Source organism: Mobula birostris, chromosome 1 (genome assembly GCF_030028105.1).
Source record: "Mobula birostris isolate sMobBir1 chromosome 1, sMobBir1.hap1, whole genome shotgun sequence".
Lineage (NCBI taxonomy): Eukaryota > Metazoa > Chordata > Chondrichthyes > Myliobatiformes > Myliobatidae > Mobula > Mobula birostris.
In genome coordinates, this window is record NC_092370.1 from 33450984 (window position 1) to 33508889 (window position 57906).

A 57906-nucleotide genomic window follows, 5' to 3' on the forward strand; every position below is an offset into this window, starting at 1 on the left:
CCTTGGACAACATCGGTGGCGTGCAGAGGGGAGACTTGCAGCGTGGGCAACTGCCGGTCTTCCATACAACCTTGCCCAGGCCTGCACCCTGGAAACCTTCCAAGGTGCAAATCCATGGTCTCACGAGACTAACGGATGCCTATATACCATTATTCCATAGATGCTGCCTAACCTGCTGAGTCCCTCCAGTGCTTTGTGTGTGTTTCATGATATTACGTTTACTTCTTTGTGTGAATTTGGAACCCAGGATTTGACAGCTATTTTTTGGTAGACTCTTTCAGTAAGAACGTGAAGTCCAATACCTGCTGATCCAGTTGAACAGAAAACTGTCAAGATGCCGGACATCTTTCTTTCTTTGAATGAATAACTGGCTTTTAAATTTTCAAATTTTTTCCTCCACGGTTGTTACAATGTGTCTTTTTATTTGCACTTGGTACATTGGAATGTAAATTACTTTTGGTTATACTGATACAATTTTATGCTCGTTTTCAACAAGATTTTCAGGACATTCCAAAACACTGCGCAACTAATAAGAAACCTTTCATATTATTACAGTGCAGGACACACACAATGAATCTATATACAACAAGCTCCTACAAACAGCAATAACTAAACCCTTTATTCAGAATAAACTTTTAACTGAGTGATCACAATAAGTATATGACAGCAGGATGAAAAGGATGACTCAACATCCATGACTCAGCATTGGATCTTTTTCATTCACTTTAGAGTGCAAAGTTGAATACCTGAAGATCTCTAATCTACATTTTCAGTTTGAATACTATTGCACTCAAATTTTAGTGATATGATTAACACGGTATGTTAATGACAGGATTATCTTTTTCCCAATGAGATTGATTGGGATGAAAATATTGACCAGAATATGAGGACCACTCTTTCATGGAATGCATGGAATCTTTAATTCCATTTAGGGGCACGAGCTTTGACATCAGTGTCAATACATTATTCCCTCAGTCCTGCATTAGAGTGTCAGTCTCGATATTTTTAAGCTTCACAACCCACAGCCTACCAACTTGTACTCACAAGTCATGTTTTTTTTATATAGCAGGCATTTGCTGTTGTAACATCTCAAGTGTTAAACTTGTGACTAAAGGACATTCAAGACCCCCAACAATGAGCCATTGAGCCAGTAGTTAAAAGGTAGTTCAGAGGAACCACAAATTTTCCCTCTTTTGGAGCAAAAGTCTATGTTTCATCAGTACTATGATGGATTGAATTGCTTTATTATTGAGCTACAGTGAAACGTTTTTGTTCAGCATGTCATACATCATGCTATAAATAATGACATCAAAGTAGTAAAAAGAAAAACAGAATGTACAATATAGTTTTGGAGTTATAGAGAGTGCAACGCAGATAGAAAAATAAAGTACAAGGGCCACAATGATGTAGATTGGGATTTTACGAGTTCTAACGTTCATCTTATAGTATATGAAAGGTCTGTTCATGAGTCTGATAACAACATGTAAAAGTTGTCCTCGATTCTGGTAGTGTATGCTCTTATACTTTCATATCTTCTGCCTGACAGGACATGGGGAAAATAGAGTGACAGGATGAGACGGGCCTTTGATTATGTTGGCTTCTTTCCTGAGGCAATGGGAAGTATTGCAGATGGAGTCGATGGTGGGTGGAGGGAGACTGGTTTTCAGGAGCTGTGCTACATTCAAAATTCTCTGCAAATTTGTTTTGGTCTTGAGCAGAGCAGTTGCCGTATCAAGCTGCAATGCATCTGGATAGCATACCCTGCGTCTCTAAAAACTGGTGAGGGTCATCAGGCCCATGCTGAATTTCATTAGTTTATGAAGCCGAGGCATTGGTGTGCATTCTTGGCTGTAGCAACCAGGAGGTTAGACCAGGACAAATTGGTGGTGATATTTACACCTTGGAACTTGAAACTCTTAACCATCTCCAATACTGATACAAATGAAGGCATATCTCCATCCCACTTCTTGAAGTCAATGACCAATGTTATGTTTTGTAACTCCAAACATTAGAACTAATTGAAAGAAAAACAAGGGAGGATATTGGCGAGCTTCTGACCAGTGTCAGTGTAGCATGTTCTGCTGACATTGCTCAGAGTACATTATTTAGAATCTGCACAAGCCTTTCCAACTCCGGCCAAGCCATTCGTAGCCGGGTGGTACTGCTTTATTCCATCATTTTCACGAGTGACTGAAAGTGTTCCGCAATGAACTGTGGTCCATTGTCACTAGGTGTTCTAGGACACCAGACCTCGAGAAGGGGCGTTCCAACACATCAAAGGTGTACAAGGCTGTCGTGGAGGCTATTGGGAACATCTCTGGCACTTTGTAACATTATGGACATCAAAAAACAAGTATGTAACATATTGCTCTCTAGTCATCATATACAGTATATACACACATACAGTACTGTGCAAAGGTTTTAGGCATATACATATATATATATATACATATATATATATACATATATACACATATATATATATACACATATATATATATACACACATATATATATATATACACATACACATACATATATATATATATATATATATACACATACATATATATATATATATATATATACACATACATATATATATATATATATAGCTTGTGTGTCTAAGACCTTTGCACAGTATTGTATTTGTCGATGTGGAGCAGAGAGTGAGATTGTAGATCTCCGAAGAGTGAAGGATGTTGGGAATAGTGAGGGTAGAGTGCCATGGGAAGCGTGTGAGACAGGTGGCAGCAAAGGAGTGCCGGGTGCAGGGGTTGGCATGGGTGCAGATACACCCAGCCCTGAGTCATCAGGCAAGGTCACTTGCCTCCAATATTTTTTTAATGACAGTCCCGTACAGTGCAATGCATAATATTAGTACAGTACTGCACAGAAGTCTTAGGCACCCCAGCCCAGAACATGTGCCTAAGACTTTTGCACAGTACTGTATATACACAGTATATGATAAAATACAACTTCTATATAGACATCCCCAGCATATTAAATTTTTAATTGTCCCATTCAGGCCTAAAGATTTAATCACTGAGGAGGATTCTTATTCTTGTGAGATAATGTCTTTCCTGATGGGGGAGAGGGGGGTCACTCTGCCAGGGCAATGCAGACCATTCCCATGGATATAGCGGTGCTGTTCTTTGGCATCTTCTGGATGTGTTGGCTTCCTGAACAGTGCATGGCAAGCTTCTTGATCTGCTGATCTATCTCAGGCCATCAGACAGTTTCTTTTCATTTTGACCATGCCTAGATGATTGGCATGTAGCTCCTCCAACAATTTAGCTCTCAGCTTGAATGGTAGAACAGCTCTCAATCTCCACATAAGACAACTTCAGTCAAGGGCAAGTTCATCCCGACACTGGTAAATATGGGGGAACTGGGATTTCTGCTGCACAGTTCAGCCATTTTGGGTTGCCTTTCAGACCTGGGACTGTGGCATCTTTTCTGATTTCCCTTTGGATGATCTCTGCAGTAATATGAAGACTTTTGATTTACATTAGGGAGAGAACATCAAGAGGAGTGTTCTCTTCTGTAAATTTTTCAGCAATTTCCTTTTCCAAGGGTAAACGGGATAAGCCATTAGCATTTCCATGATCAGTTGTCCTCTTGAATTGACCATGTAATTGTGTTATCCAAGAGGCAGAGCCCATCTCTGCATTTGTGCTGATGCTGTTAGTGGAACACCACTCTGTGAATTGAAAATGGACACCAGTGGTTGATGATCAGTAATAAGGGTCAATTCTCCCCCATACAAGTACGGTTGAAACGTTTTACACCCTAAACAAGACAAAGGCTTGTCTGTGAATCTGGGCATTAGTTTTTCTTTGTAGCAGTAAGGGAACATGATGTAAAGGCATTCACTTTCATCACTTGTAACATGTGACATAACTTGACCTATAGTATAAGGCGATGCATCACAGGCAAGCTTCAGTGGACGACGTAGATCATAATGTGTAAGTACAGTGTTGGACGTCACCATTTCCTTTACTTTTCTGAAAGCCACCTCTCACTGCTTTACATCATGCTTTGAGCCCATAATCTTCTAATCTTTTAATCGCCGTCTTGAGATTTTGGAGATGTTCCTTGTCATCCATGCCAGTCATGATGATGTCATCCAGATAACACTGAGAGCTTGGACAACTTTGCAGCACCTGGTCCATAGCTTTCTGCCAGAGTGCAGGTGCTACTCCAAAAATAAGCCTATCATAGTGATAAAGACCTTTGAGTTTTTATGGTGAGAAACACTTTGAACTCTTCTTCCATCACCATCTGTGGTAGGGCTCAACTAAGTCCACTTTGCTGAAGTGTTTCTCTCCAGAAATATTTTTAAAGAATATCCTCTGTGCTAGACAGACAGTATTGATCTGCTTTCTGTATTGGGTTGACGGTGACCATAAAAGTACCACAGATCCTGACAGACTCATTCTTCTTGGCTACTGGGACCACTGGTGTTGCTTCATTTAACCTTGGTAAGTATTCCTTCAGCCTCTGTGCAATCTAGCTCACTGGCTGCTTTATCATGGATGGTTTAAGGAACCGGATGAGCTTTGCAAAACTGAGGTGTGGCATTTTCATTTGACACTATTTAATGCTTGATATGTTTAAGTTTTCACATGCCATCTGTGAACACTACAGTGGCACCATCCAGAATCTTTCTTAATTTGCTTTCATTTGACTCTATTGTAAGGGATGGAGCATGCAAATGGTGGTTGGATCTCCAACTAAGTTGTGGTTGTTTCAGTCAATCACATACCCACAATGCTGGCCCTCCTGTTTTTACCACGTACAAGCCCAATGTGGCTTGTTGATAGTTGTATTTCACTGTTACAAATGTCATTCCCATAGGAATGATCTTTTCTAATGTACAAGTTGGATAGTTGAAGGCTTCAGTTCAGTATCTTTGAAATGCCATTCAAACTCATTGTGGAATGAGCCAATGCCAATTCCATTTTAATTAATTTACCATTCACCTCTGGTGTAAGCCATATTGCTTGTCTGTTGTTAGTTTTCCCACTGTAAATCTCAAGGCTACCTAGTCCATGGCCATTATCAGATTTTTCATCAACAACACATAGATTAGAGCTTTTTTGAAACTGCAACTTGACTTTTTATCTATTTCTCTTACCTGTGCAGTTAATTTATTTTTGTCTGCTCAACATGTTTTTTTGTATGTTAGGGCTTTACTCTTTGGAGAGGAGGAGGATGAGAGGAGACATGATAGAGGTGTACAAGATAATAAGAGGAATAGATAGTGGATAGCCAGCGCTTCTTCCCCAGGGCACCACTGCTCAATACAAGAGGACATGGCTTTAAGGTAAGGGTGGGAAGTTCAAGGGGGATATTAGAGGAAAGTTTTTTACTCAGAGAGTGGTTGATGCGTAGAATGCACTGCCTGAGTCAGTGGTGGAGGCAGATACACTAGTGAAGTTTAAGAGACTACTAGACAGGTATATGGAGGAATCTAAGGTGGGGGCTTATATGGGAGGCAGAGTTTGAGGGTCGGCACAACATTGTGGGCTGAAGGGTCTGTACTGTGCTGTACTATTCTATGTTCTATGTGTCCTACTATGTTGCATTTTCTGCAAGTTTCACCTTTAAATCTGCATTGGTCTGGTCTATGTGAGTCCCTACCACAACAGTAAAACAATTTGTTCAACCAAGCCAGTTTCTGTTTAAATGTATGCTGAAATGGACTCCCCTTCTGTTTGATTCTGCTTATGAAACCTAAAGAGTTCGACAATGGTTTCAGATATAAATGTTCCTCCATTACTTTCTCAATGTGAACAAATCTCATTTCAGCTGGTTAGGTTGGAGCGTTTAGACTTCTAAGCAAACTAAAAGCATTTAAATCCAATGCACTCAGCAAAATTGATACTCACTTCTCGTTGGCTATTTCATTTGCTACAAAATACTGCTCAATTCATTTTGTATACAGCAACCAGTTATCATTTGTGCAATTGAACATGTCTGTCTTCCTGATGTAGCCAGCCAGTTCTGCTCTTTATTTAAATTCTTGGATCATAATATCAGGTACTCACTGTTTATGGACCTGCGTATTTTTCTGTTTTCTGTCTTTTTTTAACTCTTAACATTTCTGTGTTTTCTTTTTAACCTGAACATTTTGCTATGCTTTTTTAAATTCTGAATGTCTCACCGTACTTCAACAAGTAGGTAGTCATCTCGGGTTCATTTAAAAATTCCTGATTGCCTCTGTATGCTTTGTAACTCCTAAAAATAAAACCTAATTGAAAGGATAACAAGAGAGCCGGGAACGTGGGTTTAACTTTGTTTATACTTTAACCAAGGCATGCACGCATGATATGGTGGTGTAATGGCGTATGCCATTTACGTACTTTTACATATAACCCGCAATGCATTATGTAACCAACAAAGAATGCTTAATCAAACAATACATTTACAATATTACTCAAATATTGCTAAAATATTAAGTATTTATTTTTCTGACATTAAGGAAAGATTGTTCTCTTGACACCATGCTAGTCGATTCTCTATTTCCATCTTCCAGCAAGAGCATAAGAATGGCTTCTTATATTACTGTTTTGCTTCCTAGAGTGCTAACTGAATGGTAGGAATGAAAATTTTGCCTCATCCCAGCACACCACACCATGGGCTAAATTATAGTTCATTACAACTCTGCTATATACAGTGTAGGGGAGAGTCATCAGTAAACCAGCTTGAGCACTGTGACATTGACCTGTAATTCACATTTCCTTATCCTTTTATACCTTGTATAATTTCTGACTAAGTAGGGAGTTGCATTTGGGGAGACAAGAACAGACAAGATTTATCTAGCCAATTAAGGATATTCAGAAGGATATTACATATCATGTTGATATGTAACCTTTTGTGGCTAATTTATAATTGCACTCTCAAAGCACTGGCATTTTAAAGTACATGTTCTGAAACTGGAATGGTAGAAAGTACCAGTTGTTAAAAACAGACATTTTTGGAGTAAGGGACTTACAGTTTGATATCACATTGCAAAATGACTGAGGCAGAATTATCTATCAGTTGTATTAAAAATCTAAGCAAGTTAAAGTAACAAATACACACTTTGAATCTCTAAAATAATGCAGTGCAACATTTAAAGGGAGTCAGAGGTTTTTTGTATAGAAGAAATTTGCCAATTTATATAGTGTTTCTGCAATTGCTTATATAAGCAATTCATTTTGCTCTCTATATATTTTTTCAACATACTAAGGGGTGTGTTGTATCTGTGTGAGAGGGAGAGAGATTGATTAAGCAATTTTATCTGAGTGGCCTTTATCTGTTTGCATTTTGAGTTTGTATATCTAAGAGAGAAGATACAGCCTTCTGCAGCTTACATGGGAATTATTTCTAAATGTTGATAAGCTCCAGTACATGTTACAAAATCTGTATATCAGTCATAGTTTTGCTGGAGAGCAATTCTTTCAGCCTGTTTAAATCAATGATGTAGACCCCGTTTCATTTTGAAGTACAAACTGAAGACTGCCCTGAAACTGCAATGGAAGTTACACAACCAGTTTGAGAAAGAGCCTGAATCCATTCTCTGGTAACCAAGCACTGAATTATATGTCAAATAAACAATAAATTCACAGAGTAGTATATATTATATTTCAGTGCATTTGGCAATTGAAGAGAAAATGTTTGAAAGGAGAGTTTGGAAATTAATATGGGGCTTTCATCTGTTTCAAACAAAGAGGTGAGAATTGATGAAAACATTAAGCCACGTTCAAGCAACTGCCTGTTTAAGGATTAACAAACCTGACTGCAAATCAGATATTTTGCTAACTGTGCTAGCATAAGACTTTTCTGAACTGATTTTCAGTGCTTAAATGTTCAATAAGTTGATAAGTGAAGCACTCTTGTATTTATAAAAGCAATGATAAACTGTAGCATAAAAGACATTCATTTCCAAAATCATGTTACTATTAACAAAAATCTTCCAGACTATTCATCTGGACATTTATATTTCTATTCTTTGTAACTTATATTAAGCATTTTTTGGGGAGCACATGCTTTGGAGAAGAGTGAACTTCACGAAGTCCATGTTTGGCCTTTTGTTTCACCATTTCATTTTTATATAAAAGATGATAAATAATTTCCAATATACTAATGACTCCAAATAGCTGATCAGATGAAAGTTGGGGAGTGAAGGGAAGCTCTGTAACTGGTAATGTTTAGCCAGCTTCATGATCATTATGATGCAATATTTAGCTGATCTAACACTTCATGTACTGAGCTTGAGACAGCATTGATTATTCGAAACTATTTTAAAGTGCCCTTCAAATACATTTGCAAGCACATGCTTTTATGAGTGATTTAATATAGCTAGTTCATGATGTTATCATCACAACTCCTCAGTTAATGAACCAGTTAATGCCCACTTGTAACTTAACCTGGATAATAATCAGGCTGAATGACAACTTTCATATATTGTATGAGAAAGGGAAAACTAAATCTTGAAGGGATCTGAAGACTGAAGTCCAACACAAAACTGAAGTTCACATGGTGGGTGGGAAGAGCTCAGGAGATTCACTGATATCTAGAACATACATAGATTGTTTACATCCGTTAAGATTAGGAGCAGCCCAACCACCCAAGTTCTCACACTGCTAGGAGCCATGAATGGAAGTAAACACATTGAGTTTAGTGAGGCAGTTGTCAGCTGCTAGGAGAAGCACTTTGTAAAAATCCCTTCAACCAGGGTTTCAGCTGTGACTGAAGATTCACAGCCCCATAAAATAAATGGGTGTCATTGAGTTTGATGAGAGGTTGAAAAGGCCATCCAACAGCTGAAGAGCAACAAGACTGTTATAACAGATAAAATGCCTGCTGTATTATCAAACCATGGCAAAGAATTATTTCTGGCAGGAATTATCTCCCCCATTTGGGAAGGGATGAGAGGAGAGAAAATCTCAGATACCCAGTCATCATAAATAACCTGGAGATATTCAGTATGTCAGGCTACATCCGTGGAAGGATAAAGAAAGATGATGGGTATTTCCAGCATTTTCTCTTTATTTCAGATTTCCAAAATCTGCTGTCTTTTTGTTTCTCATGTAATCGGGTAATTGCAAATGTTTTCAAAAAAAGGAGATAAGCTTGAAGACCTGAGGAAAGATTAGGACTTTATTCCTTGGAATGTAGAAGGTTGAGAGGATATGTAACAGAGATATACAACATTATGAGGGGTATTCAAGCAGGCTCTTTCCACTGAGGTTGGGTGGGGCTGCAACTAGTGGTCATGGGTTAATGGTGAAAGGTAAAAAGTTCATGGGGAACATAGGGGGGAAACTTCTCAGAGGGTCATGAGAGTGTGGAAAGAGCTGCCAGCACAAGTGGTGCATATGAACTCAATTTCAATGTTTAAGGGAAGTTTGGATAGGTTCATGATGGTAGGGGTATGGAGGGCTATGGTCCCTGTGCAGGTCGTGGGAGTAGGCAGCTTAAGTGGTTCAGCACAGACTAGAATAGTTTGTCACTGTACGGTACTTTTCTGACTCCATGGCTCAATAAATATGGAAGCATTCCCCTGGTATCTACCACTGGGAAAGATATTAGAGTCATGCACTACAAAACAAAATGCAATTCACCCACACCAGCTAAGTTGCCTAATTGAGCTCGTCCCATTTTTCAGTGTTTGCCCATCTCTCTAAACTTTCCAATCCATGCAACTTCCCAAATGCCTTTTAAAGTTCATAATTGAACCTGCCTCTACCACTTCGTCTGGTAGCTCACTCTATGTACTTTCCACTCTGTGAAAAATTACCCCTCAAGTCCCTTTTAAGGTTTTCCTCCTTCACTTGAAACCTGTGGCCTCTAGTTTTGGACTTCCTTACCCCAGGGAAAAGACTTATGCTCCTCATGATTTTATAACCTCTATAAGGTTACCTTTCAGCTTCCTACGCTGTAGGGAGACAAGGTCCTAGCCTAACCAACCTCTTTTTTTGCAGCTTACTGACATCTTCTCTCAAGCAGGAATCCTTCCTATAGCAGGTAATACAAGAATCTTAAGACCATAAGACATAGGAGCAGAATTAGACCAACTCGCCCATTGAGTCTGCTCCGCCATTCAATCATGGCTGATCCTTTTTTCCATCTCCTCCTCAACCCCAGTTCACGGCCTTAGAACATAGAATAGTACAGCACATTACAGGCCCTTCGGCCCACAATATTGTGCCGACCCTCAAACCCTGCCTCCCTTATAACCCCCCACCTTAAATTCCTCCATATACCTTTCTAGTAGTCTCTTAAACTTCATGAGTGTACCTGCCTCCACCAATGACTCAGGCAGTGTATTCCACCCACCAACCACTGAGTAAAAAACCTTCCTGTAATATCCCCCTTGAACTTCCCACCCCTTGCCTTAAAGCGATGTCCTCTTGAATTGAGCAGTGGTGCCCTGGGGAAGAGGCACTGGCTATCCACTCTATCTATTCCTCTTATTATCTTGTACATCTTTATCGTGTCTCCTCTCATCCTCCTTCTCTCCAAAGAGTAAAGCCCTAGCTCCCTTAATCTCTGATCCTAATGCATACTTACTAAACCAGGCAGCATCCTGGTAAATCTCCTCTGTACCCTTTCCAATACCTCCACATCCTTCCTATAGTGAGGCAACCAGAACTGGACAGTACTCCAATTGTGGCCTAACCAGAGTTTTACGGAGCTGCATCATTACATCGCGACTCTTAAACTATCCCTTGACTTATGAAAGCTAACACACCATAAGCTTTCTTAACTACCCTATCTACCTGTGAGGCAACTCTCAGGGATTTGTGGACATGTACCCCCAGATCCCTCTGCTCCTCCACACTACCAAGTATCCTGCCATTTACTTTGAACTCTGCCTTGGAGTTTGTCCTTCCAAAATGTACCACCTCACACTTCTCCAGGTTGAACTCCATCTGCCACTTCTCAGCCCACTTCTGCATCCTATCAATGTCTCTCTGCAATCTTTGACAATCCTCTACACTATCTACAACACCACCAACCTTTGTGTCGTCTGCAAACTTGCCAACCCACCCTTCTACCCCCAAATCCAAGTTGTTAATAAAAATCACGAAAAGTAGAGGTCCCAGAACAGATCCTTATGGGACACCACTAGTCACAATCCTCCAGTCTGAATGTACTCCCTCCACCACCACCCTCTGCCTTTTGCAGGCAAGCCAATTCTGAATCCACCTGGCCAAACTTCCCTGGATCCCATGACTTCTGACTTCTTGAATAAGCCTACTGTGTGGAGCCTTGTCAAATGCCTTACTAAAATCCATATAGATCACATCCACTGCACTACCCTCATCTATATGCTTGGTCACCTCCTCAAAGGACTATCAGGCTTGTTAGACACGATCTGCCCTTCACAAAGCCATGCTGACTGTCCCTGAGCAGACCATCATCCTCTAAATGCCCATAGATCCTATCTCTAAGAATCTTTTCCAACAGCTTTCCCACCACAGACGTAAGGCTCACTGGTCTATAATTACCCGGACTATCCCTACCACCTTTTTTGAACAATGGGACAACATTTGCCTCCCTCCAATCTTCCGGTACCATGCCCGTGGACAATGAGGACATAAAGATCCTAGCCAGAGGCTCAGCAATTTCTTCCCTCGCCTCATGGAGCAGCCTGGGCAATATTCCATCAGGCCCCGGGGTCTTATCCATCCTAATGTATTTTAACAACTCCAACACCTCCTCTCCCTTAATATCAACATGCTCCAGAACATCAACCTCACTCATTGTCCTCACCATCAAGTTCCCTCTCATTGGTGAATACCGAAGATAAGTATTCATTGAGGACCTCGTTCACTTCCACAGCCTTCAGGCACATCTTCCCACCTTTATCTCTAATCAGTCCTACCTTCACTCCTGTCATCCTTTTGTTCTTCACATAATTGAAGAATGCCTTGGGGTTTTCCTTTACCCTACTCGCCAAGGCCTTCTCATGCCCCCTTCTTGCTCTTCTCAGCCCCTTAAGCTCCTTTCTTGCTTCCCTATATTCCTCAATAGACCCATCTGATCCTTGCTCCCTAAACCTCATGTATGCTGCCTTCTTCCACCTGACTAGATTTTCCACCTCACTTGTCACCCATGGTTCCTTCACCCTACCATTCTTTATCTTCTTCACCGGGACAAATTTATCCCTAACATCCTGCAAGAGATCTCTAAACATTGACCACATGTCCATAGTACATTTTCCTGCAAAAACATCATCCCAATTCACACCCGCAAGGTCTAACCTTATAGCCTCATAATTTGCCCTTCTCCCTGTAACCTTTGATGCCATGTCCAATCAAGAACTTATCAATCTCTTCCTTAAATTCTCCAAACGACCTGACCTCCACAGTTGCAGGTGGCAACAAATTCCACAGATTCACTACCCTTTGGCAAAAGAAATCTTTCTGCATCTGTTTTGAAAGGGCACCCCTCTATCCTGAGGCTGTGCCCTCTTGTCCTAGACACTCCCACCATGGGAAATATCCTTTCCACATCTACTCTGTCTAGGCCTTTCAACATTTGAAATGTTTCAATAAGATCCCCCCTTATCCTTCTGAATTCCAGTGAGTACAGACCCAGAGCCATCAAACGTCCCTTGTATGATAACCCTTTTATTCATGGAATCATCCTTGTGAACCTCCCCTCGACCCTCTCCAATGCCAGCACATCTTTTCTAAGACTAGGGGCCCAAACCTGTTCAGAATACTCAAGGTGAGGCTTTAGCATCACATCCTTCCTGTTGTATTCCAGACCTTTTGAAACAAATGCTAACATGGCATTCGCCTTCCTTACCACTGAATCAACCTGAAAGTTAACCTTCAGGATGATCTGCACAAGGACCCCCAAGTCCTTCTGCATCTCAGATTCCTGGATTTTCTCCCTGTTTAGAAAATAGTCCGCACATTTATTTCTACTACCAAAGTGAATGACCATGCATTTTCCAACATTGTATTTCATTTGCCACTTTCTTGCTCATTCTCCTAATCTGTCCAAGTCCTTCTGCATCCTACCTGTTTCCTCAACACTATCTACCCTCAACCAATCTTCATACCATCTGCAAACTTGGCAGCAAAGCCATCTATTCCATCATCTATATCATTTGTATACAGCATAAAAAGAAGTGGTCCCTACACCAACCCCTGCAGAACACCAATAGTCACTGGCAGCCAATGAGAAAAGGATCATTTTATTCCCACTCACTGCCTCCAACCAATTAGCCAATGCTTAACCATGTTAGTAGCTATCCTGTAATACCATGGGCTCTTAACTTGGTAAGTAGCCTCATGTGTGGCACCTTGTCAAAGGCACAGTAAATCTCTTAAATTTGTAGAAAACAACATCAACCACTGTAGCTGAACTTTGACCTCAGAAAAGCCTTCAATTTTTGCAAACAAGAGGAACTACTGTATAAAGGATCCTTCCAAATTTGGCGGTCCTCCAAAAAATTGCAACCACCTTCGCATCTGCTCACCAATCCACCATAATCCCAATTCTATCGGAGGCAAAGCTAAGTTATTGCACTAAACCTTTTCTTAAACTTCCCAAGTGCACTGCTTTAGCTCACCTTCAGGAAGAATCCACTTGGAATGGAGTTGTTAACAGGATGACAGGTAAATGTTCAATCTTCTTCTCCAGATCCAAAATCACCCCTCCTTCCCTCACTGAGTTAGTTGATGCATGTGTGCGTACACAGAGGCCAACCTCCAAATCATTCTAGATCCCTTTATTGAAGTATCTTGTATATTTTTGTAATTTATTTCCCATATTTTCGTGCAACACAGAAGGATACCTTTCAGTTCTTGGACTCTATGTTGGTTCTCAGCAAATCACTCAATCCATTCACCCACTTATTTCTTTGTGATATCTTCTCTGTGTATGGCAGAGGATGGTCCTGAACACCAGGAAGGTAAAAAAGTATTCACTAATTTGTTCTTGCTGCACTACCCCTTGACAGTCAAGATGCATGACAATATCACCTCACATGTCTTGAGAGTCATCTCTGAGTGACAGTAGAGATTGGTGATAAAATTCACCACTGTATCCATAAAGCTAGCTGTACTTGCCACATGTACATCGAAACATGCAGTGAAATGTGCTGTTTTACATCAAATAAAATTAACGAGGATTGTGCTGGCAGCGTGCAAATGTCACCATGCTTCCTGTGCCAACATAGCATGCCCACGGCTTATTAATTCTCACTATAAAACTGGAGCACTCAGAGGAAACCCATGTGGTCATGGGGAGAACATACAAACTCTTCTAGACAGCGGTAAGAATCGTACCTGATCTTACAGCCCACGCTCAACTTTTGGATGCATGAGTAAAAATGTGCTCAATGACCTAACGCCGAGCACATGCTTTACAAAGAAGCAGTAATTGTCACAATGGGGTGCTGGGAATGAACCCTAATGCAAGACACAGATGCTGAAGTACAAGGAACAGGACTTGACTAGAGTAGGGACGTGACAGGATTAAGACCAGGAGCAGGGACAAGAATGCAGACTTGGGCTAGGGAAAGCAGGACCAGGATTAGAAACCATGGACTCGGAGACAAGGCTTCAACTCCGACCCCAAGACTGGACAAGGACCCAGAAACTGGGTCTTGCCTCGGGCTCAGACCCCAGAACCAGGCAAGGACATGATATGGCTTCAGGACAGGACTTGGCTGGGGTCTAGAAGCCTGAGCTTGGAGACAGGCTGGAGTCTTTGCTCTTGAGACTTGAGGCTGGGGCCTTGGGTTCTCCGAGCTTGGCTTGGGATCCTCGAGCCTTGGGTTCTCCGAGCTTGGCTTGGGATCCTCGAGCCTTGGGTTCTCCGAGCTTGGCTTGGGATCCTCGAGCCTTGGGTTCTCCGAGCTTGGCTTGGGATCCTCGAGCCTTGGGTTCTCCGAGCTTGGCTTGGGATCCTCGAGCCTTGGGTTCTCCGAGCTTGGCTTGGGATCCTCGAGCCTTGGGTTCTCCGAGCTTGGCTTGGGATCCTCGAGCCTTGGGTTCTCCGAGCTTGGCTTGGGATCCTCGAGCCTTGGGTTCTCCGAGCTTGGCTTGGGATCCTCGAGCCTTGGGTTCTCCGAGTTTGGCTTGGGATCCTCGAGCCTTGGGTTCTCAGAGCTTCTCCTGGGCAGGATGCAGAACTCCTGGGCAGGACACAGAACTTCACCCCACAGAGGAAAGGACAGGGAGGGATGGACTCAACCACAGGGTAACAACAAATGGCCTGCTTACCCGACAGAGGCAAGGGACTCATAATCAGCCTGGTTTACCCAATGGAGGGAAGGGACAGGAGGGGGCAGAACCGACCATAGGGTAACAGCAATCAGCCTGGCTTACCTGACAGAGGCAAGGGACAGGAAAGGAGCTCAATCCAGGGTGGCTCTGAGTCTCAGGGCAGCCAGCAACCTTGGCTGGCTACAGAAACAGCCAAATCCATACCACAATGACTACTCCAACAAGTGGCAACAAGGCTCCATGAAGCAGTGGTCCTCCAACCAGGCCTAGAGATCACAAATGGTTTCACTAGCCTTCCATCAGCAGGTTACTCCAAGGGGGACTGACAAGACAAACCAGCAGCCCACACTCAACCTCAAGCTACTTATATTCCAAGCCCCAAGATGGGAATCAGGTGTCTATGCTTAATTCAATCAAAACAAAGGACAGCTAGAAGATTTGGAGTCCTGAGTCCACGGACCGGACTGTGAACTGGAATGCGGTCTTCACGGACCGGACCATGACAGTAATTTCTTGTGTGCTTCACTCACATGGACAACTTACAAAGGTAGCTTAAAGTACTGGGGAGGTCCTAGCAATGTTGCCTCTGTAAAATCTTCCAAATGTCACATTGGTGGGGTGGGGCATTGGGAGCAAGGGTGGACCCAAATGCAAGACACATCTTGTGAGGTTAATTAAATTTAGTTTATTGTTCGATACCAGGAGAGCGAGGCAGGAGCAGGAATAACGAACTAGACAAGGACTCAGGACTACGACTAGGCTGGGACTAAGGGACTGGGCTAGGACTCGGAATTGGATCCCAAAACTAGAGGTGACATGAAGAGGCTACAGTATGGACTCTGAGCCAGAGACTGGGCAAGGACCAGTACCTGGGTCTTGCCTCGGGCTCGGACTCCAGAACCAGGCATGGACATGACATGGGCTAGGGAGAGGAGAAACAGGGAAAAACAGAGCCTCGGTCTCGGGAGAGCAGGTACATGGAACCATGGACACATACACAGAACACAGAGTCGGGACCCTTCCTTGGGTACAGGACATAGGGCCGGGACTCACACACAGAACAGAGAGCCGGGACCCATTCTTGGGTACAGGACATTGGGCCAGGACTCACACACAGAACAGAGAGCTGGGACCCCTCCTTGGGTACAGGACATAGGGCCAGGACTCATGACTCATGACCCTCCGCGGGGCAACAGCAAGATGGCCTGACTTACCCCATGAAGACAAGACACGACAAGACATGACCCCCTGCGGGGCCACGGCAAGATGGCCTGACTTACCCCACAGAAGCGAGGACAAGATGCGACAAGACATGACACCCTCCCCGCGGGGCAACGGCAAGACAGCCTGACTTACCCCACGGAGGCGAGGACAAGACACAACAAGACATGACCCCCCGTGGGGCCACGGCAAGACGGCCTGACTTACCCCACAGAAGTGAGGACAAGATGCGACAAAACATGACACCCCCCTCCCCCGTGGGGCAACGACAAGACGGCCTGACTTACCCCACGGAGGCGAAGACAAGACAAGACCAACACGAAAGAACACCAGACAGTACCTATCTAGCTCTGGCGATAGAACTAGACCGAGGTGCAGGCGAGGGCTGCAGACGAGGGATAGAGGCGAGAGGGACAGAGAAGGGATTCAGACAAGTGGGTAGGACAGGAATCACAGACCGCCAGGGCTGGGACTTGACTTGGAACTTGGATGCCCCCAGAGCCAGGACTTGACTTGGAGCCTCCAGGTAGTGGCGAGCTCTGGACTCAGCCTGGGAACAGTAGACAGCGGTTCTTGATTTCCTCTGGCAGGTTAACTGATGGACCCACCTCGGTGAGGAAACTTTGCAGGCTCGCTTTGGCGAGGTAACTTGACAGGGTTGCTCCGGTGAGGAAAGGCGAATTACCGGCACTCGCTTCGGGCGGAGACTAGGCTTGCTCTGGCCAGATAACATTGGCACGCCGTACCTTTGGTGACTTTGCAGACGCTCCCGCGCCGACGGTTGAAAGCCGGAGACTATAAACTACCGGTTTAGCCGGGAGTAAATTGCCTTCAATCACCAAGGCCGAGGGACACGGGAAAACAGGGAACCAAAGGGAAACAGGGAGTCAACGGTCTGGATCGCAACATAAACAAAATAAATTTAAAGGGACCCCGATCCAGACCATGACACCAAATCCACTGAGACAATGGGTGAACCAATGTCACACCCCCTCAAAAAAAAAACAATTTTCTCCAAATCGATGCTCTTATTACCTTCACTAGGTTCTAATGTCCTTTCCACATTGTCTGTCTGACAACAGACTCTAAACTCCTTCCACTGTATTCAGCCTCCATATGATCTCTAAGGGAGTTCACGTGAATGCTAACAGAGTATTCTGCAATCCAAAAATGGTGCCCTTTCTTTCAGTCCATGTCTCACCTGAGGGAGTATCTGTGGATTCCGTACAGGACACATTGGCGTCTCATAACATAAAGGACCAGAGGGAGCGAATTGTCAAAGACGAGAGTATTTATGTAACATTAGTGCCAGGTAAATGACCATCTCTAACGAGAGTGTTAACACATTTCCTAGTACAGATTGAGTGCCCCTTGTCCAAAACGTTAGGCGCTGGAAGTGTTTTGGTTTTTGGATGATGTAATGAGATAGCTTGGATCACCATCATTTCCAACTCTATGTGCTACCAGTAAGCAGTCTTATATTTGGTCACTGGTTTTATAAATGGTTATAGAGGCACAAGAGTGTGTGCAGAGAAGATTTATAAAGATCATACCAGAAAAGTGAAGAGACTGGTCTTTTTTTGACAGAAGAAGGTTGAGGAGTAATCTTACAGAGGTGCTGGCTTCGTCATGATAGCTTGCACTAGAACATAACAAGGATAATGTAGTTGAAAGTGGGGACTAGAGTAGTTACGGAGGAGAATGAAGAACATGACTGAAGAGAAATAATATGCCATGAACATAAGTAAAATTACTAGCTGTCATGTTGCACATAAATTGGAACTCCATATCCGATGAGACTAAACAACTAGTCATCAGTGCATATATATTTGATTAGAGCATTTATACAAAATCCCTGCTTTGTAATTTACTGCTAACCAATGTCTGGCTTTGCAGGATGAAGATTATAAAATCTCTTGTATAACTTTTTGCAGCTGATTCTCAGTGCACCTGATTTTGCATTGGGGGTTTTGATGCAGCTTTCTGGCACGAATAAGTTTCACTAAATAAGGAAATTCATCTCATTTTGCACTTGGTCAAGTTCAGGCTAAGTTCTGCCTACAAGTTTCCACCAATTACAAAGAACTCCTTAATGCATTATTTTAAAGCTGATTGCTATAGTTAAAACTGCATTTATTTCAGAAGAATTTCAAGATGTATTGCTTGGATTTCTGCTTTTTATCTCTTCACATAATTCTTCTATTTGTAGCACTGCTTATTGATTTCAAAATAATAAACATCTTAAGCAGTACAAGTATACCTAAAAAGAAGAGGGCATTCTTCTTATCAACTCTTGTACTGCTTGGAATAAAATGGAAAATCCATTTCTTTGTATATTATTTGCAGCATTAAAGGCTTTGCTAACACTCTCTACTTCCTTTGCAGGTCTTGTGCATGCATTAAATGTATGGTTCAGATGGTAGTGCTTCTGTGTGTGTAAAGTTGGAAGCTCATCTTTTTTCCAGAGATTTGATCATAAAAACTTGTCTGACTTGGATTATGCGGTCACATTGCTATTTACAAATAGCATGTTTCTTGCATTATAACTACTACTACTACTACGTCGACTCAGGCCTAGGGGGCTGGCGCTGGGCAATGCCATACAAGGCGCAAAACGAAAGACTGTGTGGCTTGCCACTCCTCTTTATAAGGTATGGCATTAAAAAAAGTACTTTGGTGTAAAGTGCTTCTGGATGTTCTGTGATTGTGATAGGGGTGTATGTCTTCTTACTTTCTTCTTATACACCTTTTCCTCAATGTGTTATCAGTGATGGCTGCCCAACATAACCTGACTTCCTGTTGTCAAGTATTGCAGCAATTATTTTTCATATAGCCACATCCTTCCAGGCATCTGCTAGTCATGAACGCCAGTCTGCTGTTTATTTCCAATAAAGCAAAAGATTCAGCACACTTCATAATGCGACAAAGATATCAATGGGATACAGCACAAAATAATTGTTTGGTGGTGAGCTGTTCAAGAGCTCACAGAATGAGTTATGAGATACCGATGGCTTTGCAGCAATATAGTAGGGTAATTGAATGAGAAAGAATCTCATTTCTTTAATATAAATGTATTTTCTATCACAAGATTGTCATCCATGATGTTTAAATCCATTTTACAAAAAATTCTAATTATCTTCATTCAGTTGTATTGCCTTTGATTCAATAGCAGATTGATGGTGTTATGCTGCCCATTGCCTATATGCCCTACACCTGGTGTATTATTTAAGGGTCTCATGAAAGGGGAATGTATTCTCCTTCTATCCACCTGCTCATCTCTGTTCACCTGCAGGACTGTTTTGCCCCTAGCCTGCTCCTTATTTCCTTATTTACTTATTACCAACCTCGTTCACATTGCAACATCATCATTTTTGGCGTCTGGTCTCTTTTGGAACTTTTAAAATACCAACTCTGTCTCTTCCTAAGTGCAGCTTAATGTTCTGAGTATTTGCAGCATTTCCGTTTGTATTTCGGATTTCCACCATGTGTAGTCGGAGGACCTAAATAATTTTCTTAAAAGCACATTTAATGTTTTTCCGACTCTCATACACAGTTGAATACAACGGATATGGTTGGCAGCTTTTTGCTAACTATGCAAAATAGTGCATGAATAATAATGTCAGTTTAATATTAATGTTCATTTATAGATGTAATTGATAATTAGTTCTGCCAACAAATAGTTACCAGTTTTTGTATGAGATAGGCAAGTAATAGTATATTCCTGTGTTGTCTTTAAAGATCCCACTGGTAAAAAGAAATTAGTTAACTAGAGATAGCGGAGCCAGCCCCCGTTCTCAGTTGGCGCTTTTAACATGGATTGGAGCCAACTGTAAAATTCCTTCGGCTGTTTCAAATGGCACTCAAAACGCAGTCGGGTTGGCCGCTCCGCGTCAGTCGACTGAACATTGTGAGTGATCGTTCTTGCTGGCATCTTTGAAAACAAGTCACAACAAATCACCATACAATATTCTTCCAATTTCAGCCTCCGACCAAGGGTTATCGTTCTCGGTGGGGCTATATTTTGTTTTGTAAAATTAGAAAAGTTCAGCTTTTCTCATATTTAGAATTTAATTACTTAACGCAGTTTTCCCGAAGTCATATTTCCAAACAGAAAGGAACAAGTTTGGTAGCATTAATCTGAAAGCACCTTTAAAAAAATAAGGGCTCTCTTCTGGATTAAAAAAAAGAATATTATCTTTGATGGAACTATTTTCTTTTTGACTGAAACCCACGTCAGTACTACAAGAGTTGACACGCTGTGCAGTTTATCACTGTGGACGCCAATTGCCCCACTTACTGCGGGAGCAGCACTGTATTACAATGTGGAGTAAACAACTCATTTTTCTACTTCTGGAACTGGTGTGGCTTTTGGATGTTACTGAAGCAGGGTGCTCCGAATCGCAAAAATGCTGCAAAGGCAGGGACCCCGGGTGCAGCAGCTCAGGTTGGAGAATGGATCGAGTTTACGGGACTTGCTACTGCGACGAAGCGTGTAAAAGCATTGGCGATTGCTGTTACGATTACATCCTGACCTGTCCAGGTAAAAGGGAATTCAGCAGGGCTGGGCGTTCCACAAACCGTGAATCGCGTTTCGTGATCCTTTATCTGAAAGGGATCATTGTTTCCTGATTTAGATTTAGGCATGTGAATAATGTTGATTCGTCCGCTTATTGGAAAACAGCAAAGATATCGAAAAAAATAGAAAGAAATGCAGGGTTTTTGTAATTACTTAAACTTAATATATCGAGATAGAGATACTTTTCTGCTTCTGATGTTTGCACGTAACTTATTTTGGAAGTGTGACAATGTCTGTTTATTGCCATTTAATTTAAAGCAGATACTTAATTTGAGTGAATTCAAAAAGATTTGTCCAGTTTTATTTTAGGCGAGGCGGAAAGCACACTCAGTTTTAATGTAACGTTAGAAATGCATTTTCATATTGCACTTCATTTCGTGCAAAAGGAGTTTAACTAAACTTCTTGCGGAGAATATAGTTTTGCCGCTTGCCCGCTACATTCGTCACTAGATTGTGAGTCCAGCTCCACTAGCCCATTTATTTGTACACATAACCACTTTTCTAGTCTCATACTGACAATAAGACGATTACAAATCCGTACCTATAAATGGAAATAATTTATAATCCACGAATTTACTTGAAGAGTAGTTATCTTGATTTTTAAAAATCGTTTATCAAACTTTCATATGAAACTCTTTATTATGTACCTTCTGTACCTAATAAAGTGGTTACTGAGGTGTTTGTTTCTTCATTTGCTGTAGCTCGTCTGCCTCAAGGTGTGCCTTTAGCACACCACTATTGGTTGGGGTCAGTTATTATCCAAGATTGATTAAGTAGTTTTCAGGATTCACTTTAAAAGTGATATCCAAAGTTATAGTTTTGCAACAGTCTGGACAGCCGTTCATCTATAATGACCTCTTTAGTTCAATTTTGAGTTTAATGTTCAAATTTAAGCCCACAAGCCTGGAAATGCCCAGGATTGAACCTGGGACCTCAGCAGATTCAGGTTTATGGGTGTCAACATATCAACATCTTGGGCTAAACATCAGAGAATCAGGTTCATTATCACTGACACATGTCAGAAACCTGTTAATTTGTCACAGCGGTACTGTGCCAAGACATTAAAAATTACTATAAGTTACAATAAAAATAAATAAATAGGGCACAAGAGGAATAGTGAGGTAGTGTTTATGAACCTTTCAAAAATCTGATGTCAGAGGGGAAGAAGCTGTTCCTAAAATGCTGAGTGTGTGCCTGTAAGGTCCTGTACCTTCTCAGTGAGAAGGGGGCATATTCCAGATGGTAGGGATCCTTAATGATAGATGCCTTTTCCTTGAGACACTGCCTTTTGAAGATGTTCTCGATGGAGGGGAGGTTTGTGTGTGTGATGGAGCTGGCTGGGTCTACAGCCTCTTCCGTTCCTGTGTCTTGGAGCCTCCATACCAGGTGGTTTTGCAGTCAGAGTGCTCTGCACTGTACATCTGTAAAAGTTTGCCAGTCTTTGGTGACATACCAAATCTCTTCAAGTGCCTAATGAAGCTTAGCTGCCAGTGTTCCTTCTTCATGATTGCATCAATATGTTGCACCCAGGATGGATCTTCGAGATGCTGGCACCCAGGAACTCGAAGCTGTGCACCCATATTGGGTGCAAGATGCAAGTAGCTTTGGAACATCACCAAAGATTCTTGCAACTTTCTCCAAATGTGTGGTGAAGAGCTCTCATCAGCAATGTCAGGACCCATGTGCAGAGGGAAGACATCCTCCAAAATAAAGACAGCAACCAAAGTTTATAGTGAGCAGCCTGCCCATTCCTTCTTGCATCTGTGGATGGGAATCCATTCACTGGAAGTTCAACTGAAGGAGACCATAAATATTGTAGATGCAAGAGGAGGTCCGTGGCTGGGTACACTGTGGGAGTGACTCATCATTGACATTTTGAAGCCTTATCACCATCTATGAAGCTTATGAGAAGCATAATGGAATACTTGAAGAAGTATTGTGGCAGCCTGACCTCTATCTTGCGGCCACTCTCGGACAATTCCTCTTACTTGCCCCTTGATAGGGATCCCACTCCAGAACATCAGGCCATTGTCTCCTACACCATCACTAGCCTCATCAGTCTGTAGATCTCCCATCCACTGCCACCAAACCCACAGTTCCCTTACCCCGGCCTGCTTGTTTCTACCTCCCTTCTTCCCTTCAGTTCCCTTCTTCCCTGCCCAAGAACTACAAACCAGACTGTTTGGGCAGGCCCATTATTTTTGCCTACTCCTGTCCCACTGAACTCATGTCTACATACCTCGACTCTATTCTTGCTTCAGTCTCTTCCCACCTACATCCACGGCACTTCACATACTCTCAATTTCCTCAACAACTTTCAATTCCCTGGCCCTTACCACCTCATTTTCATCATGGATGTCTAGTCCCTATAAACATCTATCCCCCATCAAGAAGGCCTTAAAGCTCTCTGCTTCCTTCTCAACAAAGGACCCACCTCGTTCCCCTCCACCACCACCCCCCTCCATCTGGCAGAACTGATCCTCACACTCAACAATTTCTCCTTTGGCTCTTACCATGCGTTCCTAACCCAAGTGGTAGCCACGGGCACCTGCATGCCTGCCTTTTTGTTGGCTACATTGAAGAGTCCATGTTCCAAGCCTTGATAACTGCATCTGTGCTGCTTCATGTGGCCTCCTCTTCATTGGTGAGACCTGACATAAATTAGGGGACTGCTTCGTTAAATACCTCCATTTCCATCTGCCAAAAGTAGAACTTCTCAGTGGCCAACTGTTTCAATTCCTGTCCCCATTCTCTTTCTGACATGTCAGTCCGTGGCCCCTTCTTCTACCATATTGTTACCTGTCTCATAAGTATCTCGTGAACATGATGAAATTGTCTTGTGATATTGGCATGATGAAATGTCTCATGATATTAGTATGATGTAATGGCTGTGATAGTGGGATGATGTGATGTCACGTGATGGCATGTTCCAATCGGTATAAAAGGGGGACCGCAGTTTGTTGCATAGTTGTTTTGCTGGGTAGTCACAGTCGGTGGTTACATAATCGAGGAAAGAGAGAGAGAGCGAGAGTGAAGAATTTGCCAGCTTCGTACGAACCCGAGAAATCAACGGTGTTCTGTGTGCCTTGAATGTGACTGACATTTGGTATGGTCCATATGGGTATTGTGGCACACACTTTTGGTTAACCCCTGCATGGTCTCGGGTGTTGTGTGTTGACCACCTCCTGCGAAAGGTCAGTTACTGTGAGAAATCTTATTCTTCGTGATCTCTTCGGACAAGGCATTTCTCGGCTGGGATCTGCGTCAGCAGTTTCGTCTTTTCTTCATCGCTGGTTCGGGAAGTCTGTCCTCTCATTTATTTCACAAATCACTTGGACTCTTTGAACTACCACCTTAAGACTATGCTTGAATAAGATCTGTTAAGAATTGTTTCTAAGTTCGACTGTTTGATAACTATAGACACATAACGCAGTTAACTTCCATTTAAGTTAGTGGTTTGTTTACTTTTCTATGTTTTTGAGTAGAGGTTAATAAATTCCGTTGTTTATTTGTAAAAATCCGACTCAATTTCATATCTATTGCTGCTGATGCGTAACAATATGCTGTGGTCTACAAATTATAACGTGAAATTGAAAATGCATGCCAAAAGAGAAATGTTACAATAGTCATGGGGGATTTCAATATGCAGGTAGATTTGGAAGATCAGATTGGTGCTGGATCCCTAGAGGGGGAATCTCTAGAATATCTACGAGGAGGCTTTTTAAAGCAGCTCATGGTTGAGCCCACTAAGCCATAGTCAGCAAGGATTGGCAGGTATGATATTGTGGCCATCACTGAGACCTGGCTAAAGGAGGCATGTCTCTGGGAGCTGAACTTCCAAGGATACACGGTGTATCGCAAGGATAGGAAGGTAGGCAGAGGGGGAGGCGTGGCTTTATTGGTAAGAAATGACATTAAATCATTAGAAAGAGGTGATATAGGATCGGAAGGTGCAGAATCTTTATGGGTTGAGCTAAGAAATAGCAGGGGTAAAAGGACCCTGATGGCAGTTATTTATAGGCCTCCAAACAGCTGTAGGGATGTGGACTACAAGTTACAACTGGAAATAGAAAAGGCTTGTCAGAAGGGCAGTGTTATGATAATTGTGGGGGATTTTAACATGCGAGTGGATTGGGAAAATCAGGTCGGCACTGGATCTCAAGAGGGAGAATTTGTAGAATGTCAGCAAGATGGCTTTTTAGAACAGCTTGTTGTTGAGCCCACTAGGGGATCGGCTGTACTGGATTGGGTATTGTGTAATGAACCGGAGGTGATTGGAGAGATTGAGATGAAGGAACCCTTAGGAGACAGTGATCATAACATGATTGAGTTCACTGTGAAATTTGAAAAAGAGAAGCCGAAATCTGATGTGTTGGTATTTCAGTGGAATAAGGGAAATTACAGTGGCGTGAGAGAGGAACTGGCCAAAGTTGACTGGAAAGGGACCTGGTGGGTAAGACAGCAGAGCAGCAGTGGCTGGAGTTTATGTGAGAAATGAGGAAGGTGCAAGACAGGTATATTCCAAAAAAGAAGAAATTTTCAAGTGGAAAAAGGATGCAACCGTGGTTGACAAGAGAAGTCAAAGCCAAAGTTAAAGCTAAGGAGAGGGCATACAAGGAAGCAAAAATTAGTGGGAAGACAGAGGATTGGGAAGTTTTTAAAACCTTACAAAAGGAAACCAAGGAGGTCATTAAGAGGGAAAAGATTAACTATGAAAGGAAGCTAGCAAATAATATCAAAGAGGATACTAAAAGCTTTTTCAAGTATATAAAGAGTAAAAGACAGGTGAGAGTAGATATAGGACCGATAGAAAATGATGCTGGAGAAATTGTAATGGGAGATAAGGAGATGGCAGAGGAACTGAACGAGTATTTTGCATCAGTCTTCACTGAGGAAGACATCAGCAGTATACCGGACACTCAAGGGTGGCAGGGAAGAGAAGTGTGCGCAGTCACAATTACGACAGAGAAAGTACTCAGGAAGCTGAATAATCTAAAGGTAGATAAATCTCCTGGACCATATGGAATGCACCCTCATGTTCTGAAGGAAGTAGCTGTGGAGATTGTGGAGGTATTAGCAATGATCTTTCAAAAGTCGATAGGTCCTGGCATGGTTCCGGAGGACTGGAAGATTGCAAATGTCACTCCGCTATTTAAGAAGGGGGCAAGGAAGCAAAAAAGAAATTATAGACCTGTTAGCTTGACATTGGTGGTTGGGAAGTTGTTGGGAGTCGATTGTCAAGGATGAGGTTACAGAGTACCTGGAGGCATATGACAAGATAGGCAGAACTCAGCATGGATTCCTTAAAGGGAAGTCCTGCCTGACAAACCTATTACAATTTTTTGAGGAAATTACCAGTAGGCTAGACAAGGGAGATGCACTGGATGTTGTATATTTGGATTTTCAGAAGGCCTTTGACAAGGTGCCACACATGAGGCTACTTAACAAGATAAGAGCCCATGGAATTACGGGAAAGTTACATACATGGATAGAGTATTGGCTGATTGGCAGGAAACAGAGTGGGAATAAAGGGATCCTATCTGGTTGGCTGCTGGTTACCAGTGGTGTTCCACACGGGTCGGTGTTGGGGCTGCTTCTTTTTACATTGTACATCAACGATTTGGATTATGGAATAGATGGCTTTGTGGCTAAGTTTGCTGACGATACGAAGATAGGTGAAGGGGCCGGTAGTGCTGAGGAAACGGAGAGTCTGCAGAGAGACTTGGATAGATTGGAAGAATGGGCAGAGAAGTGGTAAATGAAGTACAATGTTGGAAAGTGTATTGTTATGCACTTTGGCAGAAAAATAAACGGAGACAGACTATTATTTAAATGGGGAAAGAATTCTAAGTTCTGAGATGCAACGGGACTTGGGAGTCCTCGTACAGGATACCCTTAAAGTTAACCTCCAGGTTGAGTCGGTAGTGAAGAAGGCGAATGCAATGTTGGCATTCATTTCTAGAGGAATAGATTATAGGAGCAGGGATGTGATGTTGAGGCTCTATAAGGCGCTGGTGAGACCTCACTTGGAGTACTGCGGGCAGTTTTGGTCTCCTTATTTAAGAAAGGATGTGCTGACATTGGAGAGGGTACAGAGAAGATTCACTAGAATGATTCCAGGAATGAGAGGGTTAACATATGAGGAATGTTTCTCCACTCTTGGACTGTATTCCTTGGAGTTTAGAAGAATGAGGGGAGACCTCATAGAAACTTTTCGAATGTTGAAAGGCATGGATAGAGTGGATGTGGCAAAGTTGTTTCCCATGATGGGGGAGTCTAGTACGAGAGGGCATGACTTAAGGATTGAAGGGTGCCCATTCAGAACAGAAATGTGAAGAAATTTTTTTAGTCAGAGGGTGGTGAATCTATGGAATTTGTTGCCACGGGCAGCAGTGGAGGCCAAGTCATTGGGTGTATTTAAGGCAGAGATTGATAGGTATCTGAGTAGCCAGGGCATCAAAGGTTATGGTGAGAAAGCGGGGGAGTGAGACTAAATGGGAGAATGGATCAGCTGATGATAAAATGGCGGAGCAGACTTGATGGGCCGAATGGCCGACTTCTGCTCCTTTGTCTTGTGGTCTTGTGGTCTTGTGGATTCCTCAAGGGAAAATCTTGGCTGACAAATCTGTTGGAATTCTTTGAAGAAAAAACAAGCAGGATAAACAAAAGGGGATTGCTGATGTTGTATACTGTATTTGGATTTTCAGAAGGCCTTTGACGAAGTGTCACACATGAGGCTACTTAACAAGCTTCGAGGCCATGATATTACAAGAGAGCTTTGTGTCAGTGATTTGGATGACGGAACTGATGGCTTTGTTGCAAAGTTTGCAGATGATAGAGGAGGGCGGGTATTTTTAAGGAAGTAGAGAGACTACAGAAGGACTTAGTCAGATTAGGGGAATGGGCAAAGAAGTGGTAGATGGAATACAGAGTCGAGAAGTGTACGGTCATGCACTTTGGTAGAAGAAATAAAAGGAAAATGGAGATAAATTTCAAAAATCTGAGGTGCAAAGGGCATTGAGGCTCCTTCTGCGGGATTCCCTTAAAGGTTAATTTGCAAGTTGAGTCTGTGGCGAGGAAGACAAATGTGATGTTAGCATTCATTTCAAGAGGACTAGAATATAAAAGCAAGGATGTAATGATGAGGCTTTATAAAGCACTGGTGAAGCCTCACTTTGAGTATTGTGAGCAGTTTTGGACCCCTTAGAAATGATGTGCTGACATTGGAGAGGGTTCAAAAGAGGTTCATGAAAATGATTTCAGGATTGAACAGCTTGTCATATGAAGAGTGTTTGATGGCTCTGGGCCTGTATTCACTAGAATTAAGAAGAATGAAGAATGACCTAATTGAAACCTTTTGAATGGTGAAAGGCCTCGATAAAGGATGTTTCCTGTGATTGGAGAGTCTAGGACCAGAGGACACAGCCTCAGGAGAGAGGTGCGTCCTTTTAGAACGGAGGTGAGGAAGAATTTCTTTAGCCAGAGAGTGGTGAATCTGTGGAATTCGTTGCTACAGGCTGCTGTGGAGGCCAAGTCTTTATGAATATTTAAGGCAGAGGTTGACAGATTCTTGTCTGGTCAAGGCATGAAGGGATATGGGGAGAAGGCAGGAGACTGGGGCTGCGAGGAAAAATGGTTCAGCCATGATGAAATGGTGGAGCCATGGGCCAAATGGCCTAAATTATGCTTCTATATCTTACGGTCTTATGATCTTATGATGAAGACACTCTCAGGGTGGAGGAGCAATATGTGGTAAACCATGTATATATGTTGTAACTCGGTTACCTGTCTGGACACACCCCTCTGCTGACTGGCCTTGTGGCTCCTCCCACAGAGTCCTGTATAAAGGTGTTCGCCTTGCCCCTCCCCCTCAGTCGGGGGGCAGACACTCACTGTGGAGGTCGTATTGTACAGCGAATAAAAGCCTTTCAGTATTTTACCAAACCTCAGTCTTTTGGAGTAATTGAAGGTGCTTCACAATACCAATTATTCCATCTAGGTAGCCTCTAACATGATGGCATGACCATCGATTTCAGCTTGCGGTAACTTTTTTCCCTTTTTTTCTTTTCCCCTCCTCCTTCCCTCTTCTTCTATTCCCCACACTAGCCTCATACCTCTTCTCCTCACCTGCCTATCACCTTCTCCTTCTTCCCCTTCTTCGATCGTCCACTCCCCTCTCTTATCAGAATCCTTCTTCTTCAGCCCTTTACCTTTCCCATCCACCCGGCCTCTCCCATCACCTTCTAGCTTTCCTCCTCTCCTCCATCCACCTTTTTATTCTGGTGTCTTCCCCCATCCTTTCCAGTCCCGATGAAGGGTCTTAACCCGAAACGCCGACTGTTTATTCATTTTCATAGATGCTGCCTGGCCTGCTGAGTTCCTCCAGCATTTTGTGTGTGTTACTCTGGATTTCCAGCACAGGTAGAAAACTCTGTGTTTGCAATAGAAGACTCTCCACTTGTTTGGACTTGTGCAGCTCCAACAAGACCCAGGAAGATCAACACCAGATTGGGATAATGTGGTGTGTTTCACTGGAATCACTCCATGTTCCTCTACTGGCAAGGCTGCAGCGTAGGAACACTGACCGTGCAGATTTTTGCCTTGGCTTCTTACACAGTACCTTCTGAACAGCAACCCAGAAGGACAGGACTGCAGGTATATAGAATAGAATAGAATATCTTTATTGTCATTGTTGTGGAGCAATGAAACACAGTCTAGCAGCTCAACGTTTTGCAGCATGACAAAGAATATATACATAAAATAAACTCTAAAACCTCAGGAATGCAGTCCAAAATTAATAATATATGGATGGGGGGGGGGGGGTAGTGTGATGCATTTAGCTGCCGCCGTCTTAGGAGGGGAGCAGGAGAAGGGAAGGGGTTATTATACATTTCACTGCTTGTGGGTAGAAGCTGTTAAGGAGTCTCTTTGTTTTCATCCTTAATGCTCTGTACCTCTTCCCAGAAGGTAGAGGGGAAAACAGGTGATGTCCAGGATGAGTAGGATCCTTTGAAATACAAGTAGCCTTCTTTTGAAGCCTGCCAGTATAAATGTCTCTGAGGGAGGGTAATGTTGTGCCAATAACCCGCTCTGCTGCTATGAGAAGGTCATCAGCTGAAAGTTCCCTTCCAAGTTTCAAACCATCCGTATAAATAACTGTTTCTTTACTGTTTTGAATCCTGAAATTGACAATCCTGTGAGTATCATCACTCCATGAATTGCAGTCTTTTAAAAGTTGACTGATCTTTTTTCCAAGGGAAATTAGGAATAGTGAATAAATGCTGCCCTGTTAAAGATGTCTTCCTCCCATAAATCTATTACAAATTAACAGAAATATGTAAAAAAAAATTGAAAATGTGACTCAAATTTGGCATCAACCTCCTTTAACTATCCCTTTTTCTAAAGCTCTAACTCATTTTTCTCTGATAGGACTGAACACTGAAATTCGTTTATAATTTCCTCTGGGCACTATCTGCCCAGTGCTTGTTATTTTGTAAGTTTTAATTTTTATTTATGTTCAGTTACACATTGGGACTTGAGTCTTAGAACATTCCAAATAAAAAATAATTGCAGTCCATTAATACATTATATACCACCTTATTTGATTCACTGGTAACATGAGAGGTTTTTACTTTAAGTTGGACTGCTAAACCAGACTGGGTACTTAGTATGCATGTATACATTTCCACAAATTTGGCCTGGGTCTTCCATGCAGACGATATATGTGCAGTGGAGCAAATATTATGTAATGCACATGTTGTTATCATACTGTGTGTAATATTCCCATGCATTTACATTCTGAGCCAGACTTTCACTGCAGAAACGAAGCCTGTTTCAACTTTAGTTAATAGAGGCTGCACCCTTCAAAATATGTTGCTATCATTTTCCAGGCTCTTTGTAGTTTGCTACTAATACTTACAAAATGCTGGGGGCACTCAGCATGTCAGACAGCACCATGGAAATGAATAAACAGTTGGTATCTCTGCCCGGAACGTCAAACGTTCATTCATTTCTATAGATGCTGCCCGGCCTGCTGAGATCCCCCAGCATTTTGTGTGTGTTGCTTTGGTTTCCTGCATATGCAGACTTTCTCATGTTTATGATTTACTCCTAATACTTCTCATTTCCCTTACAATTCCCTATGTCCTCATAATTGTAATCCTCATGTTCAGCTAAGATTCCTGAAAACTGATCAGGTGTCATACTAAGTAACACCTACAAAATGCCGGAGGAATTCCGGTATCCTCCTGACTACCTGACCCCTGATAATGCGTCTCCCCAAACCTTAACCAAACTATCTTCTGGAGAAGTATAAATTGATATGGTAATTCTTTTTCTGGATCCCCACATTCTGCTTGTCCTGCTTACTATTTATAACATTTTCTGCTTTGATTTTCATTCAGCCCGACCGAATTTTCCAGAATTGATGTTATTTGTTGGTTAACAAGTTGTATTTTACTAGAAACGATCAAGATGATTTCAGGCAACACACACAAAATGCTGGAGGAACTCAGCAAGCCAGGCAGCATCTATGGAAAAAAAAGGACAGTCGGGATTTCGACGAGAAACGTCAACTGTACTCTTTTTCCATAGATGCTGCCCGGCCTGCTGAGTTCCTCCAGCACTTTGTGTGTGTTGCTTGGATTTCCAGCATCTGCAGATTTTCTCTTGTTTGTAAGATGATTTCAAAGACCTTTGTTATTATGATAGATACATTTATTAAATTATAATTTGCATGTATAGCTTTTGAGTTTTCAAATATACTACATGAATCAATTCCAATCTCTAAAATCTCCCGATTTAAAAAATCTTAAAGATCAATTGTCTTCTTGTTTCTGAAACACGACAAGCCTATCATTTGAGTTACCTCCTCGTGAACCCAGGTGAAGAATTATGTGTCTTTTCCAACAGATTTTAATGGGCAGATTGGTGGGAGTGTTACATTTTGGATCACTTAGCAACAATCATTTGTGGAGCAGTTGGTCATATCCACCATGGCCTATGCAGGTTCTGCTGAACTGAAGCCAAGATAATTTCATAGAGAACTTTTTGTTTCTTGTATTGGAGCAACCAATCTGAATAACAGTTCTTTGACTTCAGAGTGTATGTTGCTTGCAGTCTCCAAGAATGGCCTGCATGACTTTAAACATTTTGGAAGAGTTTTATGATAATTAAGATGCAACTTAAACTTCGTTGTGTTGTTTCTAAAAGTTGGAAGTTTCACAATAAATTTATTATCAAAGCACATTTATTTTACTATGTACTACCTAGAGATTCAGTTTCCTGCGAGCATTACGTGAAATAAAAGAAATACTATAGAATTGATGAAAACTACACATAAGCAGACACGTTCCAAGTTCCTGTTTTAAGAGTAAAGAATATCTTGCGTTATAATCCTTCTTAACTGAAGACTTCAATTTCAGAAAAATATTAAGAAGGATTATAACGCAAGATATTTTTTTCTGATAGAAATATTAAGAAACCTTTAGTCATCATGATCATTATGTGCCATGTCATATGATATGGGTGATCATGGTCTATCACCTGTCTTTAATCTGAGAAGTTCTAATAAGTTCTTCAAAACTTTTGTCTGTCCATCCCTTGATGTAACTCATGACAGTCAACTGCAAACACCTTGCACAATTCTGATTTGATGGAGACAGACGTGAGAAGCAGAGGAACGTCTGGAGAAATTTCTGAAATGCCTGGTTCACTGCTGCTGCTACTGTGCAATCGAAAATCCCCGGCTTTGCCTGCTGCTGGCGACCGAGGCTGAGGTTGAAGCGTTCAGCAGAGATGGTGCTCGGTACTCGGTGTCGGAGGGCTGATCAGAGCTCAGAGTTCTCGGACGACTCAAGAGTCGGACTGTGGTTGGGCATGGCAGGGAGAGTTTTCTTCCTTCTCCGGTCTGCGTGAGATGTGGGACTTTCGAGAGACTTTGAACTTTTTTACTGTGCCATGGCCTGTTCTTCATCAAGTTATGGTATTGTTGCACTGTTGTAACTATATGTTATAATTATGTGGTTTTTGTTAGTTTTTCAGTCTTGGTCTGTTCTGTGTTTCTGTGATATCACACTGGAGGAATATTGTATCATTTCTTAATGCATGCATTACTAAATGACAATAAAAGAGGACTGCGTGTCCTCATAATCTAATAATCTAAAAAACATGTAGTAGGGGAGCAATCTTTAAAAACAAACACTCAGCAGGTCTGGCAACATCTCTGCAAAAAAAAATCGAACAAGAACATCTTCCAGATGAGTTTCATTTGTCACCAGATAATTTCATCAATAGTTTATCACCATGATAAGCCTTTCCTCATTCTATCAGTTATGTTTCTTGTATCTTATCCAGCCCTCCTTCATGGCATCAGCAATTTGAAATTAATATTTTCTCTTTCACAGATATGAAATGTTATCCATGTTTCTCTTTCCACAGATAATGCCTGATCTGCAGAATGTTCCCAGCATTTTCTGATTTGCTTTAAATTTCAAGCAAGTCCAGTCAGTGAAATGTCATAGAAATATTTTAATATTCTGTGAGAAGGATATCACAACCAAAAACAGATGGAAACTGAGAAAGAAATCCACAATATTTAACTAACACAACTCAACATTGCATTGATTAGTTTGCAATTCTCTCATTCAAATAGACAATGGAAATTGGAAATCTAAATACAACTTACTTGAGACAATTGACTTGAGACCAGGTTAGAATGCTACCTCTTCATTACTGCATTCTCCACACCACTTTAATGTTTTAAAGATTGTCCTATCAACTCTTCACTTGATGCATTGGCATTTTCCATAGCCCCACCTACACTGGTACTCAGAAGCTCATTTTTTTCTTCCTAATGTGATTTAACCACTTCACTCAAAGAATCCAGTAACATAGAACATAGAAATCTACAGCACATTACAGGCTGTTCAGCCCACAATGTTGTACCAGTCATGTAACCTGCTCTAGAAACTGCCTAGAATTTCCCTAGCACATAGCCCTCTATTTTTCTGAGCTCCATGTACCTAGTCTCTTAAAATACCCTATTGTATCCGCTTCTACCACCTTCTCTGGCAGTCCATTCCACGCACCCACCACTCTCAGTGTGAAAAACTTACCTTTGGCACCTACTTCCAAGCACCTTAAAACTATGCTCCCTCGCGTTAGCCATTTCAGCCCTGGGAGAAAAAAAGCCTCTGGCTATCCGCACGATCAATGCCTCTCATCATCTTATACACCTCTATCAGGTCACCTCTCGTCCTCCGTCACTCCAAGGAGAAAAGGCCAAGTTCACTCAACCTATTCTCATAAGACACGCTCTCCAATCCAGGCAACACCTTTGTAAATCTTCTTTGCACTCTTTCTATAGTATCCATATCCTTTGTGTAGTGATGTGCAGAGAACTGAACATGGTACTCCAAGTGGGGTAGGGTCTCATATAGCTGTAACATTACCTCATGGCTCTTGAACTCAATCCCATGGTTGATGAAGGCCAACACACCATACGCCTTAACAGCACTGTCAACCTGCACAGCATCCTTGAGTGTCCTATGGACACAGATCCCAAGATCTCTCTGATCCTCCACACTGCCAAGAATCTTACCGTTAATATTATATTCTGTTTTCAAATTTGACCTACCAAAATTAACCACTTCATACTTATCCAGGTTGAACTCCACCTGCCACTTCTCAGCCCAATTCTGCATCCTATTGATGTCACGTTGTAACCTCTGACAACCCTTCAGACTATCTACAACACCCCCAATTTTTGTGTCATTAGCAAAATTACTAACCAACCCTTCTACTTCCTTATCCAGGTCATTTATAAAAATCACAAAGAGGTGGTGTCCCAGAACAGATCCCTGTGGGAGCACCACTGGTCACTGTCCTCTCTTTGCCTTCCATGGACAAGCCAATTCTGGATCCACAGAGCAAGGTCTCCTTGGATCCCATGCCTCATCACTTTCTGAAAGAGCCTCACATGGGGAACCTTATCAAGTGCCTTACTGAAATCCATATGCACTACATCCACTGGTCTACCTTCATCAATCTGTTTTGTTACATCCTCAAAGAATTCAATCAGGTTTGTAAGGCATGACCTGTCCTTGACAAAGCCATGCTGATTATCCCTAATCAGATTATGTCTCTCCAAATGCTCATACATCCTGCCTCTCAGGATCTTCTCCAACAACTTGCCCACCACTGAAGTAAGACTTACTAGTCTATAATTTCCTGGGTTACCTCTACTCCCTTTCTTGAACAAGGGAACAACGTTTCCAACCATAGAAACTACAGCACAGAAACCGGCCTTTTGGCCCTTCTTGGCTGTGCCGAACCATTTTCTGCCTAGTCCCACTGACCTGAACACGGACCATATCCCTCCATACACCTCCCATCCATGTATCTGTCCAATTTATTCTTAAATGTTAAAAAAGAACCCGCATTTACCACCTCGTCTGGCAGCTCATTCCATACTCCCACCACTCTCTGTGTGAAGAAGCCCCCACTAATGTTCCCTTTAAACTTTTCCCCCCTCACCCTTAACCCATGTCCTCCGGTTTCTTTCTCCTCTTGCCTCAGTGGAAAAAGCCTGCTTGCATTCACTCTATCTATACCCATCATAATTTTATATACCTCTATCAAATCTCCCCTCATTATTCTGTGCTCCAGGGAATAAAGTCCTAACCTATTCAACCTTTCTCTGTAACTGAGTTTCTCAAGTCTCGGCAACATCCTTGTAAACCTCCTCTGCACTCTTTCAACCTTATTTATATCCTTCCTGTAATTTGGTGACCAAAACTGAACACAATACTCCAGATTCGGCCTCACCAATGCCTTATACAACCTCATCATAACATTCCAGCTCTTATACTCAATACTTTGATTAATAAAGGCCAATGTACCAAAAGCTCTCTTTACGACCCTATCTACCTGTGACGACACTATTAGGGAATTTTGTATCTGTATTCCCAGATCCCTCTGTTCCACTGCACTCCTCAGTGCCTTACCATTAACCCTGTATGTTCTACGTTGGTTTGTCCTTTCAACGTGCAATACCTCACACTTGTCAGTATTAATCTCCATCTGCCATTTTTCAGCCCATTTTTCCAGCTGGTCCAAGTCCCTCTGCAGGCTCTGAAAACCTTCCTCACTGTCTACTACATCTCCAATCTTTGTATCATCAGCAAACTTGCTGATCCAATTTACCACATTATCATCCAGATCATTGATATAGATGACAAATAACAATGGACCCAGCACTGATCCCTGTGGCACACCACTAGTCACAGGCCTCCACTCAGAGAAGCAATTCTCTACCACTACGCTCTGGCTTCTTCCATCGAGCCAATGTCTAATCCAATTTACCACCTGTCCACGCATACCTAGCGACTGAATTTTCCTAACTAACCTCCCGTGCGGGAGCTTGTCAAAGGCCTTACTGAAGTCCATGTAGACAATATCCACTGCCTTCCCTTCATCCACTTTCCTGGTAACCTCCTCGAAAAACTCCAATAGATTGGTCAAACATGACCTACCACGCACAAAGCCATGTTGAATCTCCCTAATAAGTCCCTCTCTATCCAAATGCTTGTAGATCCTGTCTCTTAGTACTCCCTCCAATAACTTACTTACTACTGACATTAAACTCACCGGCCTATAATTTCCCGGATTACTTTTCGATCCTTTTTTAAACAACGGAACAACATGAGCCACTCTCCAATCCTCCGGCACTTCACCCATAGACAGCGATATCTTAAATATTTCTGCCAGGGCCCCCGCAATTTCAACACTAGTCTCCTTCAAGGTCCGAGGGAACACTCTGTCAGGTCCCGGGGATTTATCCACTTTAATTTTCCTCAAGACAGCAAGCACCTCCTCCTTTTCAATCTGTACAGTTTCCATGATCTCACTACTTGATTCCCTCAATTCCATAGACTTCATGCCAGTTCCCTTAGTAAATACAGACGCAAAAAACCTATTTAAGATCTCCCCCATTTCCTTTGGTTCCGCACACAGCCCACCACTCTGATCTTCAAGAGGACCAATTTTATCCCTTACAATCCTTTTGCTCTTAATATATTTGTAAAAGCTCTTTGGATTATCCTTCACTTTGTCTGCAAAGGCAACCTCATGTCTTCTTTTAGCCCTCCTGATTTCTTTCTTAAGTATTTTCTTGCACTTCTTATACTCCTCAAGCACCTGATTTACTCCCTGTTTCCTATACATTTCATACAACTCCCTCTTCTTTATCAGAGTTGCAATATCCCTTGAGAACCAAGGTTCCTTATTCCTATTCAATTTGCCTTTAATCCTGACAGGAACATACAAACTCTGCACTTCCAATCCTCTGGTACTTCTCCCTATTGATGATGCAAAGATCATTGCCAATCCTCTGGTACTTCTCCCTATTGATGATGCAAAGATCATTGCCAGAGGCTTAGCAATCTCCACCCTCATTTCCCATCGTAGCCTGTGGTATATCTCATCCGGACCTGGCGACTTATCCAAGTTTATACTTTTCAAAAGCTCCAGCACAGCCTCTTTCTTAATGTCTATACACTCAAGTGTTTCAGTCCGCTGTAAGTCATCCCCACAATTGCCAAGGTCCTTTTCACTAATGAATTCTGAAGCAAAGTATTCATTAGGTACCTCCGCTACCTCCTCCAACTCTATGCATACGTTTTCACTCTCACTCCTGATTGGTCCTATTCTCACATGGCTCATCCTCTTGCTCGTCACATACTTGTAGAATGCCTTGGGGTTTTCCTCAATCCTGCTCGCCAAGACCTTCTCATGGCCCTTTCTAGCTCACCTAATTTCATTCCTGAGCTCTCTCCTAGCACCCTTGTAATTTTCTGGAGCTCTAACAGTACCTAGTTTCTTGAACATTTTGTAACCTTGGTTCTTTTACCCTACCATCCTTTCCCTGCCTCAATGGAACATACCTATGCAGAACGCCATGCAAGTCTTCCCCGAACATTTGCTATATTTTTGCCGTGTATTTCCCTGAAAACATCTGCTCCCAATTTATGTTCCCAAGTTCCTGCTTAATAGCATCATATTTCCCCCCAACCCTAATTAAATGTTTTCCCAAATTGTCTGCTCCTATCCCTCTCCAGTGCCATGGTAAATGAGATAGGGTTGTGATCACTACCTACAAAATGCTGTCCTACCCAGAGACCTGACACCTGACCAGATTCATTTCCCAATACCAGATCAAGTACAGCCTCTCCTGCAGTTGGCTTACCTACATATTGCACCAGGAAACCTTCCTGAACACACCTAACAAACTCCATCCCATCTAAGCCCCTTGCTCTAAGGAGATGCTAGTCAATATTAGGGAAGTTAAAATCATCCATCACACCAAACCTATTATAATTGCACCGTTCCAGAATCTGCCTCCCTATCTGCCCCTTGAGGAGGGGGAGGGGGAACGGGAGGGAATGTCGACTCAGACTATGAGAGGCCTGCGTTGGGCATTTTCATGCCTTACAAGGTGCAGATTGGAAGTCTATGTGGGGCGCCACTCCTCACACAGACACTAGAGCAATGTGTGGTTAAGTGCCTTGCTCAAGGATACAAACACGCTGCCACAGCTGAGGCTTGAACTAGTGACCTTCAGATCACTAGACGAATGCCTTAACCATTTGGCCATGTGCCCCTTGGTGTCTCCGTTACTATCCATAAAAAACACCCAGTAGAGTTATTGCCCCCTTCCTGCTTCTGACTTCCACCCACACAGACTCAGTAGACCATCCCTCCATGACTTCCTGTTTTCCTGCAGCCGCGATACTATCCCTGATTAGCAGTGCCACTCCACCACCTCTTTTGCTTCCTTCCTTGTCCTTTTTGAAACATCTAAAGCTCGGCACACTCACCAGCCATTTCTGCCCCTGAGACACCCAAGTCTCTGTAATGGCCACAACATCATAATTCCACGTATTGAATCACACTCTAAGCTCATTGGCCTTGTTTATGATACTCCTTGCATTAAAATAGACACATCTCAAGCTATCTGACTGAGGGCTTCTTTGTTCTATCATCTGCCTCATAAACTCCCTACAAATGCACCAAGTGCCCCGTCCTCTGCCTCTTCACTTTGGTTCCCATCCCCCTGCAAATCTAGCTTAAATCCTCCCCAACAGCATTGGCAAACCTCCCTCTCAGGATATTGGTTCCCCTCCAGTTCAAGTGCAACCTGTCCCACTTGTACAGGTCACTCCTTCCCCAGAAATGGTTCTGATGATCCAAGAACTTGAAACCCTGCCCCCCCACACCATCTCCACAGCCACTCATTCATCTGCATTACCTTCCTGTTATGACATTTCTGACCTTCCTTAGCTCGTGGCACCGGGAGTAATCCGAAGATTACCACCTTGGAGGTCCTGGTCTTCAGCCTCCTTGCTAACTCCCTAAACTAACAGTGCAGGACCTCTACCCCTCTTCTGCCTATGTCATTGATCCCAACATGAGCCACGACTTCTGGCTGCTCACCCTCCCCCTGAAAGAACATACTGCAACTGCTCAGAGACATTAGAGCTATTGGGTTGATTCTCAAATGCAGTTTCCTTGCCTTTAGATTATGAATAGCTTACATTAGAAATTAGAAAGACATACCAGATATGTCAATTCAGACATGTTTGTCCATGATCTCCTCTTGTGCCACCCTCAGGTAGAGGAGCTACACCTTATATTCTGTCCGGAGAGTCTCCAAACAAATGGCATGAATATCACTTACTGCTTCTGGTTAAAAAATTTCTTCCCTTCCCCTCTTCTTTTATTCCCCACTTTGTCCTCTTATCTCTTCTCACCTGCCTATCACCTTCCCCTGTGTCCCCTCCTCATTCCTTTCTCCTGTGGTCCAGTGTCCTCTCCAGCTCTGTACCTTTCTCATCCACTTGGCTTCACCTATCATCTTCTAGCTATCCTCCTTCCCTTCCCACCTCCTTTTTGTTCTGGTATCTTCCTCCTTCTTTTCCAGTCCTGAAGCAGTGTCTTGTCCTGAAATGTCGACTGTTTATTCGCTTCCATAGATACTGCCTGACCTGCTGAATTCCTCCAGCATTTTGTGTGTGTGGCATTGGATTTCCTGCATCTGCAGAATTTCTCATATTTAAGATTCAAACCCTTTATGTTTGGATAGAATATTCTTTGTTTATGACCCTAATATGAAGATTGGTGAAAACACTTACTTCCTAGGAAAATTAGACATGAAGGATTGTAATTATAGTTAATAAAAAATTCACATTTCTGTTTCATGATGCTTGGTTCATTTCCTACAATTTTCCATTATTTGTTCTGATCAATAGTTTCATTGTCGGCATAAATGATTGTATTTTTTCTATAAACATCAGTGAAATAAAATACCCAAGTGTGATATAACATGAAAGCAACAAGCTTTAATTAAGGAAAGTCCACAGGAGTTTGTGCATAAAGCAAACCTACCAGCTACTGGTGTCAGTATAGAGCAGATGTTTTATAAAGACTTTTCAAGGAGTACAATAATTCGATGAATGTACTGTGAACTTCAGCTACTGGATAGCTCATAGTTGTAAAATTGACGGTGGAATTCTAAATTATATATTATTTACAATTTTCTTTCATAGTGTGATAGACTCTCTGATGTTGGTGTCTGAAAAGAGGATGCTGTCCAAGTTGCATGCCATCTTGGACAATGTCTCCCATCCACTACATAATGTACTGGTTGGGCACAGGAGTACATTCAGCCAGAGACTCATTCCACCGAGATGCAGCGCTGAGCGTCATAGGAAGTCATTCCTGCCTGTGGCCATCAAACTTTACAACTCCTCTCTTGGAGGGTCAGACACCCTGAGCCAATAGGCTGGTCCTGGACTTATTTCCATCTGGCATAATTTACATATTATTATTTAATTACTTATGGCTTTATATTGCTATATTTATACTCTATTCTTGGTTGGTGCAACTGCAACGAAACCCAGTTTCCCTCGGGATCAATAAAGTATGACTATGACTATGAAGATTTGATAAGCAGTAATAAGCATTGCATTTCGATGACTTTTATTTTCTAGTAACCATAATGGAAAATTTACTGACCATTTTTCTTTAAAGTTGCGAAGTGAGAAAATAATTCTGTCTCTGGAGAAGTTTGGCAAGTTTATTTATAGTGTATGCTGCACATTATTAAATGTTCATGCTGCTGCTAACCAGCGCTGGATCCCTTCCTAATTCCCTCTGAAATCCACATGAAACCAGGTTTATATCTTAAAACATACTTAATATTTCAGGATGATGATTCTCCGATTAAGATGATTCTGAGGAAGGGTCTTTAACCTGAAATGTCAAAAAATACCAGAAATCTCTCTTTTTCCACGGAGGCTGCCTGACTTGCTGAGTGTTTCCAGCTTTTTCTGTTTTCAAGAGTAAGAAACATAAATGTTGAAGATAACCCGCTGTGATATTTAGCCACCCACCCATCTACTTCTGAGTAATTATAAAAATAAAACATTTGTGATGCCAATGAGTAAAGTGTAATTATTCAACAAACGACCACTCACCTGAAAGACTGAAGTTGCTCTCAAAATAAGAGCGCCTCTGCTGAAGGTTTAAGTTGACGTCACCTGGTGTGTGGCAGTATAAAGTTTAACAGAGGGAGAAGTTCCAGGGTTGAAATCAGTCTCGTTATAAACAGTTTTACACTACATTCTAAAGTCCTTACTGCAGAAGAGTAACAACAATCTAGGGTAACATTTAGAACTTTACTCTGTTCCCTTGATTCCAGCTCGTCCATGTGTCGTGAGTGAATGGAGCCAGTGGAGTGGCTGCGCTGAGCAATGCGTGCCCAGTGTCCGGATTCGGCAGCGCCACGTCGAACAGGAACCTCAGAATAATGGAGACCCCTGTCCTACTCTGGAAGAGCGAGCAGGCTGCCTGGAGTACATGGATTACCAGGGCATCCGCTGTGGACAGTCTCATGGTACTGATCTGAAAGTGTTCCTATCGATATTTACAACCCTTATTTGAATTCATCCCCTCTTAGTGAGGAATTCTTTTTAAACTCTTCAAGTTGTCTTTTTTTTGTTTGCTAAATTGAAGCATAGCAGTATTAGGGTAAGAAAACAACTTTTCCTGTACTCCCCGTGTTATGATCTGTCACTCTTAAATGTGTTCATTCATATTTTAATAATAGAAATATGTTCAGTGTATAATGAGCCTCATAATTTATTTTAAAAACATGCTAAATTGTAACAATCTATTTTTTTATTTTTACACCAATTATTCTATGTCTTCCAGTCATCTGGCAACTGATGCTAAACTTTGTCCACTGCATGAAGAAGAATGCATGATCTCATCACATGGGATGCTTAGAGTTGGCAGAGACAAGACAGCATTGTTCCATTAGTCAGGGTTGGATTTGTATCTGGATCTCCACTGTGAAAGGATAGTGGTTTAACCCAGTGTGATGCGACATAATTATTTTCTTTGGAATGTGATTGTCACATCTAATCCTGAGAACAATTATTACTGCATAGGCTCTTTCTATTATAACTTTGCATAAATGAGCATGAAGCTGTAATGTTACCATGAATAATGTTTGGCGAACAGATATTCATTTGAATACATGAAGATAGATATTAATATTCAGAGAACTCTGACGATAGTCACAAAAGATAACCGTCTTCTTCAATGCTATCACATTCCAGAATACAGATTTAGCCACCGTGATGATAACACAGGTTTTATAAGAACTATGACTGAATGTTAGTATTAAGTTCTTCATGATGAATGAAGAGTTTCCATTTTATGATGCCTTTTACATCCTATAATCTTCTCGATCAGAGAATTAATTTTGAAACATGATAATGTAGGAAAATGAAGCAGCTATAATAATGAGTGAAAAAACATATCTGTGATCAGCTGATAAACCTATCAAACTATATTTGACGTTATCTTATCCTACTCAATATTTTGTTTTACTGCCCTAGAACCTGCTTTTATAAGCACCGCAGAATACAATAATGGGAGAAGACAGCACACTTTGTTTGGGGATGAAAAGATGCCTGGGTAAGTAACAATTAATACCAGGTTGATCATCTGAACAGACTTGACTGCATATCAGCGGCATACTATGTAATATACAGTATGTCTTCATGTTCTTAATCTGAATAGTTGTTAAAATCTGCACTAAATGGGTTAAAATTAGAAGCAATATTTGTAATTTGGACTGTGAATATTAAAGTGCTTTTTTGACCAGAAGTTTTTTCTTGAAACTTTAACATTTCTCTTTTTTGTTAGCAGTTTCAGTTGCTGTGGATTTTCAGCATTTTTTTTAACTTTAAATCCTTATTTTTAATAAAAAAGAACAAATAAATAGAAGGACCAGGGATTAATGCAAGCATAGAGAAGCATAAGGCTTGCTAATACAGTAAATGCACAACAACTGAGTTAAAAAAAAAGTCAGGGAGGGACACAGAAAAAGCAAGATTTGTTTATGGCTCTGTACAAAGAAATTCCTTCATCATTAGAGTGACTGGAATCTGCCAATAACATAGCCAGACTCTTGTAGATAAAAAAAGGCTTGTATTAAACTTTGAAAAGAGCAAATTCAGGTTTTTACTATGTTGTTTTCCTCGGGATTTTCCTCTAGCACTTTGTTAACTTGACCATGACAGTGAAAGTAAATAGTGAAGATGGGCCAGAAGATACATTTTTCAAGAAGTCAGGTCTGCCTCCCGGCAACAGCCAATTTATGGCATTGTGCCAGCGGAGGCCCCTGCTGCTGCATCATCCCTTTCTTCTGAGCAACTTATGGTAAAGAGGGCATGGACAAAATGGGAACCAGTAAATACTTTAGCAAACTTTTTAAACGTGATTACCAAATGTTCTTTGGAAGCACAGTGATCTGATGGGATGCAATTGGGAGATCTTTCAGTTAAGCTAGCTAACCTGTGGGCTACCAATTTATTGATTGCTATTCTCCATTTCCATTTTCATCAAATTCCAACATAAGCCCTATTTATGGAAAACATGTCACTTTGTCAGGAACATTGTTACAAACAATCCACAGGGTTTATCTCTGACTTTAGTAGAAAGGAAAATAAGTGATTTTAACTTGGGTGATTCATTGGGTTTGTAAAGAGAGGGTCAAGCCTAAAGAACCTGATAGAAAGTTTAGAAAAGGTACACAAAATAGTGACAGGGAAACATCTTTGAATGTTAATTACATGGATTCATAGAAGATAATTGATAAAGTCACTTGGAAGAAAGTGGTATGGATATCAGTAAATAGAAGGAAGGGGTTTTCTATTTTGGACCTAAGTACTTTCTAACTGATGAAATATCGGAAACAGTGGAAACTGTTTCTGTGCTGTATGAATCTGTGAATGGAGTTCCAAAGATATCTGAACCAAATGAGCTCTTGTCGTCAAGGGTGAAAGCTGATATATACATTACATTGCAGTTCTCTTTACCTGGCAGAGTATATGAGACAATCGAAGATGAAATAGAGCAGGGAGAGCCCTAGAGGCAGGAGCAAGCATTTCTATTAATGGAGTCAATAGGGGTGGTAAATTGACTCCATTTGAATTGTTGGTAAATAGCAACGTTCTACTGAGTGGCACTTAAGAGGAAAGAAGAAAAGGAACTTGCATTTGAGTGTTCCCTTTTACAATTTTGCGTCTTCATTTAGAGATCTGCAGTCAATAAAATATTTTTTGAAGCCAGCTTGTTGCTTTAAAGTAGGTAAATTGCATGCATATTCTAACATACATGGTTGCTCTTATACCTGTGGATAGTGTAAGCAAGTGGCTGTGTATGGTTGTGAGATATTGAAGATTTTTGTACAGACACAGCGGAAGCAAACATCACAGGGGAAGTCCTGTGGACTTTTGTGAAGAGGTAATGGACAAGGACACTGTGAGGAAGTTTGATGATGGGGCATCCCTAGACTTAAGCATTGGAATAGCGATGGACGTGGTGTAAAGGGCTGGAGAGGAGATAATGGGGACAGTTACAGAAAATACACAGTCCAGAATCTGGAGTGGTCTCAGATGACACCTTAAGTTGGGAGTTTGGATGGAGGGAGCAGGAGTGTTGACTGCACTTCCATGGGGTAGTGCACTGGTGTTCAAATCTGGAGCAAGCTTTTAATATAAGAACTCAAATAAATCCCTCTGCTCAGCCCTGCTGACACAATGTCCATATTTTGAAATTCTGTGCATATTCGTATGCCTGTCTGAGAGCTTGTTAAGAATCTCTATTGTATTTGCCTCCACTACCACCCCTGGGAGAGTATTCCAGACACCCACCACTCTCTGTGTAAAAAAAAACTTGCCTGGCACATCTCCTGGAACATTACCCTCTCTTCTTCAATGCATGCCCTCTGGTATTAGGCATCTTGACCCTGAGGAAAAGATACCAACTGTATCTCCATGCCCCTTAATCTCATAAACTTCTATCAGGTCTCCCCTCAACCTCTGCCACTCCAGGGAAGGCAACCCAAGTTTGACAAACCTCTCATTATGGCATATTCTCTTGAATCCAGGCAGCATCCTAGTGAGCCTCTTCGGCACCCTCTCTAAAGCCTTGGCATCCTTCCTACAACAGGCTACCAGAACTGAATACAATACTCCAGATGCAGTCTACCTAGAATTTCCTAAAGCAGCAACAGGATTTCCAGAGGAACATTCTTTCGTTTGGCGGTCTACATGTGTATGGTTGAATGACAAAAACTGATGATGAACTTGAACTTGAATTCTTCTGCACGCCACTGTTGTACCGTGTGGGGTTAGCTGAGTTACTGTTGCCTTCCTGTCAGCTTGAACCAGTCTGGCCATTCTCTTCTGATCCCCCTCATTAACAAGACATTTTTTGCTCTCAGAACTGTCACTCATTGTATTTCTTTGTTTTTCGCACCATTCTGTGTAAATCCTGGAGATTGTTGTGCATGAAAATCCCAGGAGATTAGCAGTTTCTGAGATGCTCAACCCCCCTTCCCCCATCTGACACCAACAATCATTCTATGGTTAAAATCACACTGAACATATTTCTTCTCCATTCTGATGTTTGGTCAGAACAACAACTGACCCTCTGTACCATGTCTACATGCTTTAATGCATTGAGTTGCAGCCATATAATTGACTGATTAGGTCCTTATGTTAATAAAATGGCCACTGTTGTCATGTACTATGGTCACGTTACATGAGTTGTTTGCAATATATTGGCTATGGAACAACTTCACTACAGATCTACAAGAATTTTAGCAAGACTTTAAATGTTAGATTATGAGCACTTGTAACCTAGGCTTCAATGCATTGTAGAAAGCTAAGAGGTAATCTGTTTAGATTTTCTTCGGTGCTTTGGGAGGAATTGCTAGAGTGCATGAGGAATACTTTGATTATGACCTAATCAATGAGAGGCTGGAAACAAACTCAAATCCAGACCATTCAGGGAAAAGTTAGAAAAGACTTCTTAATAGAAATGGACAACCATAGAACACTCTTCCAAAATGTACAGTAAGTATCAGGTCAATCAATAATCTTCTATCTGAGAACCAGTTTTTTGGACATAGCCAAGAACGTGAAGGGATATGGTACAGGGCTCAGTGCATGGAGTTTGGATGTAGATCAGCCACCATCTCAATGAATACCAGACAGGCTCCAGGCTAAATTTACCCGTGTTTGTAATTTCCTATTTCTTATGTTATCAATCAGATATTGTGCGGAGTTTGTGATTGAGTCACTGTCCTTCCACTGCACCGTAGAGAATCGTCCATTCGCCAGGTGGATGCAGTATCTCCGAGAAGGTTACACTGTTTGTGTAACATGTCAGCCACCAGCCCTGAATTCACACAACCACCATTGTCATGGTGATGAGGCAACTATTAATGGGTAATTATAAACTCATTCAAATTTGTTATATGAACATTAAGTATAGTAGAATACATTAATTTTAAAAATAATACTTATTGTTTTGCAGTTTATAATTCTTTTCTATTATTGAACAAAATCACCCATTACCAATTTTGAATTGATTAGATTTGTTGGACATAATTATAAAAGACAAATCAGAAACAGTGGATAAGTTTAGGACATTTGCTATATAATATACACTTTTTCTAAGATTATACCTTATGCATGGTATGCTCCACACACAACACTTCCCTCACTGTACCTATCGGGGAAACTACTTAATTGGTAAGCCTCTTCATAGTTTCCTATAGAAAAATTCAGAAAGGCTTTGAAAACCATATCTTCCAGGCTTGCATCCTGTCAAAAATGATCAAATACTTTTTCTTTTCTGTGGTTATCTCCAAAATTAGTAAATATTGAAAAAGTAAAAACGATGACCTATGAGATTGAAAATTGAAAGATTAAAATTTAAAAACTTTTAAAATATCACTTAAATATGAAAAATTGAAACTATTACATTTATTTAAAGTAACGTACAGTGCCTTGTAAAATTATTCAGTCCATAACCCTTTGTTCACATAAATAAGTATTAAACCAGGGATTTTGATCAATTTAACTGAGAATTTTTATTTGTGAATCACATGCTCTTTTTTTCACAGGAGAGCCAAAAACAAGGAAAATAGTGAAGCATGAAAATTAAAATTTCGATGTTAGCAGTTCAAAAGTATTCATCCTCCTTTGCTCAGTACATAATTGACCCACCTCTTGCAGCGGTTACAGCCAGTAGTCTTTTTGGATAAGACTCCATTAGCTTTGCACTTTGTGATGAAGCAAGGATTGCCCTGATGGCATGACCATTGATTTTTCGAACATCCAGTAATTCCCCCACTCCTCCCTGTCCTCTTCTATCAGATTCCCCCTTTTATCTCTTTCACCAATCGGATTTCCAGTTCTTCATTTCATACCTCCCCGTCTCCCGGTTTCACCTATCACCTACCACCTTGTACTTCTTCCTCCCGTCCCCCACCTTCTTACTCTGACTTCTCATCTCTTTTTCCAGTCCTGGCCTGAAACGTCGACTATTTACTCTTTTCCACAGATGCTGCCTGGCCTGCTGAGTTCCTCCAGCATTTTGTGTGTGTTACCTTGATTTCCAGCATTTGCAAATTTTCTTTTGTTTGTGATTTTATCCATGCTGGTATTTTTCCTGTAATACCATGGGCTCTTATCTGGTTAAGCAGCCTCATGTGTGACATCTTGTTAAAAGTCTTCTGAAAATCCAAGTAAACAACATTTACTGACTCTCCTTTATTGATCATGCCTGTTATTTCCTCACAGAATTCAGATAGATTTATCAAGCAAATCTTCTAGAGGAAACCATGCTGACATTGGCTTGGTTTGTCACGTGCCTCCAAGGACTCTGAAATGTCATGTTTAATAATGGATTCCAACCTCTTCCCGATCAGTGGTGTTAAGCTAACTGGCCTATAATTTCTTTTCTTCTGCCTTCTAAAAGACTGGAGTGACATTTGCAATTTTTCAGTCCTCAGGAACCATTCCAGAATCTAGTGACTCTTGAAAGATCTTACTAATGCCTCCACAATCTCTTCAGCTACCTCTTTCAAAACTCTGGCGTGTAGTCCATCCAGTCCAGGTGACTTAGCTATCTTCAGACCTTCCAGCTTCCTTTGTTAAAAATGACACTGACCTCTGCCCCCGACACATACTGCTTGTGTCATCCACAGTGAAAACTAACGCAAAATTCTTATTAAATCTGGTTCATTACACAACACCCAAACAAAAATTGCTTTTTCTCTAGTGCGCACAACCAGCAGCTGCTCTAAAAAGCTATTTTGTAGGGATTCTACAAATTTCTTCTCTTGGAATCCAGCACCAACCTGATTTTCCCAATCTACCTGCATAATGAAATCCCCTATGACAATCACAACACTGCCCTTTTAACATGCTTTTTCTTTCTGCCGTTGTAGTTTGCACCCCACATCCTGGCTACTATTTGGAAGTCTTTATATAACTCCCTACAGGGTCGTTTTACACTTGTAGTTTCTTAACTGTACCACAAGAAAGTTGTTTACCATTGCAGTATAAAATGGCACAATTCAATATGCTACAAACACGAGAAGACTGGAAATCCAATGCAATACACACAACATGCTGGAGGAACTCAGCAGGTCAAGCAGCTCTTATGGAGAGGAAGAAACAGCCATGTTTTAGGCTGAGACCTTTCTTCAGCACAACTCAATATGCTGTCACCATCATCATCATCATCATCAGGTGCCGTGCCCAGTTTGAGCTTTGAAAGCCATGGCCTACACACTCCTGTTTCGGGTCAAGTGGATCAATTCATTGGTATTCATTTCCAGTTCTCTGGCTGCTGTCTCCATCATCATTTGTCTTTGTCTTCCTCTTGCCTTCTTTCCTTCAATCTTTCCCATAATTACTGTGCATTCTAACTCCTCTTTCCTAATCCCATGTCCAATGAAGTCACGTTGCCTTTTCATGATCTCATGTTATTTCTCTTTTTGTGTTTGCTCTGTTCATGACATCCTCATTAGATATTTGTTTCATCCATGATATTCTTTGCATCCTCCTCAAAAACCATATCTCTGCTGCTTCATTTCGTTTCCTCATGTTACTAGATATTGTCCAACATTCTGAGCCATATAACATAACTGGATAAATGTAACATTTCAGTACTCTGAGGTGGGTTGCCATGCCTAGTTTAGTATTGGTCAGTATACTCTTCATTCTCATAAAAGTGTCTTTTGCCATCCCTATTCTTCTTTTGATGTCCATGTTGCACCTGCCATCTGATGTCACCCAACTTCCTAAGTAGCAAAAGTTCTGTACTTGTTTTATGTCTTCCCCATTTATTCTCAGCCTGCAGATAGGATTCTCCTTCTTTTTGGATATCACCATACATTCTGTCTTTTTGCAATAGATAGACCCATTTTTGCACTTTCTTCAACAACTATATCAATTAAGTTTTGTAGTTCTTCCTCTGCACTTGCAATTAACACAGTGTCATCTGCATATCTGAAATTACTGATGTTTTCACCACCAACTTTGATTCCCAAGATGTCTCTTATTTTTTGTAATATTGTTTCACCATACACATTAAACAAATCAGGGGAGAAAACACACCCTTGTCTAACGCCTCTCTTGATTTTTGTAAACTGATACTTCTCCACCAGTTCTTACAGCGGTAGTTTGTTCCCAATACAGATTTCTGATTAGGCGGAGGTCTTTCGAATCTAAATCTAGAGTTTCCTGTAATATTTCGAATAACTTATTGTGCTTCACTTTATCAAATGCTTTTGTGTAGTCGATAAAATAAACAAACAAATCTTTTTGCACTTGAATAGCTCGTTCTGATAGCCTCCTTAACATCAATATCGCGTTTCTTGTACCTTTGTCTTTCACAAAACCACATTGTTATTTACCTCTCTCAGCTTGTATCTTACTTTTAGCTCTTGTCATCAACATTCTTAAGAGTATCTTGGTGATATGACTCATTAAACTTATGGTCCTATGTAATTCACGTTCTATTGCTCCAGGTTTCTTAGGAAGAGTGATAAATACTGTTTTTTTCATCTCTTTTGGTATTATTCCAGTCTCATAAATGTCATTGATTAAATCAGTAAGTTTTTCAATTCCATAATATGCTATATTGTGCTTGAAATGCAGGCCAATCTTGCAAAATGTAATTATTTGCTACATTATGGGTTTTGTCACCAGTAAATTGATTTCAGTTTCAAATGACTTCAGAAGCTTAAATTTATTTGGACTTAACTAGTTAGATCATTGATCTACCGTGAATACTTGAGAGTATTGTCCTCTTGAGGTGTTCATAGTAATTCAATGATCTCATTAGCTAAATCCTGATCAATTTAAACTCAATGATTGTTTAGTTAAATTTACTTTAGACAGCAAATCAATTGCGTAGTAAGTTGTAAAATATTTAAATGATCTGAATTTGTGTTGGTATATTAAGCAAACAATACTTAAACCCTATGAATGTTTAAGATATTCTTTGCAGATGCTAATAAAGCATGATGTACATTTCCAATATTTCCTGTTCAATGAAAATTTTAAAAACTGCAGATGTTGGAAAACTAAAATTAAAAAAACAGAAAATATTTCAAACACTCAGCAGGTGAAGCAGCCTGTGTGGAAATAGAAACAGGGTTAATGTTTCGGGTTGGAGATCTTTCATCTGAGCACCAGCACCACGTTTCTTTCTGCAAATGCTGCCTAACCCGCTGTTTCCAAAATATCCTGTTTATTTTCATTTGAGTGTGTGATGATATTGGGTTTGCTGACTGCAAAGTTCTAAACTCAGACAAAGACCTTAAGCCCTATCAGAGATAAATAGCCATGAGTATTCTCACTAATGGAGATTATACTGTAACTACCTAATCTTTTATTCTCTTATATTCTCCACAGAGAGTTTAGCTGCCAATACCCACTATTTGAGCAGTGAGTCCCCTCTCCCTACCAAGCAGAAGATACTTCCAGCTACCAACGTAGCTAAACACAGTTCATTTATTTTCAGTGATACACATTTAAATCCATACACCATTCTTAAAACTCAGAAGACTTATACCTTAAACATTCCCAAATCACAAACCGTTTCTAAAACACAAAACATTTGAAAAACACAATGCATTTCTTAAACATAAATGACAAAGAATAAAACATTTCCAAAACACAGATAAAATTCCTATAAACTAAAAAGATATACCATGATGCAGACAAATAAATCGTTTGTCACAGAAACTGAAGCTGGAAGCATGGATTTTAATTCGTCCATGCTTCTCTCATGTTCTTGATGTTCTTTACCCCATTCCTAATAAGCCAGAACTGTTCTCTATATTTATATCCTTTTTCTATCACTTGAGTGACTTCACACACATATGCTATTTCCTCAGATATTGTTTTAGCACAAATGGACTAAAAGCATCTTTTGGAGACATAGACCTCAACTAAGACTATAAATACTGTGAAACCAACTTCCATGAGTACATAGTTTGCGGATGACACGAAGCTGGGTGGCAGTGTTAGCTGTGAGGAGGATGCTAAGAGGATGCAGGGTGACTTGGATAGGTTGGGTGAGTGGGCAAATTCATGGCAGATGCAATTTAATGTGGATAAATGTGAAGTTATCCACTTTGGTGGCAAAAGTAGGAAAACAGATTATTATCTGAATGGTGGCCGATTAGGAAAAGGGGAGGTGCAACGTGACCTGGGTGTCATTATACACCAGTCATTGAAAGTGGGCATGCAGGTACAGCAGGCGGTGAAAAAGGCGAATGGTATGCTGGCATTTATAGCGAGAGGATTTGAGTACAGGAGCAGGGAGGTACTACTGCAGTTGTACAAGGCCTTGGTGAGACCGCACCTGGAGTATTGTGTGCAGTTTTGGTCCCCTAATCTGAGGAAAGACATCCTTGCCATAGAGGGAGTACAGAGAAGGTTCACCAGATTGATTCCTGGGATGGCAGGACTTTCATATGAAGAAAGAATGGATGAACTGGGCTTGTACTCGTTGGAATTTAGAAGATTGAGGGGGGATCTGATTGAAACGTATAAGATCCTAAAGGGATTGGACAGGCTAGATGCAGGAAGATTGTTCCCGATGTTGAGGAAGTCCAGAACGAGGGGTCACAGTTTGAGGATAGAGGGGAAGCCTTTTAGGACTGAGATTAGAAAAAACTTCTTCACACAGAGAGTGGTGAATCTGTGGAATTCTCTGCCACAGGAAACAGTTGAGGCCAGTTCATTGGCTATATTTAAGAGGGAGTTAGATATGGCCCTTGTGGCTACGGGGGTCAGGGGGTATGGAGGGAAGGCTGGGGCGGTGTTCTGAGTTGGATGATCAGCCATGATCATAATAAATGGTGGTGCAGGCTCGAAGGGCCGAATGGCCTACTCCTGCACCTATTTTCTATGTTTCTATAAACCCTTCAACTATAACATCAGTTATTGATATACCAAATGATACTAACATCTGTTCTGCAAGCTTCTACAAACTAAGCAAATTAAGAGTCAACCCAGATTTAAAAAATTACCTTTGTATTTGTGTAACGCCCTGGGAAAGGGTTCACTGCTAATGTAATGATTTCTCTGTAGCTGCAGTGTTTGAGTTATGTCTAGAGATAACGGGGGCTTTAGAATGTGTGCTGGCCAATGAGGGGAGGTGTATTTTCTTTCTTATGTACCCAAGAGAAGGGAATTCACAGGCTTTTGGGTTCAGAAGATGGAGAGAGAAGATGCCAGAATGGGGAAGCTGCAGACTGCAGGACTGAGCGGACTTGGAATGGGGTCGGGAGTTGACGATGCCCGGGGAAAATCGATGAAGAATGACCAGATGGGAAATCAATGAGTTCCAACATGCGCATTAGACTGTTTCATTAAAATTGGCCCTTTTTCTTTTTGTTTTCTTTGCTAACCCTATAGTCAAATTAAGAATTATAAAGCTCAATCGCTTAATTGCATATTGTATATTGTTTGTTATTTCATGGTACTGATTTGTAACAGGGGAACACATCATGTAGCATCCACCCAAACAAGATTTCTCAAGTTTGGTCAGGCCGGAGGCTGTCCTCCCCTAGATTGACAAGAGTTGGCCAAACCTGAGGGTTACATTCATTTATTTTATTTCTTACATCCAAGGGAGTAAAAATCTTTATGTTGAGTCTCTGTCATAATGTGCAAGCAATAAAGAAGGGAAATGTGGGAGAATATTGCCCAATATACATACAGTCAGATACGCAATCAGATCACTGTGTATTGATAAATCTGATGGCCTGGTGAAAGAAGCTGTCCCAGAGCCTGTTGGTCCTGGCCTTAATGCTGTGGTAACATTTGTCAGACTGTAGCAGCTGAAACAGTTTGTGGTTGGGTTGGTTGGAATACCTGATGATCCTCTGGGCCCTTTTTACACACTGCTGCTGTAAATGTACTTCCTACAAAGTGAAACCCAATAGCATGAATGGCAACACACATCAAAGTTGCTGGTGAACGCAGCAGGCCAGGCAGCATCTGTAGGAAGAGGTGCAGTCGACGTTTCAGGCCGAGACCCTTCGTCAGGACTAACTGAAGGAAGAGTGAGTAAGGGATTTGAAAGTTGGAGGGGGAGGGGGAGGGGGAGATCCGAAATGATAGGAGAAGACAGGAGGGGGAGGGATGGAGCCAAGAGCTGGACAGGTGATTGGCAAAAGGGGATACGAGAGGATCATGGGACAGGAGGTCCGGGAAGAAAGACAAGGGGGGGGGGACCCAGAGGATGGGCAAGAGGTATATTCAGAGGGACAGAGGGAGAAAAAGGAGAGTGAGAGAAAGAATGTGTGCATAAAAATAAGTAACAGATGGGGTACGAAGGGGAGGTGGGGCCTAGCGGAAGTTAGAGAAGTCGATGTTCATGCCATCAGGTTGGAGGCTACCCAGACGGAATATAAGGTGTTGTTCCTCCAACCTGAGTATGGCTTCATCTTTACAGTAGAGGAGGCTGTGGATAGACATATCAGAATGGGAATGGGATGTGGAATTAAAATGTGTGGCCACTGGGAGATCCTGCTTTCTCTGGCGGACAGAGCGTAGATGTTCAGCAAAGCGGTCTCCCAGTCTGCGTCCGGTGCTCCCGATGTGGCCTTTTATATATTGGCGAGACCTGACGCAGACTGGGAGACCGCTTTGCTGAACATCTACGCTCTGTCCGCCAGAAAAAGCAGGATCTCCCAGTGGCCACACATTTTAATTCTACATCCCATTCCCATTCTGACATGTCTATCCACGGCCTCCTCTACTGTAAAGATGAAGCCACACTCAGGTTGGAGGAACAACACCTTATATTCCGTCTGGGTAGCCTCCAACCTGATGGCATGAACATCGACTTCTCTAACTTCCGCTAGGCCCCACCTCCCCTTCGTACCCCATCTGTTACTTATTTTTATGCACACATTCTTTCTCTCACTCTCCTTTTTCTCCCTCTGTCCCTCTGAATATACCTCTTGCCCATCCTCTGGGTTCCCCCCCCCTTGTCTTTCTTCCCGGACCTCCTGTCCCATGATCCTCTCGTATCCCCTTTTGCCTATCACCTGTCCAGCTCTTGGCTCCATCCCTCCCCCTCCTGTCTTCTCCTATCATTTTGGATCTCCCCCTCCCCCTCCCACTTTCAAATCCCTTACTCACTCTTCCTTCAGTTAGTCCTGACGAAGGGTCTCGGCCTGAAATGTCAACTGCACCTCTTCCTACAGATGCTGCCTGGCCTGCTGCGTTCACCAGCAACTTTGATGTGTGTTTGCTTGAATTTCCAGCATCTGCAGATTCCTGTTGTTTGAGCATGAATGGCAGCTATGCTTCACTACAAGATGAACTCTGGGACAGTGAGACCACACCCATAACAAGTGAGGGTGTGATATTCAACATTAGGAATGCTTTGTTGGCCTTCATTGGCATAAGAGGCAGCCATATTACATCTGTATTTCTATTTCTACAGTTTGCTACATACATTTGTAAGATTTTTGTCTGTTGTATTTGTATTTTTGGCAGGACTCGTATATCACAGTGGCAAGCAGTGGGTAATTCTCGGTGCAGAGGAACGTGGAAAAGAGTGAATGGGGGACTGCAGTGCTCATGCCCCGGTGTCCACAGTTTTATTTTTACTTGAGTAATTATTATTTTAGAAACATTCTGCACAAAGTTATCAATTTATGATTATGTTTACTGTACATCGGAAAAAACATCATTTTACTTTGAAGATCACACCACAAATATTATCGTCAAACAGGATTGCATCATTCTGAATGTGAATTAAGGTCTTTAAAAATATTAGTTTGAATTGTTAATTAATGTTCTGAAAACACGGTTGGTGATCATTTGTGAAGGTTATCATACATACTTAGATTCAAAACTTGAAGTTCTTTCTGACCATCTCCCACAATATGGTTGTATTTTTAGGGGCTTATTTAAAAATTAGTAGCATCATTTTCTCCAGTTTAGAATTAATTCTAATCACTATGAACACATTAAGTGATCTGTCTTTTCAGGACTAAATCATATTCTGGCCAATTAGATTTAAAAAAAGCTCAGATAGATTAGATAGAAGAACATCTTAAACATTTTAGTGCAACACTTTGACAGTGACTTAAGCATCTTACTTAGGATGCCATAACATCAGAGTGTAGATTGCAGAAATGATGGGAGGCATGGTCGGTGGGGTCCTAAGCAAATTCTGTGGATTTGTTATTGTGAATTCTGCATTGCATCTGGACTGGCTTTATTTGGCCAAGGTGCAAATAAATAGGAAAACAATTGTGCTAATTCTTCAGGCAAGTCAGTGCATTTTTATAAGGACAAAGTTTTGGGATTTTAGCCCAGTATCAATTCATAACAGCATTTAAGAGTGCTAGTAAAAGGGCACTCTTACACTGGGTCTTCCATGGACATAAGGTATTCCAGATTGTCGATAGCCACTGAGAACCAGTAGTTGATGACATAAGCCATCTTGGCCATCCATGGTTTCAGTATTTTCATATTAGACATCCGGATCATACGACCTGCCAGAGAGCTCTAGATCACCATGCAGCATCAGCCAATGACATTTTTATTTGTAGCACTCATGACTATCTTTATGGAAGCAGAAATCCAGTGTGTGGTGTGACCTCAGCAAAATCTGAAAAGTGCACATCCACTCATAGATAGAATGATGTCAACTAATAAGTGTAAGTTTTATGGCAAATTTAAAATGAAGTTCATTTTAAGAATTGGTTATGGTGAAGTTTACATCTGCAACAAAGGATTATTAAAATTTAGGGAAAATCAAAAAATAGGCATTCTAATGGTGTAAGAAAACCAGAATGTTTTTCCTGATTCTTATCAATTATTAAAATATGGACATTAGTAATAAACAACTACAAAACTGTGCAGGTTTACTGTTGTTGGAAATGTGTATAATGAGAGAATGCATCTAAATATTGCTAATAACCTTTAAAGTAGAAACTCACAAGCTTCATGCATGAGTATGTTTTTGACACTGAAATGACATCTTTTTCAATTTGGCATTGCACAAAATATAATTATAATGTACATTTATCATCATGGAAATATACCAGTTAAACTTTGCAAATAACTGTTAAAAACATTGTTGCATCTATTGAAGGTGAGATATGGACTCATTTTATTTACCTGATTTATCTGATGGATGGATAATTGAGAACTGGGGTAGTAGTAGTTATTACAAATCAGAATATTGAGTAATGACCAAGAATAAAGCTAATGGTCTATTTATTTTGGGGGGGGGGGCACAGATTTAGAGTAGAAGGGGAAAAAATTAAAAGGAACTTGAGGGACAACTTTTTCTACTACAGAATGAGCTATCAGAAGGAGTGGTTGAGGCAGGTACAATATTGTCATTTAAGAAGCACTTGAATAGATACATGGAGAGGAGGAGCCTGGAGGAATATATGGGATGAACGCAGGAAATTAGAACTAGCTCGTGGACAATGTGGTCACTGTGGATGCACTGAGCCACCAGGCCTATATCCGTGCTGTATTGCTGCGACTTTCACCATGAACACTTATGCAACATATTTCACCTATCTGTCATTTCTTTGTTTACTGTTCTTATTTCACCAGCGTTGATGTATAGAGGCCTAATATTTATCTCACCAGCCCTCTTCCTATTTATGTATCTAATAACTTGTACTTCTATGCAAGTTTTCTCCCAAAATTAACTTTCATCCTTCTGGTAGATTCTAAAAATTCCCAATGCTCTTGCCTTGGCTCTTGTCTACCCTATCTCTCATGATAATTAAAGTTGCCTTCAAACATAGCTCTCCATTAATGCTCTGAGCTGCTGAGGCATCACACTTTGGAGTATACTGACTACATAGAATATTAAAGATGACAGCCCAGTAAAGGCCCTTTGGCCCTTGATGTTATGCTGACCGTTTAACTTACT

General features: G+C 41.4%; 1 protein-coding gene across 1 annotated transcript; it reads left to right on the forward strand.

Annotated features, from left to right (window-relative positions):
• Positions 1 to 20579: 20579 nt before the first annotated feature.
• Positions 20580 to 56893, forward strand: LOC140195050 (somatomedin-B and thrombospondin type-1 domain-containing protein). Its single transcript, XM_072252711.1, has 5 exons — positions 20580 to 21003; positions 41798 to 41992; positions 43002 to 43080; positions 46728 to 46904; positions 55497 to 56893. The coding sequence occupies exons 1-5, from the start codon at positions 20784 to 20786 to the stop codon at positions 55612 to 55614; spliced, it is 789 nt and encodes a 262-aa protein (XP_072108812.1). The 5' UTR covers positions 20580 to 20783; the 3' UTR covers positions 55615 to 56893.
• Positions 56894 to 57906: the final 1013 nt, after the last annotated feature.

Bases quoted from the DNA above. Each gene is read 5' to 3' on its own strand.
- LOC140195050 (XM_072252711.1), top strand. From the start codon at position 20,784: ATGTGGAGTAAACAACTCATTTTTCTACTTCTGGAACTGGTGTGGCTT. The intron at 43,081-46,727 runs GTAAGTAACAAT...GTTATCAATCAG, and splicing joins GGGGATGAAAAGATGCCTGG to ATATTGTGCGGAGTTTGTGA. The intron at 46,905-55,496 runs GTAATTATAAAC...TATTTTTGGCAG, and splicing joins GATGAGGCAACTATTAATGG to GACTCGTATATCACAGTGGC.